This window comes from Pezoporus occidentalis, unplaced genomic scaffold, assembly GCF_034315485.1.
Source record: "Pezoporus occidentalis ecotype Australia unplaced genomic scaffold, CSIRO_AGI_Poc_V1 ctg2, whole genome shotgun sequence".
NCBI classification, from domain to species: domain Eukaryota; kingdom Metazoa; phylum Chordata; class Aves; order Psittaciformes; family Psittacidae; genus Pezoporus; species Pezoporus occidentalis.
The window spans coordinates 18,471,306-18,543,394 of NW_026913855.1; positions in this window are offsets into that span (position 1 = coordinate 18,471,306).

A 72,089-nucleotide genomic window follows, 5' to 3' on the forward strand; every position below is an offset into this window, starting at 1 on the left:
TTCATGAATTATTGGTAATAATAAAAGATGCAAAATACATTTCACGGCTGAGACACTGCTGCTACCCACACATTAGATTACATTTTAAGTTATTACTTTTAACATCTTTGTTCAAAGATGGTTCCTAATATGCAGTGCCTGATGGCTATTCACAGGCATCTGTGGAAAGAATTCAGCTGAGCTTATGAAGGAACAGTCTCGCAACAACAACACTGCAAGCACAGTGTGTGCTGCCTTGCAATTTTAGCAAGGAAGCCATGGAGAGACAACAAATCTTAGTGAAATGTTTACACCCTCCCTTTCACATGGCTGCTATATAACACACTGCTAAAATATCAGTGTTACATACGATTTTGGAAGGAAGGGAACATTGGTAGTGGTGTTCTAGCAAAGTAACAAAACACCTTCTTTAAATATACATGTTATTCATAAAGCATATTGCCAGGCTGTGATATAATAAATTCTTCTCTTTTCGTTAGGCAGGACTGTCCAATTCAGTTTCAGTTTTAGCAATGTTCAAATTTGTTACCCAGCTTCATCCCACCACCTGTCCCGTGGATTCCTGCCCAGCTAATTTCCTTTTGGAATTTCAGCTTTCGAATTCTCAGTGTGGTTAAGTTGTTGCTGGGAGGGGAATGTTTCCATGGCTGGAAAAAAAATGGTAGTGAAGCTCCTGCTAAAATAAATCTTGCTGAAGCCAAGGGTACTGGAAAATGAACAACTAGTATCTAACCTACTATGTTGGCCATGATCCTGGGTAAAAGAGCTACAGATCTATCCAGAAAAGCAATAACCTAGATGATACAATTCCAATCAGGAATTTGGATGTAGAAACAGTAATAAAACTCACCCTTCCTATAATCACATGCAGTCTGTTTACCACAGTGCTAAAGAAAGCCTTTTGTTACTGGTGTTATAAGAATGGCTTGTGGTATAAGCATATACTTTAAAAGGCCATCAGTTCCTGCTAAAATGCTGATTTGTTGAAAGTCTACATATATAGGGATCCATCGCCAAGTTTTTGAAATAGTTATTACAGGAATTACCCAAGTTTAAATAATATTTTTACAGACTAATAACATATCCAATGATTGCCAAGATGAGATAACTCGGTCTATTTGGAGACTAATTGTTAAGAAACAGATGACAACATGAGGAACTAAATATCATAACTAACACCCTTACAACTCCTTACATAAAAATTCTGTGTCCTGTAAATTATCTTCACCAGAAAAAGTCCTACCTTACTTCATTCTAATATAAATCTGTGTATAAATCAGATATGGATACAAATCAGTATGTTTTTGCTGATGCACAGCATTATGAAATTGATATATGCTCTGATGTGTATTTGGGCTTATAATTAGTAACGCACATACATGTGCATACCTGCATAAAACCAGTGCTAAAGAACATCAGGCTGCAAAATTTGGGAAGCGCCAGAGTCAGGCAATTTTGGAAATGCCAGACGTACGTTTTCCTGCCAGCTGAGCAGGTGAAGCACGAGATGACTATAACGTTTCAGAAATTCCATTCTCTGGGAGGCAAGTACATATATACACACATATGTATTATTTCTATTTGGGTAAAAAATGTTACATTTTGAATGAAAAATACATGCATTTGCATCCTAACCTCAAGGGCTGTGAAGGGAAGCATACTACAGCATCACAGACCCTTCCAGCTAGTACTTCCCTCTTCTGGCCCCTGCTGATTCCTTCCCAGGTGGTAGAGGACACACAGAGTCTCATACACTGTCTCCTGCTTTGTCTCCATTTTTGTAACGCTTTTCCCACTCTCTGCCTTCTCATTCCTCTTCCACTCCTCTGGGACCTGTCCGGGACAAATGTGTGCTCCTCAGGCATCCCAGTACCATGGTCCTCAACTCACCAGGTTGCCCCATATTTTTGGTGCTGTTTCTCCAGCCCTTTCATGCCCTATCCTTTTCAGTGCTAGCTGTACTCTTCTTCCTCTCAAATTCTATGGTATTTTCTGCCTTCTCCTTTCCACAATTTGTCTCTGAATATTTTTCATACCTCAGAGTCCAAGACCCTTTCAGATTTCTGAATCTCCCATCAGACACTTGCCCCTTAGCGTCTGGCTTCGGTGCCCACATCTTTTTCCAGAAGACCTGCATTCCAAAGATCTAAATCCTACATGTTCTTCCTTGTTAGACCTTTCCCTCATGCAGCCTCCCAGCTTCTGCCGACTCCAGTATCTCTAGCATATTGCAACAGTATGGTCACAAGACCAATGTTAATCATCCACAACTACCATTGGACAATAATTAAGGAAGGTGGAAATGTACAATAATTTAATTTGCAATAAGTACTCAGAAAAGCCTGTTTCAATTTTACCCGCTAAATCTCCAAAGATACTGTGAAATTCAGGATGGCTTTCCATGGAGGTGTGAAAAGGCAGATTAGCTCAAAACCCTGCTCCATACCATAACAATTGTTAAAAGGAACACATGCCAAAATTCTTGTGGGCAAAGCATGCAACACAATGGATTTTACCCTAGCCTTGTTCTGGGAAATGCCTGAACATATTGTTTTTAGAACAATAATAATAAGTGATAATAATAGCTTTTTGGATCCACTGAATATAAACCAATTCACTCCACAAAGTAAAAATTTTGAAAAAGTTAGTTACAAAAAAATTATTGTTTTGCCATGGGGAGTGCTTGGCTTACCAGCTTGGACAATGATCATTGTGTGTTTATGAGTAGGGGATTTTCTCATTCCTTTTTCACACTTTGCTTTATTTGTTTTAACCAGTATTTCTTATTATTATATATCACAATACTATTGGAATTAAGGCAAAATGCCTAAAAGTTCTGCAGATTTCAATGTTCTTGACAAGCCTACCATTCTTCTGCCTGTGGGACATTGACTTGACCCTCTCAGAATCATGAGGAACTATGCCACTGCCTCCTCGCTGGGCCTGCAGGAAGGCTCAAATACCACTGAAACCAGATAGTTTCACTGGCATCGAAGAATATGCTCTCCTCTACTGAGACTGAAGGCTCTTTCTTCTGTATTAGATTCGTACTGATGTTCTTCATGAGTCACTGTCAGTATCTAGAGCTTTCTTCAGAGAATATGCACTACTGTGCATAGTACACACAGCCTGTAAAGCCACAGATCGTTTCCTTTGCTCTGTCAAGGACAGCTAGTTACCTATTTCTCCACGAAGATGACAAACCTGTAATTATAATGGCTGATACATAGAACTGTTCAGCTTTGAGGAGAATTGTGCAGGTTTTTAATGGGAAAAATCAACAAGAATTTTGTCTAGACATGCTGTTTGATTAAGGAACTGACTATGAGATCAGTTATCAGTTATGACTGAGGCTTCAACCTACAATTTCAGATATAATCACCAGCAGTCAGACCTGGCAGCTGTGGTGCATTCCTTTGCTACAATATAGCTGTGTATAAAATAATGATATTTTGGATTACCCAAGCAGCTGGACTACAACTCATAGCTGGAACTGAAGAAAGTAATACATATTTAATTTAGAGCAAATCTGGCATTTCAAAGTATACAAAGACCTCAGCTTCAGCAGAAGTAACAAACATCTTGTTCCAGTATAATTCCTTTTTCTCCTAAAAAAATCATTTCTGGGGTTCTGAAGAGTAGGCAATAATAACTTTATAAAATCTGCCCAAAAGACTTTTCATCCAAAGTCTTATTGAAAAAGCAATAAGGGTGACATTTATTTACCATAAGTGAGGTCTTCCTACAGGAAACTCTGTTTCACCATCTCTATTTCTTCATAAACCATGACCAAAGAATGTCTTGAAGCTAAGAGCATTGTAGATAGAATTGATTCGTCCAATGCTTGGCAGCTGCAGCCACATAGACCAGTTTGCCTTGCTTTATTTTTTATGTTTTATTTTTAAACATATGGAAATTCTAGGTGTTAGAAATATTTTGGGCTAGCCTCAACTGAAACATTAGTTATGTTGAGGAATTCATTAGGTCATTTTTAAAGTTATTTTTTATGGAGCATCTGGGAGGCTACAGGATATAATGAACTTAATAAAGCATGCTTGAACACTGCTAATTTTAGAAGGTCGCAGTTAAAAAGTCAACTTGTTTAAATGATAAAGCTAGCACCTCCTGGTAGATGTCTGCCTTCATCAGTTATATGTAGAAGGCACAGTAATAGGGTCATTGTGGAAAAAGCAAAAGGCCTCAGATCCATTTGCAGCTGCTTGGCTTCAGCATTCCTGGTGCAAAGCCAGTGAAGCCAGCTTCTCCAGCCACTTCAGTGCAGAGCCCTTGATAGGTGAGGAATGGAGCTATGCCACGGGCACAGCTGCTTTCTCTTACCAAAGACCAAAGCAGCTGCAGATTCAGACTGGGGGAACCACTGAGGAGCAGATCTATCCCATCATTATTTAAGTCCCAGGAAGAACAGAAAAAGCTGTGAAAGTATATGAAGGAGGAGAGCAACGCACTTCATATCATTGGCTAAGCATTGGCAAGAAGCCACGCTGTCATGCTGCATGGAGAACTCCCACAGACAAGATGGGATGACAGTTCTGTGTCTCCAGCCCATTCATCCTGGCAGTGCATTTGCATCTGTTACACGCACAGGAATTTTTATAGCAGCAGTTTTAAGGAGGCTAAAATAGTCGTCTAACTCTGAGGTGCTTCGAAAGCACATCACAAGGAATAATGCTGTAAAGTTAGCAGGGCAGCAGTGTGAAAGGGATGAGAAAGGAATAGGGAAAATACCATGCAGCTCTGCAGGTCTTCTTTACCTGTGAGTTTAAAACAAATTATTCTGAGCTGGAGTCAATGCCTGACAATGAAAATGAAATAAGAAATAAAAATTGCTTACTCTGTGCAATGTTCATGGATACCCAGCTAAAGACTTAGCATTTCCACTTTCTTGTAGGGCTTTAGATATTTTCACAGTGGTACAGATATGCCATCTGTTTTCATCTGTGCTTTTCCTATTGTATTTCAACTTCATTAGGAACTGAATTAAGCACAAATGGAATTTAAAGCAATGGAAATGTGTCTAGACAGGATTTAACCAAATCTATTAACTCAGTGGGACTTTCAGATACTGAAATAGCATTTTGTGAGCTCTCACAAAGAAGCAGGAATGGTATTTTTACTGAGGCTCACCACTTTTCTGTTTCAATAAACACTGAACAGACAGAACACCTTTGTAAGTGAATACTGAAGTCAATGAAAAACATGAAAGGTTTTTTCCTCCCTCTTTATGAAAGAAATTTGGATATGGAATTAAAAACAAAATTATTATTCTTATTTACATATTTGTATTTTTTTGCCAAAAAACCCTCCACTTTTTATTTTCAGACAATTGGAAGAACTTTTGAAAATGGCTCAAAATTGTTTGATCACCTACTTGAATATGCTATAACTTTTTCAAAACAGAGCTAGGCTTGTAATGAACCTGTGAGAATCTTGTTCTGGGCCACAGGAATCTTCCCTCCTTCACAAATCCAAAGGGTGTAAGATCCTTCTCAGAATGGCTTTTCAAACTCTCTTTAAATGATTATAATAATAGATGGATATCTATGAAATAGAACCACTATGGCTGAAAGAACTGCATAAGCACAAAGGTTTTCACAAAGCAATCAAGAAAAATAGGATTTATGTAAGTGGAAAAAGCTAAGAAATTACATATTTTCAAAAAAGACACGTGTAGAATATGTGATAAATTGAACAACAGGCTCTGAAGGGAATAGACAGCTGCAGAAAGACAAATGACTTTTATGAAGACACAGAGCTTCTGTGAAGACCCAGAGCTTCCCAATTTTTCCTTACTTCTCTAAAGAAAATTTCATAGGATTGGTTTTCCATCAGGTTTATCTGACGCTGGAGGTTGATATGACCTAATGGGTTGAGTACACTCTGTATATCCAGGATGGAAAGCATGATGCAGAGCAAAGTCCAGACTGTAGCAGCAGAGTGTATTTCCAACATACTTCCGCACGTATGTTGTGGATAGGGAAAGAGAAAGACGAAGCCCCTGCTGAAATGTCCCTGGAAGCAAAAGTGCTTTGAAGCTTTCTGTTGAAGTTGCAGTAGGGGTGGCTGTGCATATCTCTTCTACGAGTGGGGATCATCAGGCTAGCTTCTCCACTCACTGTTACTTCTCAGACCTCCACAGGCAGCACCTGGCTGCAGGTTGTAGCATACTTTGTGCATGCAGCTCTGTGATAGCTTCCATTCCTAAAATAGTGCTTCAAACCAAGTCTACACACCTCTGACAAGTAACTCCAAAGATTTATTTAGTATCTGCCCTTGACTTTCCTTCCCTCTGCTACACCAAGTTGCCCAAGTTGTGCTAAATCTCATTAAATCCTTCCCCTCATTGTTATGCTTAATTATATAGTTGTCAATCTGAAAACACACAAAAGAGGGAAATTTGAAAACATTCTGAGATTTGTATTATACTGTTGAATGAACTGTTATTTTTCCTATTGCATGGGAGAGACAGCTTTAAATGAACTTTTCACAGACAAAGAAGTGGGTGAGTCTTTAACAAGAAAGAAAGGAATTGGCAGGTGTGTAATTATTTTACTGCTTCTACTTTTGTTACTTTCCTCCCTTACTGTCAGCCTTCGTCCTCTCCCCAGCATGCTTAAAAATAATAATAATAATAAAAAAGAAAAATCAAGCACTTTCTTTTTATGCTAACTTTATGGGAAGAACTGGGATGTGCAGCAGATATGCCTGGGCTGAGAAAAGTAGAATTGTTACTTCGAGGTGTCCATTAGAGATTCAGAGACCTCTGCCAAAACTATGGCATCAACACATATATACAAAGAGATCCTTTATTTGAAGTTACCTGCTATTAGCCACACATCTCTAGATACTTGCACTGAAATTGAGGACTCCATCACATGACTGAGATATAACTCAGTTACATCTTTAACATCAGTTTAACAAGGTTTGACCTGTCAACAAACCTGACAAAATTGTCCAACCCATACAGTTCATCTCCCCCGGTTGCAAGGTAAAACACATTAGCTTAAGTCATCATGAAGTGCATATAGGGTCCATTACAACAGCTCAGCTGACAAATGGTAGCTGTTTATTCCACAGTAACTTGAGAATTCTGCTCCAGTTAATCAAGGAGAAAGAAACTGTCAGGTATGCAACAACAAAACACAGAGAATAGCCTTCTGTTACTGCTGATGGAGAAAAAGCAACTGAAGAAAAAAGAAAAATCTTATTTAGCCTGTTCTGCAAAATCAGAGCTTTGCAATATCTGCTGACTTGGAGGCTTGGATACTACCATGAAGAATACAGGCTGACAGAGAAAAAGAACATGAATAGAAATGTACACAGCAGGACCACAAAGAAACTGAATTAAAGCCAGTCATGTCATTGGATCAACATACTGCTCAGTGTGCAAAGCTGCAGCAAGTAGTGACATGTTGCTTTGAAAAGAGAGGAAGTACAACATGATGGAGGGACAGTGTGGAGCCCTGTGGCATCAGTGATTTGTGGAGAAACTGGTAAAATGAGCATTTCTAACATTTATGTTAGCATTTCCTATGTCTGATGTCTGATCCATTCTGAGACAAATCTCTTATAAGAACATGTTTCTTAAGTCCAGTCAGAAAAAAATCAATGTGAACATCTTTCAATCCTGTAGACACAAGGATTCATTGTCTGAATGGTGTTGATATGAGGCACCTTAACATCTAATCAGGTGTTCATGTGTGCTATACTTTAAATGGTCTGAAGATACAGCTGTTCTGGTTGCATTAAGAAAAGGTGCAGGAGGGAAGGCATAAGTGAAAACCTTAACCTGTAGGATGGAAGTTATGTTCTTGTGGTTTTAGACTGGAGGACATAATGAAACACTTTGTCCAGTTTTCCCTGCAGCCCTTTCCCCCAAGCTCACCTGCATGTGTGAAGGGAACTGAATATAAAATACAAATGCTCAGACCTAGTGACCCTTATAATGATGTTGTGAGATCTTAGAGTTCACAAAAATACAGGCCTTCATTTGGGAAAATATTCCATGTCATGATCTGGTGTTTCCCCTCAACAAATCCTTTCTCTGTGCCTGCAACAGACTTTAAGACACCTCTTAGTTTTCAAAAATTTCAACTGCTTTCTGATAGCGGCTAATGTCTTCCTCAAGGAACTCCTTGAATGCCCATTCTTAAGGTGCTGATTTGTTGCTATTAAAACAGGGAGTGTGTGCTTGTTGTGGGATAGGTAGCCTGTTTGAAACCATTTCCAATCTTAGGAGCAGTTATAAATAAAGCATAATTCTTGTGAAGGAGTCATTACCCAAAAGTCTTGGTCTGAGTCTTTTCAGATTATAAAAATAACATTGCTGAGACAAAGATGACTTACAAGAAATACAGCCCTGTTACTGATTCATAGAAGGCAGAACCAGGGCCAGCAGACAGCACTGGCTATGGGTTGTACTTTGTTTCTTCGTCATGAAGCGACAACTTCCCAGGTTTCATACCCCATTTCTCCAGATATTCTGGCCTCTTTTGATCTGACAAGAACTGCCTTGCCAACCCTCCTGGCCCAAGCACCTAATCCACCACCACCAATATTAGTTCTGGAAGTTATTCCAGCCATGAATTGATAACAGCAACAACAGGGAAATGTAACCCCATTTTCAAGAAGGGGAAAATGGATGACCCGGGGAATTACAGACCAGTCAGTCTCACCTCTGTGCCTGGCAAAATCTTGGAGCAGATTCTCCTCGATGGCATGCTAAGGCACATGAAAATCAACAAGGTGTTTGGTGACAGCCAGCATGGCTTCACTAAGGGGAAATCCTGCCTGACCAATTTGGTGGCCTTCTATGATGGGGCTACAGAACTGATGGACAGGGGTAGAGCAGTTGATGTCATCTACCTGGACTTGTGCAAAGCGTTCGACACTGTCCCACAAGACACCCTTGTCTCTAAATTGGAGAGACATCAATTTGATGGATGGACCACTCGGTGGATAAAGAACTGGCTGGATGGCCGTACACAAAGAGTTGTGGTCAATGGCTCAGTGTCCAGCTGGAGACCAGTAACAAGTGGTGTCCCTCAGGGATCAGTGTTGGGACCGGTCTTGTTTAACATCTTCATTGCTGACATGGACAGTGGGATTGAGTGCACCCGCGGCAAGTTTGCCGATGACACCAAGCTGTGTGGTTCGGTTGATACACTGAAGGGAAGGAATGCCATCCAGAGGGACCTTGACACGCTTGTGAGGTGGGCTGATGCCAGCCTCATGAAGTTTAACCATGCCAAGTGCAAGGTCCTACACCTGGATCAGAGCAATCCCAGGCACAGCTACAGGGTGGGCAAAGAAGAGATTCAGAGCAGCCCTGCGGAGAAGGACTTGGGGATGTTGGTTGGTGAGAAAATGAACATGAGCTGGCTTCAGTGTGCGCTTGCAGCCCAGAAAGCCAACCATATCCTGGGCTGCATCAAAAGGACCGTGACCAGCAGGTCAAAGGAGGTGATCCTGCCCCTCTACTCTGCTCTTGTGAGACCTCACCTGGAGTATTGTGTGCAGTTCTGGTGTCCTCAACATAAAAGGGACATGGAACTGTTGGAACAAGCCCAGAGGAGGGCCACGAGAATGATCAGGGGGCTGGAGCACCTCCTGTATGAAGTTGGGGCTGTTCAGCCTGGGGAAGAGAAGGCTGCGTGGAGACCTCATAGCAGCCTTCCAGTATCTGAAGGAGGCCTATAGGGATGCTGGAGAGGGACTCTTCATTAGGGGCTGTAGTGATAGGACAAGGGGTAATGGGTTAAAACTTAAACAGAGGAAGTTTAGATTGGATATAAGAAGGAAATTCTTTCCTGTGAGGGTGGTGAGGCACTGGAATAGGTTGTCCGGGGAGGCTGTGAATGCTCCATCCCTGGCAGTGTTCAAGACCAGGTTGGACGAGGCCTTGGGTGATATGATTTAGCGTAAGGTGTCCCTGCCCACAGCAGGGGGGTTGGAACTAGATGATCTTAAGGTCCTTTCCAACCCTAATTATTTTGTGATTCTATGGTTACCACTGCTTTCTGTTTATAGGGATGTTTTCAGTCATTACTTTCTGGAACTGAGGATTCCCAGTTTACAGCTGCAAGACTCTTTTGAGCTTGGCCTAGCACCTATCTTCCAGATGTCCCCAGGCACCCCAAAATCACTGTTACTTAAGCAATACTAAAGGTCCCTTTTCTCCCTTTCCAGGATGCTCTATTCCCCACACCACTGGTTTCATTCATCCACATAGCACCACTTCACATATAACATTCAAGCAAATTTGGAGCATGGGGTTGAGACACTTGGATGGAGCGCTTTACAGTGTCCTGAAGCTCACTTAAATGGCAGCTGTGATGGACAACCAAATCAGTTATCCAAGTCTGTCACCAGGTATTTTTTGTACCACTGCAGAGACATTTACAGGATCATTCATAAAGAGTAATTTAGTCAAGGTTTGCCTGATCCAGCCTGGGACTTTTTGTCAGGCACTGGGCTGTGCATGTTATGTTTTGTTTTAGCTAACAGCTTTCAAACCAGAAACCACTCTAGGGTCCTGGCTTTGCTCAGCTGCCTCAATTAACATAGATATAGACATACATACATATATACATACAGTATAGTACAATATGAGTATATATGTATATATCTTGTTCCCTTACAATTTACTGTAACAGACACTTGGTTCTTCTGTATCTTCGAGACAGATCAAGCTTCCAGGTTTTTTGTGTAAAGGAAGGGGAATACCTGCTATATAACCACATTTCTGCTGCCCACTTCATCAAGTTATTGCTGGTAGCCTCTCAGCAAAATGCAGCATTATCTGGGAAAAACAGCAAACACAGACTTTGGAAATGAGGACTTATTAGTCTACTCTTCTATATGGGAATAAAAACTCTGCCTACAAAATCATTAGAAGTGTATAGACACATTGTCTAAAGAGAAAAACAAATCAGATTTACACCGTTTTTTATTCTTCTAGTGGAAATACTGAGCTGATTTAGCATGAATTTAAGAATAAAATCGAGCAAATCCCACCAGTATTGTTACAGACAGACCAACTTCTGTAAAGAAACTGCTCTTTTCTCAGTCCCCCATATTTCATAATCTTTCTCTCAGTGGGTGAGAAACCCTGTGCTTATACTGATGCCTCCCATATTGTAGCAAAGCTGCCAGCTGCCTCAATGTATGCAAATGAAATGATGCACTGAAGCTTACAGCATTCTTTGCAGGGGGCTGCTCTTTGGCTGTGAATGGCCATATCCCCTTATTTCTACTGACACAGCAGGCAGAAAGCCTTGCAAATTTGCATCAGCCCTATCCAGTCCCTTTCAATGAAAGGATACCCAAAGCTACAAAAACCTTACTCCTACCCGAAACGTGCCTGATGTATCATTTCACCTCTGCAATGAAGATGGAGCTACGTTGTAAAACTCATCTTGTTTAAGAAAAGTTTTTAAGTTAGGAGCACTTTGCCATGGAAGTAAGGCTTACTCTCATATTGGTTATAGAGGTAAAACTGTGGCACAATATTTGACATGACTAACCAAGGACCAACTTAATTGTGGCAACACCGGATGTAGAACAAAGCTATTCTGTGTCGCTCCTGTACTTCACATACTGAAGCATGCAGGCTAGGAAAGTTAAACTTCCTCCTTTCTCCCCAGACTTTTTCTCCCTGTTTATTGATTCCATAGAGGAAGACAGAATAAGTAGGTGTTGACTGTATTTTACTTGTCCACTCTAATTCCAGTCACAGCTGTACCAAAAATGGTTTCATCTGAGTAAAGCCATGTGCAGTAGCAAAGAAACCTTTGGAAACTTTTAGGAAGTCTTACTGCCCAGATTAGGTCATCTATAGTTTATAGATTTATGACTCTCATGTCTTTCTGAAAAAATTGATCTGTTTGCTTATAAAGAACACATTAGGAAGAATATTAATGCACTTATAAGATTAGGCATGGAGAGAATGGCTTCAAAATTGGATTTGTCAATAGATAGTTGGAAAGCAAGAGCAGGATTTTGGTGATAAGTTGTCCTGGTGGACATTAGTCACATGTCTGTCCACAGATGAAGGATAATTAAGGTCATCATCACATATATTGATTTACAATTAAGGACTTTGTTAAAGTTACAACTGGTAACGATACTGGAAATAAGCCTTCAAACATCTGTCCTTCAGCCCTGTGGCACAGCTGGGGAGGGACCTGCTCTCAGCATCATGGCCCCTCTTAAGAACAGGCCAAACTCTTGAGGAAAAAACCACCATGCTGTTATTTCTGGGTATATTTCAGAGTGTGCAGAAGCTCTTTTTCCAAAACCCAAGCAGGGTAAAAGATAAACCTTTAATATGCAGAGGCCATGACAGGAATTGAGGCAGGATGTGCAATGCCAGCTTCCTCAAAGTTGCCCACCTGTACACCCTGGAGGAGGCCCAGGCTTGCTTTCGCCTGAGCGCACCATAAAGTACACGGATAATGCAAAAGTTCAGCATCTGCATTCAAGTCTTCCCTTCCCACATTGCCCAGATTGTTTTGCCACTGCCTTTGGGGATACAGAGTTTCACCTTTATGGCCATAAACAAGATACTGTGTGTGTTACAGTGCTCGTTAAGTAGGCCTGTGCGCTGCTGCTTTTTCACAGGCCCTCTAACAACTGCTATGGATTTAAATCCAAAGGCAAGCATCCTGTGAAAAATCCATAGGCATACAATGCATACAAAAAACATGTAGGTTAGAGAAGCACTCCCTGGGGGTCTTTTCTCCTCTGGACCTGCTGATAAACAGCTACTTTTTTTCCCAGCACTGGCTAGCTATAAACTTTGTAATATTTGGCAGGCCTTAGAATCAAATTTTAATAAACATGTGCCAAAATTCTCAAAAATATTTACCCTCGCTGCAGCATTATTCATACCCTGAGCATGACTTCTATTAACATATGGGATGGCTCGACTTACACTAACACACATTGCCTGTGTTTTTCCCTCCTTAAGGTTATAAAACTATGATCTTCACACCCTAGGTTACAGTGCAAGTCTTAGGGACTCCAGTTTTCAAAATAGCCCTATAACTTTTACACATTTGCTTTTGAATTAATGCTAAAGACATCAAGCCATAAAGCAAGCAAAATGCAACAATTTGCCTTTCTTATGTCAACATAAATTAAAAAACCTATGTTTAAAGAGGATGAGGAATTTTTATTCCTCTTCCTTCAATGACAGAGAAATTGCTCTCCATGTATTCTGTCAACAAGGTCTACCCAAGTCTCACCTCATTTAAAATTACCTGGACCATGAAACTCAAATTGCCTGCCCAAGAGAAGTGGTAAAGTTAGGATATAAGTGAAGCCCTCAGAACTCCTGAGGAAAGCTTCAAGTATTTGGTAAATAAAAAAAAAACACTAAAGACAAAGGCTGACTGTAAACCCCGGGTAGGAATTATCTGAGGCGTTTTATCCTACAGGGATTTTCCATGGCAGCATCCATAAATAACCTGGCAGAAACTGTGCAAGCCCTTCAGAAAATACACAGAGGACCATGATGTCCATGGGATGAACTCACTTCTGTTTTAAACCACAGTTGTTGCATCTGATGCTTGTCCGTGTGTGACATGATTTATCTCATAAACAGCTACAGCAATTGATGCCTGCAAGCAACTGAAATGCAAATTGATCAGGCCAGGTCCCTGATATCCAGCTTTGGAGAGAAATGTCTGTCACTCATTGAGGTAATTACTTTTCATGTAGGACAAAATCCTGGCAGGTTCATGCAGTCCTTTCTCAGACAAATCCCTATCCTGAGAACATTAGAAATATTAAGCAAGAGGTAATTTGGCTTGCCATAAACAGGCAGCATAAAATGAACCACCTCTTCAAGGCATGATAAAATATATTTCCCTCTACTAAGTTCTGGTTTTCTTTCCATCTAATTCACAGATTTTAATGGTACTTTTCATACATTTTAGAGGACTGACAGATCTTGCCATTAGTAAGAAGGAGTTTAATTTAAAGCAATATAAACAGTGCTGCAGAGCTGAGCTTAAAGAGTAGCAATTAAAATGCATCTGCTATGATGGAATGAACTTTAATAAAGATCTTAATGATGATATTTGAAGTCATGCATGAAGTTTTATTCCTTATGCATGGAGTAACAGCAAAAAAATAAAAATCCTTGACAAAAATATGAAATGTGGCATTTGTAAGCCTGACAGAACTATGGCATTGCAGACATTTTATTACAATGACAAGAAGAAAGAAAGATATCTGTTCTTGATTGTCTGTGTGTCGTTTCAATCAATTTAGCCTAACTTTGCTTTTTCTTCTGTAAAAGGCTATTCTCTTATAAAGTGATTTTTATAATTGTTGTCATTCTAGATCATTTATGTCAGATCTTGACTAGATTAATTTTGAGAGAATCATTCTAATAGACTATTAGCTAATAGATTCATGAAACAATTCAGACACAACACTCAGTCAGAAGACTGCCTACAGGAGAACATGCAAATTAAGTAGAACATCCTGTCTTTAGGTGTGCAGATATCTGCACTGATCTTTACTCCAAAGGTCTTTAATCTGAGCAAGTATTGTCACCCTACTGAATCAGTCTGTCCACAGTTTATTCCCCACAGATATTTCACTTTGGCTGTGTGCACCCGAAACACGGCATTCTTTGAATTGTTCTGAGAGGCAGGCAAGGGCAAATGTTTTCACAAGGTTGAAATGGTCAGCCTGTCCTCTGAGCTGATTTCCTTTTGAAGTATTTAACCCACAAGACAGTAAATAGGAACTCCAGGAAGGTGTATTGAAAAGCCAAACAAAATTAAATAGGTAAACTCCGCCTGCCAGCCCTATTGCTGACCTATGTGTATTTGGCTGAGGCTACTAAGTACAGGAACTGAATATTCATTATGAGATGTAAAATTCTGTCTGACAAAATTCTCAGTGGATCTGAGAATGAAAGATGCCATGACCCTGTTCTCAGCTCTGCTGTTGAGTCCCTTGTACTCCCAGAAAGACATTCAGTAGCTTGGCAGCTCAACTACTGAATGCATTTTTGACTCTTTGATTGTGCCCAGAGTTGTCTGTGCTAAGCCCCCAAACTCAGTTACTGCAAGGTTTCATCTCGCTTTTAAATTAGCCCCTCCCATAGCTGGTCGCCATGTGGTTATCTGCCCATTGCTCTAATTGTGCTACAGTCAAGCTTCTCAGGTGAATACAGCTCACTGTATGTCTCCTCAAAATTACCATTTCCATATGCAATATCGGGAAACACAAAGATTGCAAATATTGTGTCATGTTTTTTGCAGTATTAGGGTGTTAGCTAGTGTCAACACATGGAGTCCTTGTGGTGGCCATTAGTATGCTATTCCTTAGTGTCATTCATATCTACCTTAAAAGATGAATCAAGTGCTAGCTGAAGCAGTTTCTTACTAAAAAGAAGAAAAAAGAAAAAGAAAAGAATAAAAGGTGTTTAAGAACACCAATGAATCGACTTTGAGAGTTTTGCCATCAAACTGCACTGGGCACTGTATTAGTTCTTAAGTGAGTTAAGATCTCAGTTCAGCAAACGACTTGAGCTGTAAATCAGCAAATAATATCACCGAAGTGAACAACACCATTTTGTGCTCATGGCTACGCACTAAGCCAGGAACTTAATTCTACCCCTATCAGAGTACACAGTAACATGCCTGGCTTTCTGTGCTGGGTCCAGGCTTCCCATCAGCAATATGCCATTGTCAATCAGGCCATGACTTTAAGCTAACCTTATGAGAAGTGTTTTTTATTTTTCTAGTTTAAATACTGTTATTCTTCCCACTCTGCTGTTTGGTTTTTGAACACTGTGAGAGCATTTTGCTCGTATTTTTTGACTTTTCCCAGTAACCACAAGGGTTCAAAGCTTGTTATTTTTGGTGCTGGTGGTGGTTAAGTGAAAGCTGGGGTTCCCATGCAGTTGCCCAGTTTCAAAGGTCGGGGCTTTTAAGAAAAACAATAAATGCCAAAAAGCTTGTGATGAGATCATGACACTTGACAGTACAGGGTGTGATAGCTCTTGAAAAAGAGAGTTATCCCCTGTGAAACTGGTATGAGATTAAATCCCAGTAATTCATTAGGAACTGCAAATTTTTGCACTCAATATTTCTAATGTAGCTACGACAAAACTGCCCTCTAGTTAGGGGTGGGCTGCTCCTGACTCTTTGGGTAGCCATATTTTCTAAATTATTTTTCACTTTCTTTCCCTCCAGTACCTACTTTGTCTGTTTCCACATTTATATTAAGAAGACTGAAGAGTTATCAAAACTTCACCTTCCTGCCTGTCTGTAACCACATAAATTCATCAAACCCATATAAATTCAAGTCAGCAGTGTGTACCTCCTGCCTAAATGTAAAGAGCAGCTTTCTGGGCATAAAGATTGAGTTCAGTTTTTTAATCTTTTTGTTGGATTGAACGATGTTAAAATGCTGCCACCTTCTGTTAGACACTTGTGCTGCTAATAGGCTGCAGAAGCACATTCCCCCATTTCCTCCGGACTTGTAAATTGATTTATACTGATCCTCAACTGCATTGCTGCAATATATAACATGACAAGTTAAACGCAGTGCCTGCCAAAAAATCTTGATAGGCTCAGCTTTTGTGCAGCAGCACTTGAAAAGACCATTACTACTGCCATCTGACTAAAGTATGCTCAATATTTTTGACAGTGAATTATCTGAACAGCAGTTTATCTCAGTGTTCACTTGGTGTTATAACAATTTAAGGATTAAAAAGATGGGAGATTGAAAAAAAAAGAAAAAAGAAAACCCTTTTTTTTTTTGTTCAAACTACAAAAAGAATGATTTTTTCTGTGAATTCTAAGTCTGTTCTGTATTTACTCACAAATGTATTTCAAAGCTCACGGATGGGCTGATAATTAACATAGGTGCAGATAGCATTCAGTTTTTGTCATTTGTTGTGGAACTCTTAGGTCTTCAGAAATGCAGCTATGGATTGTATTCTTCTCAGAGATGGCTTGTGTACTGTCTTCAAGGCAGGGGGTTCAAAACTGAGCCAGTGGGGTAAAGCTCTACTGAGTTTCCCATCTGCTTCTCTGGGAGGCCTGTGTCCTGCTCACTGAATTGCTTTAGAATATGAAATCAATAGCTGTGTGACTGCTGCAGTGATAGGATGCACAGAGCCCCCTCTCAAGATAGCATCACTCTCACATTGCAGCTTTATGCTCAGGGGAGTGGAATACATTTTCCACCACTCTATTTCTGTAGACCACAAATCACCTCTGGGTGCAATGACAAGACCATCTGAAGAACATTCTCAAATCTGAGTTTGCCTTGATGACAAGAAGATCCTTCTCCTTATTTATGTGATCAAGTACCTGCAGCTAAGAAAACTTTCCTGGCTGAAATTTATTCAAGGATTTTTACTAAGATGTTCTGCAAACTCCTGTAAATTTCAATAAATTATTTTTGGCAGGATAAAAAAGAATTAAAATAGATATTGAAATAATCAGAATATTTTGGACATTTTCTAAATCTGAGGGTTTCATTTGCAGATGCAGAATTATTTGCATATAACTTAGTTATAAAACATTGTTAAAACTTCAGAAAGGAAATGTTTCCTTTTCAGTTAAACTGAACTCTGAATTTAGCCCCATGCTATTTCTGTTTTCTGAAACTCCAGCTGAACCAAAAAAAAACCCTGTTGTTTCCTACTGAGCCCTGAAAAGTTTCCTTAACTAGGGACTACCAGTGATTAGCGGCTTCAAGGTAAAAAAAAAACAAAAACCTACAAAACAAAACCAGAAAGCTCCCTAGCAAGTAATGTGATCCTAGCAATACCATACTGTGCTCTCTATGGTTGGTATGCCACAGCCAAGAATAACATTAGGAGGTGCCACAAGCAGCATGCTGCATGGAATCGATGTGCTGGGGACAACGGTCTAAACCAGAAGCTGGTCTGTGGACTTGTAGTGTTCAGTAAGCTGCTTCTAAGAGGTTTGCAAAACCCAAATAGGAAGGCAAGCCCCATGTCATTTGGCTTAAGTTACTTAGACAGGATCTGCACCTCTATATTTAGGGGCCTGTAAATCAAAAGAAGTTGGAGATTGCTGCCCTGAACTATCTATTATGCTTAGATAGATGCCAATCACTTTGATTTTTAAGCCAAGAAAGTTCAGCTTCGCTTCATATTGGAAAGTGTTTCTTGTGGAAGGAAAATATTTCATGTGAGTAAAACAAAGCCCACTACACTGAACTCTGCCAGAGTTTCTTTACACATTCATACATGCACATTTCATTTCTCCAGCAACTGAGCAGTTTCTTTCCTCTACCATAAACATTACTCAGTGATGTTATAACTCATTTCACTTTTGTACTGGATAAAGCTGGTCCTTTCTTCTAGTCACTTTGGTTTTATTTTCCTATGTGTTGAGGTATTAACAGCACCATTAGTGAAACAAGACCACAAGATTGCATGTATTAGTAGTATTTCTTTGTGCCACATTGGAAGTACACCACAGTGACTGAAACACCATGTTTTATGGCAGCAACACAGACTGATTTCCCTATACGCAAGGCATCTAAATTAGACACCATATCCTGGCCTGGAAGAAAGCTTTCAGCATGAACCAAACAGGAGACCTGACAAATGCTACAGAGAACTCAAGGGGAAGCAAAATCCTCTGATGCATTTTAGGACATTGTGTCACCGGAGATGAAGGGGTCTTTTTGAGTTCAGGAAAAAAAAAGGAAAAAGAAAGTAAGTGAAGTGTATTTATTTAACCTTCAAAAAGATTGATCTTGTCCTAGTATGAGGGCAGGAAAAGGTTTGGGCTTCTGTTATTCTGGTCCAATTCACTAGACTGTGCACATATGTGTTCAAAATAAAAATGTCTGTGATCACTTTTTTATGGATGCAAAAAACTTCTTGACAGCAATGAGTAGGCATGATAAAGTAGGTCAAACTTTCTCCTGCTGTCTGCAGGCAGTGGCAATTCCTTGGGGGTCGGTGGAGAGGGGAAGACCCTTTCTGTGTCAATACTCACAAAGTAATTTCTGAATTACACTTCAATTACCCATACAGTGCACTTTAGAAGAAACAGTGGTTACTTCCACCGCAAACCAGATGACATTTTAAAAATGTCATTTGACATGAATCTTTATTTTAAAAGCAAGTTCCTACTTCTGCTAATGGCTGGGAGAAATTCCCATCGGTGTCACTAAGTATTATCATATCAGCTCCACCTTCTAGATTCTTAGCCATCTTGGTACTTCTGGCAGTTGATGTATGCTACTGTGACCTACTGAGCTGCTCTAAAACCAGTGTAAGAATGGTGTAACTACCAACCCTAGTTTTTAAAAAAAAAGTTTTAAATAGCTGCAATCAAAAGGTTTGCACTCTTACAGTCTTTCTCTTTTCTAAACTAATCATGAAATATGCTATTCTCCACTTTACCAGTGATCAGGTTAAGTCGAAGAGAGGCATCACTAGAGCTTTGTGTTCATTTTGAGTGCAGATGCAAGCCTCTGGCTGCCTCAGGGATGCTTTTACCCCAATCACCCCTCGGCAAGCCTTCACAATGGAGCTTATATCCTGCAGGCAGCTCCTCCCCTTACAGGGTGGAGATGCAGATATTGTCTTCTATTTCACAGGTAGTTCAGATCAATATCTTGTCACTTCATTCTTCATCAGCCTGCAGTGAACTGAGTATTATGTGTTTCTTGTGCTCTTTTTCCTGTTTTTCCTTTTTTTTTTCTTAAGCGGGACATGTGGTTCACTCGTTCACCTTTCTTGCGCAGCAGCCATTAGCTACAGTTTAGCTCTCCCTATATCACTTCATTACAAGAGACTTCTTAGAAATCGACCCTAGCACTCTGAATTAAAACACAACCTGGCCTTTGATTTCTGGAAAGTGTTGGACTATGGGATGTCAGGGGATCACAGCAATGAGCTGCTGCGTGATCTGCAGCTGGCCTTTGCTGGGTGCCTTGAGCAATATTAGCTCTGTTTTCTGATTTCCCGCTTGGCCCCACTTTGAGTACTGCATTTTTCAGATGCTGGAACATGTTGCTGGAGTGTAAACATTGTAATATCAAAATCAGCTGCTCCTCCATCTGTAACTAGCATTTAAACATCCCATTCTTGATATGTAGCATGAAGAAACATTAACAGATTTGAGGGACATCATTACAGTGCGCTGCTAATAAGAACCTCTTGCCTATTTCAGCTTGAGATGGGAGAGTGCTGCTCCAGTGAAAGCTCCCTTCCCACAGCAACAGCTTTTGCAGGTGTCAGCCCACAGATTTATCATTCCAGGTTTGGGGTGTTTTTTTTGTTGTTGTTTTTTGGGGGGGTTTGTTCTTTTTAATTAGGACATAGTGTGCTGAGACTTGATACTCAGGAAAAATGTAAATCAAAGGCACTGTAGTTTCTAGGAAGTAACTACCTAGTCACAACTGCTTGGCATCGATCTCAGCTGTGTGTGGACATGTGAACCTTTCCTGGAGCTTCTACCACTGGTTTGTATGCAGAGGAACAGTGGTTTCATAGGCAAGAGTCAAACTCTGACCCAGGTGGTCCCCAATCCTCACAGGTTGTTTTCAGAAATCAAGGTAATCATTAATGCCTTCCTTCTCAGTGCCTTCCCTGCACACGGGGTGCATGGGTTCCTTGCTACTCTTACTTTCAGAGGAAAGTTATAATTATGCAAATTAGTGAAACATCGGGTGTTATGCTGAGGAAATCCACAGAAGTAGGTAGAGAAATAATATCCAGATTTCAACTTCATATCAGAAAACAGATTATGAGGAAACATAAATGCCACTCAGGACAAAATGCTGTCCATTTTGACAGAAAAGGACTTTGAAAAAAATGAAGTTCTAAAGAATGGTTTAAACTCCATTTTTATGTGTATGGGAAGAAGAGAGAGAGATTTTTCCTATCTCTTATTAAAAGAAAATAATTAAAATATTATGAAAAGCTCCTAAATAATTTCCAAAATGAACCATTTTAACCCTTTCATTTGTGACAATTTTACAAAAAATAGAATATCCTGCAAGATATGTTCTGTGTTGTAAAGCTCTCTCCTATTTTTTTAGTTATCATTGTTTTTCTGTGCGATAAAACTGAAGAAGTTCTGAAGTTCTGTTGGATTTTAACTGAATTGAACAAAACCTTTACTTGAATACTTGGACGAAAAATAATACTTGAAGGAACCACTCATCCATGCATATGCAAGCCTTCACTCCATCCATCCTAACAAGCAAGAGGATGCAAATATACACACTCAGTTTTCTCTAAGCTGACTGAAACCAAGAGGACGAGTAGTTTCTGTGAGAAGAAGGCTGCTCATGAGGGATTTCTGTAGCACAGAGGCCTTATGCCTACTGGGCTGAGCAGCAAGCATCTGAGCTGCTTATTTGAACAGCAGTAAGGTAAATACAAAGGCAATAAGATAAAATACTGTTAGTTTTCCCCTGCTTTCCCCCCTCTCTTATTGAACTGCACTTTTCATTTTCTATTAAGGTCAACTGGGCAGGCTTTTTTGAAATTCCTATATGTTGAAATGTAAGTAAAATAAAACAAGCAGGAGGGGGATGAAAAGAAATGACTGGTCATAATGAGTGTAAATTTATACTCTACTGCAGAACTGACAGGAGCATCCCGCAGCCAGGGTCAAATACTGAGGGGGGTGGGGTTGTAGCTCCACAGACATCAGCTGAGGACTCAGGCCTGGAGGTTTAGCTTGGTTTCTAGCATGGCAGCCACCATCAACATGCTGCCTTTCGGTGCCTCTTTGGCAGCTGCTGAGCAGAGACCTGCCTTTGCGCAGAGGTGGCTCCAATCCTTTCCCGCCTCATCCCTCCAGTGATGCAAGAGCCGAAAGGCTCAAGTGGAAAAGATGCATGTGGCTGCCCCCTTCCTCCATCAGGCAGCAAGGGGAGAGGGGGAGAAAGGAGGGGAAAACCCATTCAGCCCCAGCGTTTCTCCTTCTCTCAGCAGCTGATGGGGAGCTGCCGCCAGCCTTCCCATTAGAAGTTTATAGAAAAGGTGAGCTCATCTCATTTGATTAGGACTGTCACCATCAGACAGTGTTTGCAATTAGTCCACGCCAACCTTATTCAGGCTTTGGATGCCTTTCAGCGGCGAAAAAGGGAACACTTGAGCTCCATTGAGCCGGAGCGTGGCATCTGCTGCACACTGGGGGGAGAGGTTGGGGGTCAGCGCTTGATTTTGATAAAGCGTGCCAGATTAATTGTCTTCGGTAATCCTGTTTGTCATGGTAGATGTGCAGAGAAGTCTTTGTGGCACAGCCTGACATATGGGCTGGCCGGCTGCTTGCCTATTCAGTCCCTCCCAGCACATGCTCTTCACAGTTGGCCTAGTTCCCAGCGCCTTGTTTTCCCGGGGAGCCAGCCTCCTGCGCCTATTCAGCTGGCCCCCCCGCTCCACAAACAGGCTCCCTAATCTTCAGGCCTGTCTGGGCTATTCAAAGTGATTGCATTATTCAAAGAGATCAAGAAAGAGACCAGGGAGGGTGGGGGAAGTGAGAGAGAGGGAAAGAGAGCGGTGCAATTTGGTAAAGAAATAAGCAGCCATGTACTTCAGGCAGAGCTCTTCAGGAGGCTGATTATACTCCCTCTCCAAATCTGCATCTATCACGAAATTATACCCTGCCTCTTTTGTAAAATAAATGCTAATAAGAGGTAATTTGGACCCTGCTGATTATTAACTTCAATGGAGACACTTTTTCCCCCGTGTTTTTGTTATGAATTCTTGGATTTTTCCCCCTGCTAGAAATCATGCTCAACAGCAAAAGGAGAAATAAGTGAGTTAAGGAGCCTCTTTAAGTGCCACGGGAGCAGACAAACGTAGCACGACAGAGGACTGGCAAGCATCTAGCTGGGCAGCATGGTCTAGGATTACTGGGGAACCAAGAGTAGCATCAGTTTCCTGAGTGTGGGTGGAGGCTGGAGAGTGACCCAACACCCATGCTCCCACAGCGGAGACACAGACCCTGTCCTGCAGCTGCACAACCCCCTCATAACAGCCTGCTTCCCCAGGAAGGGGGAGAGTGGGAAGGAGATAGGTCTAAGCAAACAGAAAAGTGGCAAGAATTACCCTTTTCTGGGTTTCTTAAGAGCCATTTGATTATGCATTTAACTACATGTCCATAAACATTACTTTACAAGAGTTCTTACGATGCAAAATCTTTAAGCGTGAAATGGGAACAGCTTTGAAGAAATGTTGGTAATCCAGTATGTTGATAATTCAATATGTCAGCCAAGACCTTGACTTTTACAGGCCATGACCTGAGCTACTTCAAACACCATGTTGACTTGGCTAGAGCCAAATTCTCAGCCACAAAAGAACCCCCTAGGTGTATGTGTCCCAAGTCAATAGTAAAAATAATAATGCAGTAATAATAATTAGGAAAAAAGCACACAATTTTCTTCACTACAATTTGCCTTTTTACTGTTCAGGGAAGCAGCAGAAACAAATGGATGCTGTTGAAAGATATGTCCTGTAAGAACATGCAGAGAACATGCTGTGCCACACTCATAAATTCCCCTGAGCCAGACTGCATATACAACAGCTACTCCCTGTACCAAAAGTGTGATGGCACTAGGCCTGATTTGCATGTGCTGTATGGTCATCCAACACATCTTTACAGTCATCTGATTGTGTGTCACATTTCAGCCCATTTTTGACGGACTTTCCAAACCTCCTCCTACTGCAGGCATAAACTGGAGGATTAAAATTTGGAATAGCATAGTGTAATGAAACTACACCATATCACAGCCTAACTATGTCAAAAAACAGGCATAGCTCACAAGATTAGCTCACAAGATTAGCTCACAGATTTAGCACTGAAGAATGACAGGGAAATCACAGACAGGTTCAAAGATCTTTCTTAGATTTTAGGGGTTTTTAAGCCATTTACTCCAACTTTACCTCTTTATGCCACTCCCATAATGTCTTCAGGATCATCTTCAATCCTTGTTCAGAATTCCCTGGGTAACAATCCATCACACCAGTTCCTGGTTTCTCCTGAAGCTCAGCGCTTCTCCTCTGCAAGCTCATCACAGCCACCTGCTGTCATTTGCAAAAGCTCAGCACCACCCACTTTAAATTCAGGTTAACCTTAAGGAGGTCAGAGTGTGGTTCCACCATCTTCATCATGCTAAACACTCATGAGTTACCTATGCTTATGCCAGCTGTCAAAGTACAGCTTTAGTATTTTTTTCCTGTCTGCCCCAGAGATCAAATTTCAGACTGTTTTAAATATGGCATCCATACTCTTTTTAAGAGGTAAAATTGTATGGTTTGATAATTAATAAGGAGGAAGCCTACTCCCAAATACATATTTATCTCACTATTGCCTCTGTTATTTCTGCTGCTTCTGTTCTCATTGAGTTTCATTTCCCCTACTCCCCCACATAATGAAATAGGTATTGTATTGTAAGTACAATGAAGGAAACGTAGGAGAACCAACATTTCTTAGGTGTCCGCATCCAGGTGGGTGTGTAGCCTGAAAGAGAGTTGTAAAACAGAATTACCATCTTCTGTTTCAAGTAGGTGTTTTCCTACTGTTTCTGTTAGATTACTGAATTTTCAGACTAATCAAAACATTAATTCCTGAGGCTACTATTCTTCCAGTAGGGACCAGAACAGACAAATGCCCTAACACAGCAAACTGGAATTGCCACAAGGCTGATATCTGTTATGATTACATGAAGCCTTTAAGGCCCCTTTAGGCTATTGTTGGATGTGGGTTGAAATGTTGTGTGTTCAAGTCAGTAACCTCATCTTTAAACAAATGTTCATCCTTGCAGGGGAAGAATGGCTGAGTTTATTTTTGCAGCAATGTTGGTATGTCTCCTACAGATATACAAATTTTCATCTTTGAAGAGTAACATTTTTGTGGTGAAATGAAAAATGGTATTTTTATAGATATGTATTTTGTTGATGCAGATATCTGCACTGATTTTTTTTTTTTTTTTCCCAAAAGCAAAGCCACAGAGATCCTATTTGTTGAAGCCAGGTCTAATGGCAGGAAGATAAGCTTCATAAATTTTAATATTCACCTTGAGTATTTTCTAATTCTTGGAGAAGCTGAAAGTTTCAGCTATCCTTGGAAAAAATGCCCTAGTCTAAGTTCTAAGTGGGAACATGAAATAGGTTTTTCAGAATCCCCAAATAGCTAAAAAATGAGTAGAGCCTCAAAACGTAGCTGTAACACTTCACACTAACAAGTTCATTCAGGAGATAAAGTTTTACATAAAAATTGAGAAGAATCATAAAAATGAATGATTTATCATTAAATAGTGCAAACAGAATCACTGTCATTCAGTGAACTTATTAAAGGAATTTTAGTTATTCATATTACCTCAGTTGAGAGTTAAATAGAAATAGCCTTAAGACTTTGTTGAGAAAGAAGAAGGAAACCTATTTCCTCCAGTGTCTCTATGTTGGTCACAGGTAGGTGCCAGCAGTGCATAGAAGTTTCAATAACAGCTGTGCCTGGCTCACGTGTATCTCCCCTTTCCCCTGGTTTTAACTTGCTAAGATTTCTGAGGAAAAGAACACCTTCTTAGTTTAGGGATAGTTTGAATGATTTCAGTTTTAATTTTTTTAATAACTTCATGTGCAGGTAGATATCCTTCAAAGGTTAAGTACATTTGACATGGGACATTTCAAATTAGTTTAGTGAAATTCTTTAATATATTTTGATAATGCTTCCCTTGTATTTTGATGGAAGCCAAGGACAAAATTCTAACTTGGTGTGTGGCCTAGTGTAACCCGTATAGACAGTTGAAAAGAACAAAGAAAATTAATGCATCAGTACCCTCTAACTTACAAGTTAAACATGCAACACTACCAGACATGAAGATGCTGTATCAAGTTGTCTTTCACTGGCACTAAGCAGCTCGTGTAAGAACACTGTTGGTTTAGAAGAAATCTCCTCTCAAAACAAATTTGTTCTCAATGAAAAAGTAAATCACAAGCAGTATGTTTGTGTCTCCAACATCTCCTTAATAATACTGCACCCTTTCTATTATGTTATGCAAGACAAATTCCTTATTTATGCAGGAAATCAACTAAATTTGTGGTCCCTCCTGGGTTCTCAAGCATATTGGTTACCAAAACTAGAAAAAAATAAATTAAAAAAAAATCAATATAACTGGGTAACAAATAGAATTAACTAGGTTAGAAAAGACCTTTAAGATCATCAAATCCAACCTTTATCCCAGGACTGCCAAATCGACCACTAAACCATATCACTGAGGGCCTCATCTACATTTTTTTGGTCCCTTCCAGGAACAGTGATACCACCACTTCCCTGGTCAGCCTGTTCCAATGCCTGGTCACACTTTCAATCAAGAAATTTTTCCTAATATCCAAGGTAAACCTCTCTTGGCACAGCTTGAGGTCATTACCTCTTGTCCTATTACTTATTACTTGGGAAGAGGGATCAGCCACCTGCTGGCTAAATACTTGCATGTATTTATGCTGCATGATACAGTCACACCTGCAGTAAACAAAAAACTGTAGCATATAAGCAGTGACAAGTCACTGGCAAAACCTGAGTCATGTTACTAGAGGTACAGCTATTTTTTTCCGGTTTTCACAATACATTTCTACAGTTCTGTGCCTCCAGAGTCTTTGATAAACCCAAAGGTAAAAACAGGAATTGAAATTAATCAAGTCATTACATATTACACTGCATCTTTTACTTTTTTACGTTAATGCTTAAGTATTGCACTGAGGAAACATCAAAATAACATTCCAGCCTTATGACAACTGCAGCAGTTACCTGTCATCAGTGAAGGTGAGAACTAGTCATTTGCATTTTTAAGTCCCTGGTGAAGACACATTACCCCATCTATTAAAAGTAGATTATATCTTTGATATCTTTGTGAAAGGACCATAAGGTTATACATTAATTATATATATATCTTTTACATATTTTCACAAGATTAAATGAATTTGGACTGGCCCAGTTCTTCCTTAGTGTGAAACTATATCCCTTTGAGTAGCCACGAGATGTACTGCTGTCTTGATTTAGGAGCACTCACCGCCACAGTCCCACTTTCACTACTGAGTATATTTCTGTTTGTTATTGCCCCATACTCTTAAGGTCTTGTATTGAGCTGGAGAATGAAACAGAGAAAGCTAAAGATGGTTTTGCTAAGGAGGGAATGTCCTTTTGTCTGTACCACTCGCAAAATTAGAGTTACCAAGGAGCAAATTAACCTCATCACATTGTTTTACATTCTTGTTAATGCCTCCATTTTAAGGTCAAAAGGTCCCACTTTTCTCACTGAGAGTGAGATAATCAGGAGTGAGACCAAGCCCAGGACTGTAAGGACATATACCTTTGACAAGTAACAGAGTTGCTCTGGCTGAGCCTCCTTCTGCTACCTCCTGTTCTCCTCCCTGTGACTGGCAGTGGCCCCTGGTGAATAACTTCAGAGAAAGCCTCAGTGTTACAGAACTTGAAAGAAATACGTCAGTGAGCTTTATACAATACACAGGATAAAGACCAAAACCATGATGACATACAGTAAATGTCAGCCTAATGTTCTGGCATGCCTTTCTTTTAATGACGCTGGGACAGAAGAGGGTTTTGGGTTGGGATTCACCTCATTGAACTTCAATAATCTAAAAGTCAAGTACCTAACTAGATCTCAGTTTTAGAGTACAAAGCATACCCAAAGGGAGCAACCACCCTCTCCAGTGGACAATTTGTCCTGTTCCACGATGCCTGATCTCAAGATTAACCTCTGGAACAATACTTTCTGCATTAGATACAGGGGAAGGCAAAATGGGTGGTGTAGTTCGGATGTCTAAATTTCAGCTCAATAAAGATCTGCCTCAGCAGTATGAGTGGAAAATTTTACAGGCAAAAAACATTAGAATTTTGTCCAATTGTTGTTATTACACACTTCTGTAATGTGGTGGGGGAAAATTTCTCACTTTATAGAACAGAATATTATTCTGCCTAATAAGGGCTTGATATTTTCATGGATGGGATGATACAGATTTTATCAATGATACTTTAATGAAGTATCCAAGTAAATTTCAATGCACTTTTGTATTTGCTAGAAAACAAAATTATTCTTCACAGAAATGTCTTAATATTTTTGGTATGCTTTGGTTTATTAAGACAGCTTGCACCATTCAAAGTAGTATTTCAAATAAACTGACCAGCCATTGTAAATGCTGTCCAAGAGACAGAAGCAAGAACTGAGGGGTCCCACAGAAAGTAACTCTAAGTCCTCTGCATGAGAAGACTACTGAATCTGTTATCACCATAAAGTCCAAAGTGCAATTGATGTCAGGAGATATATGCAATTGAATATTTTTTTACCTGATTCCCACTTTGATATTGAAGAAGGCAATGCAGTCTTCACTAAGCCAGTTCTTCATCTATTGCCTAATTATGCTAATGCATGAAACACACGAAGTGCATGTATATCCTGCCAGAGCTAAGAGGGTATCATATATAGAACAAATCCTACAACTGATAAAGGAATCTGAAAAGATTAAGTTATCGAACTTTTCTGGCCAGGGTATCTTTTAACCCCTAATCCTTGCCTTTCTGGTTTCTTTATTTCCCCTTCACTGAGTCCTTCCAAAGCTTACAACCACTGTTATCATTTCCTGTGTTTGCAAATGGATAAGCAGAGAGTCCTGCTTCTCAGAAATCCCCTGCAATCAGCTGGCTCACTCCATCTCCCTGTGCCTCCCCCCACCCCACTGCTCTCACCCTCCTCTGTGCACAATGTCCTGGTGACAGGTGGTTGCTGCTTTCTGTAATTCTGGATAGAGCTCCAGTCAGACCCAGTGGCCTGTAAAAAAAAACCCTGGAGCTTATGAAGAGAAAAAGCTCTGGCTCTGAAAGTGCTGAGACAGGCTGGTACAGGGACTCAGTACAAAAAGCATTCAGCACAAAAAGCCAAACCCAAATGAAAAGAGTTGCTGCCAGGATCATCACGAGGTCCTCTGCTGCACAGATGTCTACTGAACTAAGCCGAAACTGATGAGTCTTTTATCGGGGCCCCCCTCCCCTGTAGATATCCACAGCAAGACTCAGCTGCCTGGCTCAATTATTATTATTCCAAGGGACACAGTATCTGTGATAGACATATGACACTCAGAGAATAAAGCTCAGATGGGAGTGACTGGCAGAATTCCTTTTTTTTTTATTTTTTTTAATTTTTTTTTTGCTAGTCGCAGCAACAAGCTGATTAGTTAGTTTACAGGAATGGAAAGGATTTGGGTGCACTACAGTAGCAGTAGAAGTGTTTCAACAAGCTAACTGCTTTCAGTATACCCGAGCAGGAGTCAGCTAATAAAGGTGGCCTCTGCAACTCAGTACTCACATGGGTACTCCATGTTTTACTGCCTCACTTGCAGCATTTTGCCATTCCAGTTAAATAGGAATGGGTCTGTTAACTGTGTGTTAACAGGCTCAGCCTCTGATCTATGTACAACGTTTTACCTATTTACCTTGTTCTATGCCTGTAAGTTTATTACACAGTTTCTTCCCATATATTATAAAACAGGTTTATAAATTATAAACTAGTTGTAAGCTAGTGATGGGCTATATTTCAAAAAGAATTCAGCACCTAAAAGCCCTTTGCTCTCCAAGGCTCGGCTGATGTATATTTTTCAGTGAGACTGAAGCAGAACCTTATTTTCATTTTCTTGATATCAAACACGGGACATACATTTTGTTATGTCAGAGCGCCTGTCAAGCACCTGTTAATTTCTCTGAAAGCAGCAGGCACAGAAAGCAAGCGAGGGTGATGGAAACTGGGCACTCAGCACCTTATGAACCTTGGCTATAGACAAGAGAAGCGAGTGAAAGAGAGCTGCCTCTGGTTACTGCAGGTGCTGCAGTTTGCTGAAGAACAACTTTCAAGAAACGTTGAACAGGCAAAACATAAAGATCCCATTGTTTATATATTAGAATGGACAGCCTGCGGGGTTTTTTACTTTAACCATCTGCCTTCCAACTTTTATATAAAAATTCTGCTCCCTAATAAATGTTTAGTGCATTAGGACACATACCTCGCTGGAAAGAAACCAAACCAAACTCCTTATACTTCACAAGGATAAATTAGCAAGTGAAAAGCAAGCTTTTCCAAAACCCCTTTTGTATGACTACAATTGTTTAACTTAGAACTTGGAAAGTTGAAGGTCTAGTCACTAATCTACTGACTCCATCACAGAAGGGAGAATTTAATTTAGGAACTGCTGGCTCCAGCACTGCGTTCAGTTATACCAACTTGAAGAAATTTATGTGATAATCCTTTTTATCAGCATATCTATTCTCTGTTTTGAGCCAAACAGCACATCAACTGAACAAAAGATGTGCTTTACTAGCTAATAGGTTAGCTGGCTATCTTTTTTGGCTGGTCTACTCCCTGCTTTATCTTCAGTGGATGATGAGACGCATAAATCAGTGTCTACGTGTGGAGGTGGCATGCTGTTTACACAGCAGGCTTACATTATCACAGAAATCATATATGGGTAATAAATAAAACTGTAGCAAGGAACCAAAGATTTGCTCCATTCAAGGAAGCTCTTTTTATTAAAGTGTTACCAAGAGCCAGATAGATTATAGAGACCTCTCCTGCAAACTGTACCAAAGCACTCAGGCTTGACAAAGTTAAACCTACAAATGTAAAACATTTCTCTGTTTCTGGCCAGGCTAGAAAGTTTAAAGCTTGCGTAACCTCTAATAAAGCTGCATAACCTTGCAAACACAATATGCCTTTGCAGACAGGAACAAGGAAAGACTCCATAGTGCTTTGTCTACCCAAGAAAGACCACAGGACTCTACTGGTAAGGCAGCAGGAAACATGAAAGCAGCTGGGAAACCAGACCAATGCACCTGGGTTTGCTCTGAAGTGGAAGGTAGGGCCAGTTTTTCACCAGTGGCTAATTCCAAAGACTGTCTTTAAATCTGGGTGGTTGGTGATGTTATTTTGGTATGGCCTGAGCTCCTGTATCAGGATGATATTAAGATAATCCAGGTGTAGCCAATGTACCCTGTATCAGCTAATTTCTGAAACTCCCTAGATCATCTTTTAAGTCTGAAACTCCCAAGGTAGTTGTCAAAGGGCTTACTGAAGACAGGAAACTGGGAGCCTAGTCTCAAGGATGGCTATTTCTCTCCTGCTTCCAACTGTCACTGGTTTTGTTGGGTAAAATTTACAGGATCTCCCTCAAGATAACAAAATTGTCCTTTTGCAAGGAGTACCTTAAGAGCTTTATATTAAAATAAATTTTAAAAGAGTAAGAAAGATAAATACAGTAGACTTTAACAGTTCAGCAAACAAAAGAATGTAACTCCATCCTTTCACTTCAAATAGAAAAATTGTGAGGTTTTAGCCCATCTTCTATTTTATTTTTGACCATTACAATAGAAACAACTCCAACAAACATGGTGGCTTTCTGGTTCAGTAAAGGGGGGTTGTTGTTGTTTAGATTTCTCCTGTGCAAACAATACTTGAAGACATTGGGCCAAATTTATCCCTGAATTAACTTCACTGACGTCAATGTAATTGCACTAGGAATTAATCTGCCTCGCTGATATCATTTGCTGGATTCTATATCTACTTCCAAAATGCAATTAGACTCCAATTTCTTCAATCTTTTATTTTGGAGATAGGCAGCTTGAGTTTCTTCACAAAGATACTGGTCTAACAGAAAAAGTAACTATTTCCTAGCATTGGCATTGGCACCAATAAAACAGAGAGCAGGCTCAGAGGTTTTGAGCTGTTTTAATGGCAGCCACCTACTTGTTAGCATTGCAGTGTAAACCTGCAATGCAATCCTGGTTTATCACCCTTTACTTTCTTTCTATAAGTCTTGATTCATTCCACCAGCCAAAATACACCAAACTACCTGATTTTGCTGTCAATTTACTGTGTGGATTTCTAACCGATGAATCTGTTATATAGTAATGCCATTACTCAGAGAATATTGACTTTCTTTATGCCAGTAAAAAATGATTAGTGAATCAGACAGTATTGAGTAAAGGTTTATTATATTAGATTTTAGCAGTGACTCTGTTAATCAATGAACCAGCTGTTTCAACACTTGTCCCATTCACAGGTACAGGTTATCTAAACACAAGGTTTTTTTAAAGAGTATCATGTTTCTATCTAAAAGCTGCTGTATCAAACTCAAGAATTTGCTTGTACACAAAAAATGCACAGATTGCATTAAGAAACCTTCAAAATAGTACAACAGTACAAAAAAAGAAAAAAAAAGAAAGAGGATAGGAATGTTTTAAAGTAATTATTGAGGAGGCCTATAAAGGCAAGCAACAATTTTACACCTGTTATACCAATTAGCAGGTCTGAATGTGCTTTCCTAGTGAAACCCACGCTGAACCACAACAAAGTGCACGCTTTATTAATGCTAGGAAAAGCTGGAACTGAGATTTTGCTCACCACTTCATGGCAGCATCTGTATTTCTTTGCCAGGAGTGAAAATATTAAACATAATAAAACTACTCTTCTTCATAAAGCTGTTCTGTATCCCCTTGCCTCTGGGTCGTATGCATAAAAGTGTAGTAATCAAAAGTGCAAATATTGCCAAAGATAAAAAAATGTGTATGACTTAAAGAAAGAAAAGGCAGGAAAAGACAGCATGGATCGGGGCAAAAACTAGAGGAAAAATGAAATATTAACAGTTATCCCAGAATTAGAATAATCAATTAGACATAGCTCAAGCCAGACTTGCCAGTCCCTGGGAAAATGCAAGAACAGATTATAGTCACTTCCCTACAAAGAGACCACATTTACTATATCCAAGCCACTAGCATGCTATCTGTAGCAGCAAATCTCCCATGAGCAGAGGGCAGCCACGCACGAGGCCACTCTGGTCTGTGGTGCCCCAGTTGCACCAGCTGGAGAAGGGGCAGAGCCCCACTGGGAGAGGACTTGCGTCTGGCCAGCCACAGGGGCTCAAACTGACATTGCAGCAGCTCTGCAAGGCACAGCTGTGCTGGCTGGCTGAAATTCCCTCATGGTATAGATTAAAGAAATGTTGATGTGTATGTTAAGGAGAAATGTTTAGCCCTGCTCAAAATGTCCTTGGCATACCTAGGCTTTGTCAGTTCTAGCTGTCCTATGGATTTGCCTTTCGGTTTTATTCTCCAGTCTATTATACTCATGGCAAGGCTTCCTGCTTTAAGAAGCCAAAGGGAAGGCATATTCCCCAAATCTTCCTTAGATTCATCTGTATCCTGACTCAGTGTTTCTATAGATAAGGGGAAAAGAAAGTAAAGCACATTGGAGCAATCTAAGTGGATGCAATTTTCTTTATGTATAATATACTTATTTTCCAGGCATCAAACCAGATTTTAGATAAATCACCCTCCTTCTCTCCTCCTCCAGGCCCTACTCCAGCTGTAAACATGCTTCACATGGGGAAGCATAGCTGGCATCAAGCCTAACCAGATCACAAAACAATTTATATAAAAGTTTGGACCTGAGCAGTCTCGTGGAGGGAACTCTACTTAATCATCACAGAGACCAGAACTGAAAAAATTCCTGGCCCACAGTTTTTGGAGGTTACTTTAGGTTTCTGGCTAAAATTTAGTCGTTAATTTGTTGAATGTGTGGCCAGAGTACCAGGGAGAGAGCTCTCTGGATAACGAGTTTCAGCATAGAGGAGACTTTTCAGTGCCTTCTCTTGCAGCATAAGCTAAAAATGACACTAGATTAGGATCAGATCTGCTTTTCCTGGCAAATAGGCTCTTAACCCTTGAACAGCTCTCCGGGAATCAAGACCTCTACCCCACAATGGTGAGAAAAACAACCTCAACGAGCAGAAAGTTATGACCTTCTCCCTTTCTCCTCCTCCCCTCCCAGTTCTCTTTTTGAGGAGCTTATAAAACAAAGAGGGAGACATCTGGAGTCGTCTCCAGCTCCTGCAGAGTTTCCATGGACACTAGCTGCTTAAACATTTTTTGCGTCTAAAGGGAGAAAAAGTATGTCCTGGTCCAGTCCAGAGGGTTCATTCCTTTGAATGAAAGCCCTGTAGAGCCTCACAGAACAGACTGCTGGAGCATACCAGGAGGGTAATAAAATTGAGAACTGGTTTACATGTCACAGGTAGCAGGAGCAAACTGCTTGACTGGAAGACAGGAAGCTTCACAAAGTGACCAGGGCAATCTCAAAAGCACAAATACATAAACTGAGTATGTTTTTTTCTGTTTTTGTTTAAGATTTTTGTTGTTGTTGTTGTTGTTGTACCCTGTAAATATGCTATACAAGGCAGATATGGTCACTTTAACAACACTTCATCTTAGAGCAGATTTTGGACTATTTTACTGTTATACATTGCATGAACAGCAATAGGTTGTAGGGGTAGCACCCAAATTAAGAGCTGTACAGACACAAAATCAACAGATTTCCTGGACTGAAATAGCTCACAATTTACGCTTCTACACATTTTGGAACTAAATTTGGTCACTGATGTTTCACCATTCAAAATGTATTGATTATTACTCAATATTAATAATTTGTAAAGCTCCATTGCTCAGAGGTGTGTAAATCGAAGTATCTTTTGAACAAGCACATCAGAATTTGGCAACCTCTGCCAGCAATTACTCTGCCTGCAAATTAGATGCATGGATACGTTCCACTTTAACTATATTTGACATCTGTTGAGTGCTTTGGGGATACTGGCAATGGGAAGAGAGGCATAAGGTTAGGGTCATTGCTTAAGGGCAGCTGTAGTGCATGTTATTTCTTTGATCACACATTTATGCTCTGAGAGAACAGAAAGGAGTCTATTCTCCACTTGATATACATATCTAAGTGTCACTGATGCTAGAGGACTCAGATTACTAGTTACAGCTTTGTACCACAATCCTTTTTGAATATTAATTAGCTTCATCATCACATAAGGCTACTTTGATAGGGACACTATCTATACAACAACAAACTCCTGTCTCTTTCCATGGGAGCCTTGCCTTCTGCCAGCATTTTGCCTGAGGATGGACTGAAGGACTTTCTCCCTCCACCCCCTACAAAGCATCCATCACCTCCACTTCATGTTTAAAAATCAAACCAGGCTCTTGGCAACATGAGATGAAAAGCCAGGCGAGTCAGGCTGATACAGAGTTTGTATTAACATTTTAACTTGGTCTAGGTTTTTTACAATGATAAATGCTCCAAGACAGGGTCCTGAAGTATTGCACCAGGAGAAAACACTTCTGAGTTGTAAACAGAATCACTGCACGCAAGTCTCACAATTTGCTTTACAGACTTTATCTAAGTAAGCAGGAAATTATGCTATTAATGCAAATAGAAGGACAAGATTTCTTCCCTGAATGAAGGGCTGTGGAAGCCTATTCATACAGAGTCATTGCCTGTGAGAATCCCAGATCAAGGTACATTTTCACCCTCCACCGCACCTGGGCAGCAAGTTTCCCAATGACTTGTCTACTGCATATGCATTTTGATTTCTGAAGGCTTTTAAGATTGGTGGAAAGTGCATATAAATATAACATATACATCAAATATCATAACAGCATTAAATTTACTTATCTATCCTCTGGGTTCATTTCACCCTGTTTCACTCCTGTTTGCCCTCTCAGTGCTATTTCCTGGCCCAGCTCAATTAAAGGACAGATTCATCCCTGCGCATGTCCTAAGGGCCCTAATGAAGTCAGCTGTCAAACTCCCATCATGCAGCTGCCTGGCTGCAGTATCTAATGGCCACTTGTCAGCTGCTTCACCCAGTCAAACCCGGACAAAGGCCCCTTTGATGGGCTGCCTTTCCCCAATCAATCTACACCTTCTCCTCTTGGACTTCAACATCTGCTTCGGTGTAATTTGATTTCATATTCAGTGCAGCCTGACCCTATTGATAAATTAAATCTATCTGAACCTGATATCCTCATACCACCACGGGGTAAATGACTTGCTGTTTAATTTTGGCTTTTGCCAGACATGACATGGTATCAACACTGACTCTTTTACTGTGTGTGTTTGGGTCATTACTTGAATAATTTAGGCTCCAGATCACAATTATGCTGGAGGGGAAGGAGCAGAGAGCCTTTTCAGAAGTATGTACAAAAGAGTAAATCAGAACAATTACTTCTAGGATTTTAACATTACTTTCAATAATAATATTTTTCCTGATAACCACGTATTATTGCTCTGCCTTCCATGTGTATTTACCACACACAAGCTAAAATTCAGCCTTAAAGGAAAAAAAAAAAAAAGGCAAAAAAAGAAAAAGCAAGTAACATTAGTTTATAAAATCTTTAATAACTAGAATAACTACTCGCTGAAGACTGTTCTCAGTGTAGACTGAAAAAGAGAATTCTTCTCATATGCACACAGTTTCTTTTTGTAAACAAATAAAAACTACACACACATAAACAACAAATGAGAAAGTTCCTGGGACTGTATATACATTATTTGATAAAATCTTCGCAATGCTTCAAAATGAAAATAAATGCAATATTTTAGCCCCACAGCATCCTATTTTATGGGTGGAAACACATAAGCATCTATCTTTCTAGGCACTTCAGACTTTTCCCTCAAACTATTGACATTTTAGAGTTATGAACATTTTTTTCCCTTTCAAAGCAGCCTGAAAACATTTTGAGATCTCTTGCCTCCACACATACCTGCCTCCCTCACCAAAGACTGTTAATCCCACATTCTCTTCTTAGTCTTCTTCCTCCTTCTCTTTTCCTAGGCCAGGAGGGCCATCTACAATCATGACCCAGTTCAGGAGCAGGGGAAGCAGCTCCAGGCCAGTGGGAAACAGAACCTGTAAATAAATGCATGCACAGAGAGCCCTGTGAGGTTCCTTTGGTGAAGAAAAGTATTTTTGTCCCTTTTCACTAGGAGGGTTTTCAGAAAAGGACTTTACTATTCGGGAGCCTTCCACTAGTTTTTAGGGTGTCCCAAGGTAGGTAGTAGTGGGCAGAGCAGAGACCTTTGGAGGGTACCTGGCTGGTGACACTGTTGAGAGGAAGGCACCCAGAGCTGCAAGTGCTGGGTTTTACTGGTGTTGCTGGACTGGCTTGGGTCAGGCAACATAATGAGCAGTTGCCAGCGGTAGTAGTGCTGCAGACTATCAGTATATCTCTCAGTTGCCCTTTGCTAGCTGTGCATTGCCATCAGGCTATTGTTTGAAGACATCTGGTACACACTGAGCTCTTCTGGGATAGGAGCTGTGTGAGAAATTAGCTGAAATTCTCAGCAAGCTGTCTGGCAATGAAAAAAAAAACAACATAACATGCCCTTTTTCCCCCATCCCCCAACTCTTTTCCCTTATTTGCCCCAAGAAAAAGAAAAAAAGTCTGAAAGGGTAAAAAGTCTTCATATCTTCATGCTACAAACAGACTGAGAACGTCTGAGAGTAGTCACCAATTCATCACTGTACAATGAACTAGGATCTCTAGTTATATATAATACTGCTTAGCATCTCCTTGTTATAAAACCCCTTTTCCCAGCAGCTAACAAATATTGTAAGCCCTTCCTCAAGTGGTATAAACATTTCCATGTGTTGTTATCTGGTCACAACAGAATGTTTAGGAGCTGATATTAAATGCTTGTGGTTCCATCTTGGTTTCAGTTGTGCCTGCTTGCCAATTATTGGGGAAACACAGTAGTTTTGGTTCAACAGTCAAGTAATTTGCTAGGACTGTACTCATGGAAGAACTGTATCACAGTTCTAGTTTCACTGCAGCCAGCCTGGTGGATAGTGTCTTAGAACACTGGAAGATGTTTCATCTATGTGATGACTTTCACTAATTAATTTTCTTAAAAAAAAGCCTAGTATGAGGCTATGCTTTGGATTTGTGTTGGGAACAGTGTTGGCAGTAGAGACAGTTACTGCTGAGCAGTGCTTACACAGAGCTAAAGGACTTTTCTACTTCTCACCCCACCTCACTGCAGCAGTGAAGAGGCTGGGGATGCACAAGCAGTTAGGAGGGGACACAGCTGGGACAGGGATATTCCAGGGACGGAGAGATATTACATACCATATGGCATCATGCTTAGAATATGAAGCTGGGGCAAGAAGAGGGGCATTTGGAGTTAACGACATTTGCCTTCCCAAGTAACCATTACACGTGAGAGAGCCCTGCTTTCCTGGAGATGGCTGAACACCTGCCTGCCCAGGGGAAGTAGTGAGTGAATTCCTTGTTTTGCTTTGCATACATGCATGTCTTTTGCTTTACCTATGAAACTGTCTTCATCTCAACACACAAGATTTTTCAATTTTACTTTTCTTTCTTCCCATCCCACTGGGTTGGGAATGAACAAGCAGCTGGGTGGTGCTTAGTTGCTAGGTGGGTCTAAACCATAACACTGTCACTGTGAGAGCTGTTTTCAGAACAGGTTATAATCACCATGCTTTGGTTTGTGTGGGTTTTGGTTTTGTTGGTTTGTGGGTTTTTTTGCTTTGTTTCAGAATGGGAAGAAAACACAGCAAGCTAGCATAAGGTACCATGGGTTTGGGAATGGTTGGATTCATCTCTCCATTCAAATCGCATCTTTTCTGTGTGCCAGCACAACATCTTAGCAAGCCTGGAAAGTAACACATTGCTCCTAAGAAACTCAGACCTTCTAAGACTTGTCCAGAATGAGGACAAAAATAACTAAGTTATTTTGGTACTACCATTTCTGCCCACTTGGAGTGGTGCAAAGGCATACTGCATGTTGAAGAGGCAGCACAGCATTGGCACTTCCAGCTGCAGCTGCAGTTACAGGGAAACTATTAGAAATGCCACAAAACTATCCCATCCTTCCTAAACCACTCTGATGCTTCCTAATTGGTTTGAGGATTTGGGAGGGACAGTAGCTCTTACTTACAATATTCCATTTTACTACGTTTATATGCATACATATATAATTAATCGAAATAATTTTGCAAAATATTTAGCTATCGTTTCAGCAAAAACACTGAAAGAGAGAAAATCCTTAATTTTGGATGCAAATATAGAAGCTGTTGCTATTAAACAATTTTTGACAGCTGTCAGAACTGACAGCCAGTGGTACTTCCACTATTGCCTCTATAAATCTAGAAGAGTTTTTAGAAAATCAAGTGTCCTCTCCCAGGTGTTGTAGTTAGGAGACTGAAGTTACAGCTTGCATGATTCTTCATCTCTCAGTTCTGCCATTTAATTTGCATATCCCTAGAGGAAAGGAGGTAACAGTGTTTAATTTGCATATCCCTAGAAAGCAAAGGAGGTAACAGCTTCTGTCCACTGGCAGTTACTCTGAAAGTCACCTGACTTAATGGGAGGCAATTTCAAGCTGACCTCAATTCTTCCATTTAAAAGAAAAGTGGGTTTTTTTTTAAGAAAAGACTTTAAAAAACTTTTTTTTTTTTTGCCCAGAATCTCATCATTAAGATGAATCATAGAATGAAAAAAAACCTGCTAATTATTTTCAAGACATTGCAGAGGGAAACCAATGTCTTCATTGTGTTCTTAAACTGGATCAAATCATAGAATCCTAGGATGGTTTGGGTTGGAAAGGACCTTAAAGATCATGTAGTTCCAACCCCTCTTGACGTAGGCAGGGACACCTTCCACTAGACCAGGTTGCTTAATGCCCTGTCCAGCCTGGTCTTGAACTCTGCCAGGGATTAGGCAGCCACTTCTAGGGCAATCTGTTACAGTGTCTCACAATCCTCATAGTGAAACAGCCACACCTTTGGTGTTTCACTGGGGTTTCCTTTCTTATTGTCATCTCTCTTGCTATTTTTGAGTTAATATGGCCAATATTTCTAAGTATTTCATTTGGCGGCACAAATATAAATATGGGAATGAGTGGTAAGGAGAAGCACTTTTCAAAGCTGAGCTAGCTCTCTATTATAACACAAGGCATGCATTTTTTGACTGCCTCATCATGGCCATATGAACCCTATTAACACTTCACTCCTCCCAAGTGTCTCTAACTTATATCTTCTCTTCTTCTAATGAGATATAACTTAAACAATCAGTTTTGATTTAGTATTTAGCAGGCGAACAGTGCTGAGATTAACACTAAGGGGTTTAAAACAAAAAAGTATGTCTCAACAGGCTAGAAAAACTTGGGAATGCGATTACCTGTAACTATGACACAAAAAACATTAAATAGCAGCTAACTCATTTTCTGTTTTCCTTATATTCACATTTATTGCTGGTTTTCCTTAAAAATATTCTTCATTTGTTTTTATTTATTCAGCCCAAAAGATACCCTTTGTATATACAAGCTAGTGGGATAATATAAATGACCACCTGCATTTTTCATAGCTCTTTTATCTGACAAAGGTTACCAAACTGTTGTGATCTAGAATCATTAGTCAAATTGTGCTTTAACCAGGGAGGAATACAGACGGCACTTCTGCAGCACTTTGGTGTGCCTATTTGATGCAAATGCACCTCATTTAAAGAGAGTAAAAAGTCGATCTAGCTTTGAAAGAGAGTCATTGGCCCTTTTCCTGGGAACTCTAAATGATGCTTTTAGATGGACATCAGATAAGAAGTACATGATAATTGAGGCTTGCCTTTTTCATGAATTCTCTTAAGATAGAATCATAGAATAATTAGGGTTGGAAAGGACCTTAAGATAAATCATACCACTCAAGGCCTCGTCCAACCTGGCCTTGAACACTGCCAGGGATGGAGCATTCACAGCATCCCTGGGCAACCCATTCCAGTGCATCACCACCCTAACAGGAAAGAATTTCCTCCTTATAGCCAATCTAAACTTCCCCTGTTTAAGTTTTAACCCATTACCCCTTGTCCTATCACTACAGTCTCTAATGAATAGTCCCTTCCAGCATCCCTATAGGCCCCTTTCAGATACTGGAAGGCTGCTATGAGGTCTCCAAACAGCCTTCTCCAGCCTGAACAGCCCCAACTTTCTCAGCCTGTCTTCATACAGGAGGTGCTCCAGTCTCCTGATCATCCTCGTGGCCCTTCTCTGGACTTGTTCCAACAGTCCCATGTCCTTTTTATGTTGAGGACACCAGAACTGCACACAATACTCCAGGTGAGGTCTCACAAGAGCAGAGTAGAGGGGCAGGATCACCTCCTTCGACCTGCTGGTCACTCTCCTTTTGATGCAGCCCAGGCTACGGTTGGCTTTCTGGGCTGTGAGCACACACTGACAGCTCATGTTCATTTTCTCACCAACCAACACCCCCAAGTCCTTCTCCACAGGGCTGGTCTGAATCTCTTCTCTGCCCAACCTGTAGCTGAGTCTGGGATTGCTCTGACCCAGGTGTAGGACCTTGCACTTGTCATGGTTCAACTTCATGAGGTTGGCATCAGCCCACCTCACAAGCATGTCGAGGTCCCTCTGGATGGCATTCCTTCCCTCCAGCATATCAATGGAACTACACAGCTTGGTGTCATCGGCAAACTTGCTGAGGGCGCACTCAATCCCACTGTCCATGTCAGCGACGAAGATGTTAAACAAGACCGGTCCAAACACTGATCCCTGAGGGACACCACTCGTTACTGGTCTCCAGCTGGACATTGAGCCATTGACCACAACTCTTTGTGTGCGGCCATCCAGCCAGTTCTTTATCCACCGAGTGGTCCATCCATCAAACTGATGTCTCTCCAATTTAGAGACAAGGATGTCGTGTGGGACAGTGTTGAACACTTTACACAAGTCCAGGTAGATGACATCAACTGCTCTACCCCATCCATCAGTTCTGTAGCCCCATCATAGAAGGCCACCAAATCGGTCAGGCAGGATTTCCCCTTAGTGAAGCCATGCTGGCTGCCACCAAGCACCTTGTTGATTTTCATGTGCCTTAGCATGCCTTCCAGGAGAATCTGCTCCCAGATTTTGCCAGGCACAGACTGGTCTGTAATTCCCCAGGTCATCCATTTTCCCTTTCTTGAAAATGGGGGTTATATTTCCCTTTTTCCAGTCGTCGGGAACTTCACCTGACTGCCATGATTTCTCAAACATGATGGCCAGCGGCTTAGCAACTTCATTTGCCAGCTCCTTCAGGACCCACAGATGGATCTCATCAGGACCCATGGACTTGTGCACATTCAGATTTTTAAGACGGTCTCTAACCAGATCCTCTCCTACAGTGGGCCCAAGCTCTTCATTCTCACAGTCCCTGCGTCTGCCTTCCAAGACTTGGGTGGTGCAGTCAGAGCCTTTGCCAGTGAAGACAGAGCCAAAGAAGTCACTCAGAACCTCAGCCTTCTCCAAATCCTGTGTAGCCAGTTCTCCCAAGAGTTTCCTGAGGGGGCCTATGTTCTTTTATTTGCTATGTACCTGTAGAATCCCTTCCTGTTATCCTTAATACCCCTAGCCAAGTTTAATTCTAACTGGGCCTTAGCTTTCTTAACCTGGTCCCTAGCTTCCCGGACAACATCCCTGTACTCTTCCCATGCCACCTGTCCTTGATTCCACCTTTTATAAGCCTCTTTTTTCATTTGAATTTTCCTCAGCAGCTCCTTATCCATCCAATGAGGTCTCCTGGCCCTCCTGCTGCACTTCCTTCTGGTTGGGATGCAACACTCCTGAGCTTGCAGCAGGTGATCCTTGAATATCAACCAACAGTATTGGGCCCCCCTGCCCTCTAGGGCTGTATCCCATGGAACCTTACTAAGCAGGTTCCTGAAGAGGCCAAAGTCTGCTCTCTTGAAGTCCAGGGCAGTGAGCTTGCTGCACGCTCCTCTCACTGTCCTGAGGATCTCAAATTCAAGCATCTCGTGATCGCTGCATCCAAGGCTGCCCTGGAGAGTCACATTTCCAACGAGTCCTTCCCTGTTGGTGAGCACGAGGTCAAGCATGGCACCTCTCCTTGTCAGCTCCTCTATTACTTGCAGAAGTAAGTTGTCTTCCACACAATTGAGGAACCTCCTGTGCCGGGCCGTACCGTCCTTCCAACAGATGTCAGGGTGGTTGAAGTCACCCATGAGAACAAGGCCCTGTGAGCGTGAGGCTTTTCCTATCTGTCTATGGAGTGCTTCATCCGCAGGTTCTCCTTGGTCAGGCGGTCTGTAACAGATCCCCACAGTAATGTCTCCCATAGCTATATTCCCTTTAACCCTGACCCACAAACTCTTTGTGGACTGCTCACCTGTCCCCAGACAGAGTTCCATACTCTCCAGCCTATCCCTAACATAAAGGGCAACTCCCCCTCCCCGCCTGCCAGGCCTGCCTTTCCTAAAGAGCCTGTAACCTTCCATTCCAACACTCCAGTCGTAGGAGCCATCCCACCATGTTTCATTAAATGGAGCAGCTTTTCCAAAATGGACAAGCATAGCCTTTGTGGAGAAATCTTCCTTCCACATTTCGTGGGAAAACACGGAAACTTGTGCTGTCACATTAAATATCTCACACTCAAAAAAAAAAGAAAATAGTGTTTCCAAGCATTCACCCATTAGCAGAAACTGATGGGGGAGGATGTCTGCATCTGGCTCCTCTGGAAATTAAAGAAAAAAAAAAGTAGAAAAAGCAGCATGAAGACTACTCTATCTGTGTTACTGAGATAGAACTTAACAAAGGGTTATTTTAAAAGAATATGTCATCTTCATAAGCTGAAGTGCTTCTATTTGTCACTTCATATGCCAGTATGACATTCTTGAGGAGAAGCAGTGTATCTTTATCTTTTTTTTCCAAGAGGACTTCATATACTCTTGTGCTGTGCATACATTCCTTCACATCGCCTGTCTATTCTTCCACTGGGACAAATATCCCACTGCCAAAAGCAGTCAGCAGCAGTCACAAGGAAAAGAAAAACAGTATTGGATTGTTCTTTCCATGAAACTAATTGCAAAATGTAAAAATAACAGTAATTACTATCAGAGATGCAAACAGTTGGTTTTCCGTAGACCCAGGGAGTCACCTGCAATCATTCTGCAGCAGTGACACTCTGTGGGACCATGGGGTCCTACACAGCACTGCCAGGCAAGCAGGCAAAGCCTGCTGTCACATCTGCTCCTTCAGAGCAGTCCAGGGCACTGGAAAACAAACTGGGGACTTCAGGACTTTTTTCTCTGGCTTCTCTTGCCACCATCTTTGCTTCTGGCCATATCTTTTTTCATACACAGATAATTCCAAACCCAAGGAAAATTAAGCAAAAGACTCACCCACTTAGCAAATCTAGGCTTGTATTCAACCTTTTATGAAACTCTATCTCCATCGTTCAGCATCTGATTGAGCTTGTGCTTCAGATGGTGCCTCCTATTGTTTCAGATATCTTACTCCAAAAGGGGCTTAATTGCTTCTTCTGTTTATTTGAACAAAAAGTAGCATCCCATCTGCATACCAGATGCAACAGGACTGAACCCAACTTTTCAACAGTATTTTAAATGAAGTGCTTGTTTTCTGGTAGCTGACAGTATGTAGCAGCAAGCTCAAGTTCTGGGAAGATAAATGGAATAATTCAATTCTCTCCCTTCCCTCTCTCCTATTCACTCCCTTCCCCCCCCCCCCCCGAAAAGTACATATGAGAGAAAGAAAAGTTAGCACTGAATGCAAATTCAAGACCTAATTAAGTGCATCAGTTTCCTGGTGTGGGCATTTCCTTCATGTTCTTAGCATGATTCTAAGCAAAACAACATTTTTAAAAAGTCACTGCAACCCCAGAGGTTTGCTTTCCCAGTAAATCATTTCAGAATAACTATTCTTATGAAAGCTGTCTGTCTTTCCATCTATATTTGTGCGTATAGATTGCATCATTGCACAGAATGGCCAGTAAATATTTTTTTGGGAGCAAATCTGGGTAGGAGAAAACATTTCACTCCTTCAATTTGATTATAAAGAAGGATGCCTTTCCTGTGTCAACATATAATCAAAATCTTTCAATATTTTAATCACATACACTAGCAAAAAAGTACCTAGTCACTTTGACAGACAAGGTTTTTCCCTGTGAAAAATTCAAATCTAACAGACACAGCCTAGGATGAGTAAATCTATTTTAGTCTTATCTGCCTGAGCCGAAAGCTGCAACAGGGCTCTCTTGTAGCAACTGTCTCTGATCTAGCAGCCAAAACTCAGAACTTTCCAAATAAAAGTTTTAATAAAAATCAGCAGGTTATCCTGACGCTTTCAATTTTGGTGGACAGGCATTTTCTAAGGAAAATGTCACCCTTAACCCATTCTTTCACCCCATCTTTGGGGTTTCATGTCTCTTACAACTCATACTACAACAAAGTTATTTGCTATGAAACTGAACTTACAGTATATACTCAGAAATGCAGGGGTTCTTTCTATGAAATAGTCATAGTTGTAAATGAGAGCATTAGGAGCTGACCTGTTCCTCCCAAAATAGGAAAAGAAAAAAATTAAAACAGAATGTCTCAGTAGATGGACTTGAGTTTCATTTGGAATCCTATTTCAGGTCTTAATTAAAACAAATAGCATTAGCAAATGCTTTGTTAAGCAATTTCTGTTTTAATAAGCTAACCAGACCGGTGCTTTCTATGAGGCATGAAAGCCAAGGGTTTTCTTAGTAATCCACACTACTAAATAGAAACACACTTAGAAATCTCTTTATGTTTTGTCAACAAAAAAGAATTTGAAAAAAAAGGAAGCATAATTAAGGTATCTTAAGCACTCAAGACAAATACAGTAAAGTAAATTACCTTATTCCCACCACATGGATAAACTTACCCTAGTCTTACATTAGTGCTACTAGGTGGACTTTGCAGGGTTTGTACATACTTCCTAAACACAAGTCATACTACTCAGGTGACAGGAATGCCATTAACCAAATTTAACTTTCTGATTAGAAAGTGACAAAGGGATTATTCTTTTGCAGAAGAATTCTGCTCCGGTCAGGATCTATTTACAGACACCTCTGCTTTCCATAAAATGTCACCTTATTTATATTTCTAACATTTCTGGTTGTGATCCCCTTGCCAATAGGGATTCCTCAAACCAAGAAAGTCTGGACTGCTTTAGACAGAAGCTGTACAGAGAACAGAACCTATTTCAGTCCATGACTATTTCCTAATAATGGTGTTTAAGTCCTGTAATGCTGGATCAATCAGCCTTAGAGATTAACTTTTCCTCACTTCAGTATGAAACACTGCTGCTGGAGATGCTGCACACTTTCTGACAGGGCTCCTTCAGCAGGAAATGTCAAATTATTAAAAGTGAAACTTTGATTGGGGTGGAAAGCATACATTAAACTTTCAAGTTCTTATAGAAAGTGCAAGAAAGAGGAAGGAATCAGATGAAGGTTGATACAACTCAATTTGGGAGGCTAAGCTGTTCACAAGTCCCCATCTCCTGACCCCATTATCATCACAGGGAATAGATCTGTTCTTAAGTCAGTTACCCCAGAATATACAACCCCCAGGTGCAGCTGAAGGCTGCCAATACCTGGGTTCACAGCCAAGAATTACAACCTGCTCTCTCAGACCCTTAAACACTGAACACCATAAGCATTGTGGTGATCACTATTCTGACAGGATAAAAGAAAATAAGGATACAGAAATTTCTCATCCTAGTGAGTAGTAAGCTCCCTGCCTCGATTTTATTTACTTTCCAGCTTCTGAGTAGATGCTTTTCAGTAACAGATGTCCAACACAGACACACAAGAGATTTCCGTTTCCTGACATACTACGTACTCCCTGAAACCTGTTTCTGGGCCAGTACCTTTGTAACCTTTGCAAAGCATGATATCTAATGGTAAGAATATGGATTTACTTATTGTCACAGTAGATTTCAGAGTTTTGGATTAAATTTTCTTGAAACAAATACATTCCATTCCCATCCTGAAGGATACTAAATGCAGCAGAAAAGCAGGATATTTGGGCTAGCCATACACTCTTTATGAAGTACTCATAATGAGGGAAAGAAGCCATGTGAGAAGGATCTAATCAGCATTTCTGGATGCAATGCCTTTTCTCCTTTTCCCACTCAAATTAGGACTTCTCCCCCAGCTGTAGGGGCCCAAGTTCCTTCTCAGTTTTAAGATGTATTTCCAAGTCCACAAAGGTACAAAACACTTAGAAAAGGAGGTGAATAGGGATTAGATCTTTCACCTGTATGTAAATTAAGGAACAGCTTTGCAACATGAAGAAACATCTGCTGGGTGAACCATATACTTTTGCAATCTAAAAACATCATACCTGTCTGTACAGGCACAGAACCTCTCTTGTCATTGTGATCAGATTGCACCATGGTTGGACCTAAGCTGGAAAAAAAGTTGTTAATTAGATTAAAGAGAACACATGGAGGCAGAGTATGTGATGCACTCATTCATCATTTGGATTCATGGAAAAAGGTGCTCCAAACTGATATAAAACATGTTGCAAACTGGTGATTAACTCCCATGTCAGAACCTTGACAGATGCTTTCTGAACACCTGATTCTGGGGCAGCAGCAGTCACCTGCTCCAGATTCTATCCTAGACTTATTTAGAAGACCTACTAAAAAAATTACTTTCTCAAATACAATATACCCCATAATTATTTTTTTTACCTTTTATTTTTTTTTATAACAAGCTAAGTCCACAGGCAGCAGTACAGGTTACTGCTTTGTTTGCCTGTGGTGTTCAGCAGGGCTCTGCAAGCTTCATTAACTGTTTTGAATAGTTATATTTCGATGTCTTGATTGCACGTTCTGAATACGTAATTGCTGCAAAGTAATTTTTCACTGCAATGCTTAGATTCATCAAGAACTCAATCACCAGCTAGATAGGATGTCTTAGGCACACAGAGAAAAGAAAGTAGATTTGCAATTTTATTCAAAAAGTGGTAACACAGAAGCTACAAAAAAATTAGTGACCCCTAAACTTAGAGCAATTAGTCAAGCAAACAAATACCAGGGACATTGAAGACATTGCTTTTCCATATGACTTTATCATCGTGTAAATCTCATTTTGCAGTGCCAGGACAGAGGAATCTTGTGGCTTGCTTTTGTACAACAGCTTCCATACTTCCTTGTTAAGGTTCTGTCATTTTGAATACAGTTATAGAAGAAGAGAAACAGACCTAGCAGTTCCACTAATTCTTCTCCCCCTTCTGGTGCCTAAAAGTAATTTGCTTTTTCTTTGCCTTTTCTCCCTTGATGCTGGCCTCAAAGATGGCCCTCACAACCCTTCGCACAATTCCATGTTGAAAAAGACTGGGGGCAGAGCAGGGAGCAGAAATGCTCCATCCCGTTTTTCTCAGAAACACTCCACCAGACAGAGGGCTCCTGAATCATTTATCAGTTTGCCTTTATCCACTTCTTTCCATTTGCTGTTTTTAATGTCTTTAACAGAGAGCTTGCAATGCTACGCATCAAGCGATTATTTTTTTCCATAACTGTTTCTAATACAAGTCACCCAAACAGTGCATCCTAATTAGAATACAATTGCACCATAGTAAATGACAGCTAGATGTGGCCTGTTATTATTAACAATAAGCATTAGCAAGCTTTTCTGAAGATAAAAAGCAAATGGACACAGACTCAGGAAGAGCAGAGGATCATTCACCCAGGAGCTTGAACACCTTCACAAAATATAATGGAATTTATCTAAATAATCACAGAATGTGCTGATGTGCTGTGCTTACACAATCACAAGAAGAAGGCAACACCCAGGCATGATTTTAAAAGTAAAAATTATTATAATAATGTGTTAGTATTTGAATTGTGAGAAAATAGGGACATAAAAAAAAAAAAAGCCCATGGCTTAGCCAGCAAGTCAATTCTAAGGACAGCTCCAAGCCACAGTCCTATATTTGGTTTACTGACAGGACTTTCTTAAATGTACGTAAGTGCCAAAGATTAAATAAACTTCTGTGTAGGTATTTTAAAATTTCAGCTTATGTTATTATACTTCTTTTTTGCAGCCCAGAATAATTATACTAATCTACAAAAGAACTTTAAAATCCAACTGAATAAACATATATGTGCAATGCACTGTTAGAGTACACTCCATCACATAATAGCATAATGCAGTTCTTGAAATGGATCTGTAGAAAGAATTCATTAAGATAAAGCCCCAGCATCCCACCTGAGGCCAATAAAAATTCTGTGCTAACCTCTTCAAATTAAATTTTCTTCTTGAACATATCCTGTCTAATTATGTTTAGTATTATCCTCCTTAAGGAATTCTGATTCATCAGTGCTATTAAGGGAGAGAAAAGGAAAACCAGATGCTGTGGACCGGATACCCAGCTGGTAAGAAATCAGTATAGTTTCACAGAAGCCAAAAGAGCTACAGTGATTTATATCAGGTATGGGTTTGGTGTATACGTAGGAACACACATGTGGACAGATGTACAGATAATTATATAAATATCTGAAGTTACACTAGTAGAAATGTAAGTCTGTGGAGTTACACCACCAGAGAATTTGACCCAAAAGCTCTAATAAGCTGAAGTTTATAAAAGAACCACAGCTGTGTTGAGATTTCTTGTCTTTCACTCTCTAGAACTGAAAATAAATGTAAGAAACAGAAGTGCTCTAATTAGATATTTGGCATTAAAAATCAGGAAGATAGCCAGCTAATGTCTAAGCACTTTTTTGTTCTTAGGAGTTAGACTAACAAAGATATCATAATTACAATCATATTACATACAGATGAAGTGCACAGCATATACTGGTAAACCAAGTTGAGGGATTGATTTTGATTCCAGCTAAGTTTTTTCAGTTTTAGTCTTTAATGAATACTTTTTTTTTTTAATTGTCATCCATACAGTAGGTACAAATTTAGACTGAGATTTCCAAATACATCTAACCAAGCTGCAAGCTGAACAATAAATTTCAGTGCAGGGCCTGTGTTCGTCTATTCCACTGATATTCATAAGCTATCACCCATCCACAGCCACACAGCTGCCTACAACATGGACTAAAAAGGAACCAGTTGGGACACTTACTGACTGCTTTAGTTTCCATGATCCATGCCAGTCATCCTGCAAGCTCTTGTCATGCCTTTGTCTCTCCTCAACCGTGCCATCTGCAAGCCAAACATCTCTGCACCCCACCTATCCTCCCCAGTTGTGAGACCCTGCTGACTTCAGGCTGGAAGCGGGAAGAGAACGCACGGCTGTAAGGTACCCACTTTTTTGCCCTCACCAAATAACAATATATGTGAAGTTGTGTAAGACCAACTCTACACCACCTCTCACCCTCTCCAGCATCTATTTGGTGTTTTGAAGGGGGCTTCATCCTTCCACAGACTTTTAATCTGTGAATGCAGTTAGCCCTCTGAAAGCTGACTAGATCCTCTTCAGGAATTATACATGGGTATCATAGCCCAAGCCCTGCTCTGTTAGATGGAGGACAGCTTAAAGAAAACCAAAGTGGAGCAGGATTGGTTTCCTCTTTCTGATTACAAGTATATTATCCAGCAGCTCAGTAAGCAACCCCAAGATACATTTCCTTTCCATAGAAGGAAAACAATCATCTGTTCCACTGCTGGGAGTTGCATGCTGTCTCTGTGCTAGTGAAGATGCCTCATAGTGAACAAAATACTTTGATGATTGCCTGTGCAGATAGAAGCAGCCCCAAGCAAACACCGCCACATTGGCTGGGGGGACATGCCTGCACTTCAACTCCTCTGCCAGGACTAGTTTCTTTACAGGAATCAATCCTTGAGTGGAAGAGCTAATTAAGTCTCAGGGCAAGGACCCTGGGCAGCTCAAATCTTTCACAGGTAGAAGCACATAACAGCAGAGACAGAGAGCCCCCTCCGTTTAATTGAACTGTTTATCCCGGTCATTAGGCTATTTCTTATGAGAGGTCTAGATGTGACCTGCTGCTCCCTAAATGAATGGTCTCCCAACTCCACAATCTAGGCATGTGCTCTAAATACTGACTTATCAGATAAGCAGGGAAGGTGGTAATACTAACTGCACATCGGGTTTTGAAAACAAGACAGATACCATTTGGCACCTGATTGAGACCTTGCTGCAGTAAAAATATGCAGAAAACACTCATTATACCAAGCTCCTCTCACAAAGCAGCCTAATTTGTGGATTCCTGTAGAGCACAATCCTGAATGATGCTTATGCCTGCCAAAAGGAAGCAACTTCTGCAGTTGCCTAGAAGTAGAATAAAATGTGCCTCAAATCATTGTTGACACAGTCCGCCTCCGTGATATAGGTAATTCTGGAGTTAGCCATCAGCTGAAAAAGTTTTGAGGCTTTACCTTCAGATGCCTAATTCCTCCCTGAAAACAAATGCTTTCTAATTTCTGGATTTGCATCTTATACTATGCCTTCACATATATTGCCATTTTGTAGATCTCTCTTGAATGTGCAATAGGAATTTTAGCCCATAAGTTACTTCATATTCAAATCCAAATTCTCTTCAAGACCTATCTGCAGAGCAATTAGAAGCTCTCAAAAGCTTCTAACCACCAATGTACTTACAATTATTATAAGTATAAATAATATGAAAAGAAAGGCCCAGAGTAAACGGTGGTTTTGCAAGAGGCATAATTTTACTTGGAGGTTGGAATTGAAATGCTTTGATAAGTGCACCAAAATATAAACATAATTCATTTCTTTTGCTCTGAGATACTTGCTTTGTTACTACTAAAACTTTGTCAGCTTATCACAGTTGACACCCTTACATATCTTACGGAAGTAATTCTTGAGGGATAATTTAGGCTCCCTCTCTGGTGGCAAAAGCATTTGTTTGCATGGTAGGATGTGTTACTTGGTATTTAAGTTCATTATACAAATATTTGGGAAATATACACCTCCAAATACAAATGTCATTTCCTGTAATAATGTCTACAAGGAAGATGTGTTAATGGCTTGTTCCATACCATGCCATCAATTACATTGATTGTTTACTGACATTAAAAACATATTAGGTCTCTACCACTAGTTCACTCATCCTTAAAGAGGAAGTGCAGCCATAACTATGTCCTGGTCTCATGCTGAAATCACAGCACATCTCTAAAAGATAATCGTGTGAGTCTTAGTAGACATTCAAGTGGAAGTGTTTCTAAGGTATTTTGAAGGAAGATAATATTGCTATGTCTTCAAAAGGAAAACATACCATGGAAACTTCATAAAGACAGATACAAATATTTGAGACAAAAGGTAATTATTCCACCTCTTTGTCTTCCTTCAGCCTTACAGCTTTTCCCACTGAAGTAGTAAAATGTCTCAAATGGACCTGCCATCTTTTTCTCTAGGGCCGTGCAGTGATTGACTTTGAATGATTAAAGGGTTTTGGACCAGATGGCCTTTCCTCACCACCATCCCCATAGCTGTGGGGCTCCTGAAAAAGGACACTCATGGTAGCACTCATGCAATCGATGCCTCACATCTCCATGGCACAGAAGATTTAATTTAAGATTTTGCTCCAGAACAGCTTGTACAACAAATAGCTTTTAGCATATACAATTTGCAAAGTTGCCAGTTTATCATGAATAGAGCTATTTGTAGTCTAGTCATATCATAAAATCTTGTTAAAAGAAACAACACAAAGAGACTGCTCACTTTTCAGTTATGGTGCTTTTGAATTAATTTGAATCCAGATTGCCTCATGAGTATTGTTTGTTCCAATATGAAACAGTTTATGGTGATAAATTGCAGCAGCATCACTTGAGAGCTGCCTGGTACAGTGTACTGCAGCAGAAGTTGAGTCAGCTTTCATACCAAGTATATACTGTAGCTATAGCGCACACACATTTTGTGGTTTGAAGGAGCCAGTGAAAGACTGAGAAAGTCAGTGAAACCAGAGTAGTTTATGGCAAGTACAGGTGTTGGGTAATGACAGGGCTTGTAGGAGTGAAACCAACCAAAACAAATAGTGAAAATCTAGTAACTTGCCTCCTGTCTGAGTCCTCCTGTCACCTTCAGCCAGGTATTCTGAGTGTTGAAAATGATCGACAGAAACTGACACCGGGTTGCTCTAGCCATACTTGCATTGCTGAGCCATTTAACACATACGAATTCTAGCTCTAAATTTACAGTTACAGCAGATTTTAGAGTCAAACTCATTAGTGAGAATTCATTAATCTGCAGAATAATGACAAAACATTTCAAATTCAGCACCCTCTCAGTCATAACCTTAATTAAGACTGAGCAGGGCATGTTGCGTAACATACATAACACTCTGTAAATGCATGCTCTTATGAGAATAGTCAAGGGCCTGATTCAGAGAGGGAGAGTAAGCATTTGCCATTCTCATCAAAATCAGGAGTTCAAGAAGTCCTGACTCTTCCATTGGACTGGGTCTGCATGATTCAATAGTTTACAAGGTTTTTTTGCAGCCAGTGAGAGGAGGAGCAGCAGTTCTCTATAGCCTTATGACAAGTACTTAAGGTCTTGCCCAGTACCACTAGACCCCATCATAGGGCAGAATAGTCACAGCTGTTACCTCACACTTAAAATATCCTTTCACATTTAATGAAATTAATGAATTTGATGAGGCACTATGCCAAATTAATCTCCAGTGCCCTTCCATCAAATGCAACTGAGCTAAACAGGGATTAATTGAGGCCCATGCAATTACCTCTTAATTAACCCTGAAGGGTTGGGATTAACCCTGCTGTTCAAGGTTAGAGACGAGCATGTTTGTCATGGGAACTCCCATACTATTGTCATCACAAAGTTAACATCGACCAAAATATCTGTGCCAAAACACATCTGAGAGAACAAAACAGATTGCTTCTGTCTCCCCACCCTCACTTTGCAGGGTTCTGGGGGCTGGTTCTATTTGAAGAAGAAATCATGGGTGGAACCAGGAATGCCTTCCCTGCAATCTCACCTATTAACATAAAGCCCTTCATACCTGCACAGCAAGAAGGTAGACAGAATGAAATAGTCCCTTTCCTTCCACTTGTAATCACTTTTTCAAACACTGTCCTACTCAAAATCTTGCTAGGGGCTTTTCTTAAAGATTGTGGCAATGTTTTACTCCTGGGCTTGGCCTCCTAGCTGTATTCCTTCTGAGTTTTTCCAAGTATGTCTAAATAGTAATTAGGATGGTAAGCAGAAATGCTTGAGTTAGCATGGTTAACAACAGCAGAAACAGCATTCAGTAGACCCCTGCCTACATTTCTACCTGCCAGCAATAGTCACTATGTGTGAAGATCAAAATTGCTATGACTGCTGCCATGCAACTGAGGCATCTGCCGACTCCAACACATATGCACATTTCTACTATTCCTCTCACCTCCCTCATATACAAATAATGAAATAATTCCTTCACCTATTTGATTTGTATTCAGGGCCTCAAGAAACAACCTTCAAACATACAAGGCCATCTGTTAGCCTGTGTTACACACACTCTGATTCTCAAGTACTGTCTTTCTCTTGGGCTGCTGATCATGAAAATGGAAAGCATTTGGGTGATCTGAATGAAAGCAGCTGTTGAAGCAAAAAGTTTCAAGAAAACAACACTGCTGGCCAGTCTTCTGCATGACCCCATGCATAGATTGCCACAGGATGCTGTATATATCATTCTTACATGATTCATATTAAATGTGATTATAAGAAGTAGGTTGCAAAAACATTTAATGAAAAATAAGTTTAAAGACTTTTGTACTAAGCAAGCATGCCTCATGGCTATCCTGTAGTATGGGACTATGAGGCTCTGAAAGTGAAAAAGCCCAACCCACTATATATCCGTCCATGGAAAAAATAAAAAATAGAAAAAGCACAGCTCCTTCTCTGTTTTTCTGTGGAGACCTCATCATTTGACTTGAATCTTGAAACAAACAGAAAATCAGACTCTGGTCTCAAATGTTTCTTCTTATAGAACCAAAACCAAGATGTCAAAAACAATGAGTATTTCTGCAAGAGCTTATCCAGCTATCGTCTTTTTAACCAAACACCACTCCCTTTCAAATGAGCAACACAGACTAAAATAATCTGGTTTATTTGTGTGAGAATACCCAACGTGACCACTGGTATTTCTTTAATGTAGAGCCAGAGGAACATCTCTCCCTGACACAGAACTGCTTCTTTACATTTGTCTTCAAACTATGAAGATATCCAGGAAAACTGAATTTGCACTAAACTACATGAAAGCAGACCAAGAAAAATCTTGGTAAGTATTTGACTCAACAGGCAAAGGAAAGGAAGCAGGAGACAAACCAATCATTTTTAGGCTGTTCTCTCTCTACTTCAAATTTTAAAGTTATAGGAATATCAACTTAAGTAATTTCCATCTTTTCCCAAGGATGAAAACAAGTAGCTAGAGCCTTTCTGCCTCTTATTAAATTACAGCTCTTAGCACACAGGAGCACAGTTTATCTCAAAGGTTTGCTACAGCATCCTGCAAAAGTTGGTGAAATTGCTCAATTTAGAATTCTCACTGATCCAGACTCAACACTCATTTAAGAGTAACAATTTGAACTCTAATTGCCAAATATATTAACACCTATAGAAAATGAACATAACTTCACAAAACCCAGTAGTGCAGTTGAACAGTTATCAGCATGTAAAGGTTACCAAGAATATATTATCATGTTGACTCTGGGTCATGCCAGATTCATTTCAGACTTCAGTGGAAGTTTTGTGTTATAGAAAGCCACTACAATATAATTAAAATGCACTACACAACTCACCATCTTAGAGAAGTATTCATACACAAAGTCTGGAATATGCTAAGGAGGTTTTTCCTGAACATTTTTAATCATCCATAGTAGTTACCAATATGCAATAACTCCAAACCATACTGACCAAAATTTATAAAAACCCCTTTACTTATAATGAATGCAAAACACCACACAGAAAAATATAAAGCATGTTTACATTTGCTTGCAGAAGTAACTTATAAACCATATGCATACAAGCAGTAAATAAATATATTCTTTCGCGAACACAGATTTTTTTTATCTTCCACTCTCAAGTCGGTGCAGAATTTTTGCTGACAGCCCCAATGAAAATTATATACCCAACAGCAGGGAGCTGAAAATAGCCAGTCTTAGTAATATAATGTCATGACTTATATTGCAAAAGTGTTGATAATAAAGCTTGTTATTTTCTATTTTAGATTAGGACACAAAGTAACAGGATTATTTTTTTTCCCCAAGTGGCAGGGTTTGGTGGGAGGGTAATATACATGTGTGTATATATATATATACATACATACACACACACATATACAGATACACAGACGAGCTTCCTATTCTTGATTCAATGGATCTTTCACTGCAGAAAACTATTGTTTATTTTCTGAAGATACTTTTAAAGAGGAAGTAATTGATTCACCTCACTGAGGGATTTAAAGATGTAGGTGAAGGTCCTTGTGCTCTTGAAATATTTTAAGTTTGTGCATGCACTTTAGGGGCTTACATATTTAACAAATAAATAAAACTTAAAACCCCCCAACCAAACAATCAAAAAACCCCAACAAACAGCTTTTCTTGGCCCAGCATGAATTATACAGACCAGAAGTTAGACACCTTTGCACTGTTCCTAGCCTTCCTTTGGCAATAAAGTCTCCGCCCTTTCTAAGCCCTCTGCTTAGGTCTAGAGGTCTTTCCAATGCATTCACCCTGTCCTGCAAAAGATATTAAAAAACCAGAAGCATATATTTAAAACAAAAAAGTGAAAATAAATAGTGACTGTATGCAATTTTATGTAGTCACCTACCCCTTTTTCCTCATGAGCCTCATTTCTAGGAGAGTTCTACAAAGGAGCTGGGGAGGGAGTCAAACTTTAGATCTAGAACTTGTCAGCCTCCTCCACTGCTAGATGGACAGAGTGGGACTCATTTACCCAAGAAGCAGAAAAAGCTTTGCAATAATGCAGACAAGTTACTTCCCAACACCAGAATCTCCTCATGGATAAGGGATTCCTGAAAATACAAGTTGCAGATATGAACCAAAACTGGTTTTCACATACAGTCACTGAAGGTCCTGAGCAAGTGCAGAGCAAGGAGAGGGCAGTAGAACATTTCTCATCAAGTAGTCACCTTCCAAAACACAGGGGAATCCAGTCCAGATTGGCTCCTACGTCATCTTGAAACAACCATCAAGATTTGTTTGCAAACTATATGTTACCCGTAACACATTAAAAAGCACTAACTATCAAATTGGTGGCAGGATGCTTTCGGCACATGCATTTTCTTTCTCCCACTTGAACCGGACGATTCTGCTGGTCTTTGTTAACTTATTAATCATTCAACAAATGTAGCACATGGAGTAGTAATGCCTAGAGCAGAAACATGGACAGAGAATTTAACAGTAGTGGACCATAAATAGATGCCATGGTCCCAGTTAACAGTCAAATCAGGGACATGGGACCAATCCACCATTACCTTTCACCAGACTAGGTAGAGAGCTGTGAGAAATACATAGGCTACCCTACTGCACTCCCCAGCATAAAGATTAGGGAGAGATGGTCTCATGTATAAAGCTGACACTTCCTACACACACACACACACACCAGGGATAGTGCATTTGCAGGTGTGTTTTTTTTTCTGAACTGTTCTTTGCTCAAAACTTCCCATTAATTTTTAGTTCCCTTGCCATCCAGTTTGACCACAAAATGTCACTGTCAGCAGCTGAATCGCCATCATGCAGTAACATGGACACTCCATAAGAGATGTATGTAATATTAACAATTTTGAAAAACATATGATGAAGAAATTCAAACTAAAGGGGTGGGGGTGGGGGGAGGTAGCAATGCTGAAGTAAGAAACCAATTTAATCATACGAAACCCATATTCATCTATTAAGCTGCTCATTTGAGTCCTGTGGCACAAACATACAGCCAACTTCACTCCAACCAAAATGCACAAACTATACAGTCTGAAATAATAAAAGCAATAAAGCAAGAGACATAAAATGTCATAACTGGAGGATTTAGATTACACTTTATTGTAATTGTTACTAAGCACAACCTATTTGCAAAATTATTGTACAGTTCTTGTCCCCAAAATGTTAGTAAACACATAAGCTGTAGGAAAACAGATTAGCTTTTAAAAACCCTGCCCTACCGTTTCACCAGATAATTGTACTTCATATATTTTTTTCATGGTTCTTGCAACAGGATAGCACAGCTTGAGAGATGTTGGAGAGGTCAGGAGTGCATCCATCTAGTCTTACCATCCTGAAAATTTAGCACCAGCTTGGACACTCTCAGAGTAAAACAAGAGGCCAAAAATTGCACTGCTACAAACTACAGTTTGAAAGCAAGTAGTGGCCTCAAGGACATTTCCAAGTAGCTCATTTCTATTGCTGCATGTTGGGCTGCCTCAGGGATCACCTGCTTGACTGACACGCGCACACATCCGAAAAGACCATAAAACAAAATGAAATAAGCCAAAAGTACCTACACAACTGAGCAACAGGTGAGGGGGAGGGCTGTCAGAAACACTGCTTCTGGATTCAGACATCTCACACCTAGGAATGCCTTTCCGGAGACCAACATCCCATAGGAAGGTGCACATGGCATCAAACTATCAAAAAAAATCCCTCTACTTCTGCATTTGGTCAGGCAACAGTAAATTTCCCTGTGACAGGCCAGGCAGACCTCTTATAGCCAGAGGACAAAAAGTGAGCCTGACCCCAGCTCTGCCAAATAATGAATTCTTGCTTTTTGACCATCTTTTTTGTTGGCTGCTGAAAGTTGGTACAAGTCTTCTAACTCCAGCCTCATGCTGTGGAGCCATGTAAAACCATTGCAAAATCCGATCCTCAAATAAAAAGTGGGCTATGCTAATTGAATTAAAGAAACAAAGTAACTGAGGAAAACAAAGTCCTGTGTGACAAATGTTGGCCCTTTGATCCTCTGGAATGGTTGGAAATTAGGGTGGGCTGTCTGGATTTGAGCTAAACATATTAAAGGATCTGCTAAATCTTTCCATTACTGCCTAAGAATATCCTTACAAGACTACTGGGTCTATTAAGTTTAAGTGGAAAAGACTGGTTGTACATGCATTTAATGCCTGCCTTGAGCTGCTGTGTGCTGGTAACTGTGTGGGTAACCACAGAAGAGAAAACATGGAGACTGAAGGGAGATCAGATATTTAGGACTACAGAAGAACATGAGGAGAGGATGAGTACAGGAGTCAGACAACAGGGATAGAGACAGAAAGCTTAGTGGAGGGAGCTTTCTAAAATACAAGATGACATCAAGTCTGACACTGATATCTACCAAAAGCAGCAGTGATACATTAGCAACAGCCAATGAAGAGGAACAGTGGAAAATGGGAATTATGAAGACAGAGAATTAAATACTCTTAAAAGGGAGAAACTACATAAGAGAAACTGCATCACAGAGAATGAAGAAAACATTTTAAAATGTTGTATGTACATCTTTTCATGTATTTTAAAACACATGAAATTTTGTACATTCATGCATTTCATAGTGGCAAAATCCAAACCCAACAGATACCATCAGGTTTGTGAAGGAAGCTGAAAGAGAGGCAAACATCACACTCCTTTGCTAAGCAGTCAGCAGAGAATGGAGTTAAAGCCAACACAGATACTGATTGGCCAAGGTGCTATGATTTCTGAAGTAGTAAGGGAGGACTTTGGATCATTCACGAGTCTTTCCGAGTGGAAAAACAGAGATGATGGGGAAAGGGCAAAACAACAGAATAACAGCTAGTCTAGCCTCACTGCTCAGCTTTATTATATAGTCAGACTGGGCAAATAAGGACAGCCTGGAAACATCCACATTATTTCTTGACACTAAGCCCAGTTAAAACTGTACCTCCCATAACCAAGGGAGGAAAACAACTTGTTTACACTTGAAGTTCTTGAATAGCCAAGCCTTTTACTGTAGCTCACTGACATCGTATCACCTTTTTAACATCTCGCACAATAAAACACAACAAAACCACCCCTTATTCCAGCAGCTGCACGCCAAACCAAAGGCTGCAGACCCTCCTCACCTTCCTGCTCAGGGCTGCTACTCCTGCACCTCCTCCATCTGAGGCAGACCCTGTGCAGTCACTCGATTCCAGCCTTATCTATTCCCAGTTACACACAGATTAAGCTCAATATAGCAGTTTTATTACATGTGCAAATCTACTGCTTTTTAATCTTGCTGATGCTGTGTTTGGTTTTGACATATTCCAACTTACTTGCTTCTCAGCAGCAGGCTGAAGAATATTAAACACTGATGCACAGTTACTCACATGCACTTTCATGTGTGTTATTTATTTGCACTCTAGAACTCTTAAAAGCAGGTATTTTCAAATCTCAGAGACAAAACTACAGCAAGACAGTGCTGCAGTGAAGGGGAGCTTGAAGCCTTCAGCTAAAATGAGTCAGAAGCATGAGGTGATCCAGGCTTGGAGCAACTGGAGACAGTAGTCCAAGCTGACAATAGATCAATGGAAAAAAAAAAAAAAACCCACACCAAAACCAACAATAAAATAACACTAGATTGTAACCTTTCAAACTGTTTGCTCAAATGCCATTGTAACCCTTCTCAACTGTACCCACTAACACCCAAGCACTGACGTACTATGTACAATGAAGCAAGAATGATAGCAGAAGAGAATGTAGTTCCTTTGTAATACCTTGTTATTCAGAGGGTCACAATCTCGCATAACACGCTACAGAGTAAGCAACACCCTGCTAGCCATCCTCTGACTGCATGAACAGCTGATGAGCTGACTGCTCTTCATGCCCTATGCTCACAGCAGGGGTGATGGCCAAAGTTTGTACTTGCATGCTGGACAGACCTACCCGCCTTCTAGTTCCTGAAGCTTTTGACAGTCAGGGTCAAATTCAACTCCTCACTGCTCTTCCCTTCTTCCAGAGGAGAGTCTCAAGAACTATTTAGGAATTTCTGCTAATTTCCTTAAGGGTTTTTCTCCTTCAACCAATCTCATCTCTACTGCAAAAGAAAGGTCAGCACAGGATTCAACATGATTTCCTAATTTCTGTTAGCAGGGTTTCAAAACAAATAATAAAATCTGATGGAAAATTTGGCCTTTCACCCTCTTCATCCTCATTTCCCTGAAAGAGTCCTTCTCTTGCCAGTGTTAACCCCCTATTCTCCAAACATACAGAATGCTGCTGGCATTAGTGGGTTTACCGACAAGCAGAGAACATGCAAAAAGATAAATACAAATCATAACAAACAGTGAGTACAGGCAATTGGAAAATACTAGCAAGATAAAGCGAACATCCTTACTGCGAGATTTCTTTTCCTTAAGGCAGGTATGCACTAGTGGTTTTGTTTCCTGTACTTATTTTAATCCTTGTGTGATGACATTATTTTATTTTTAAATGCTTGAGCTGGGCAACAGCTGACCTTTTTCTTTTCAAGACCAATACAGACTCCCACTTTGCAATAAAGCCTACGGAAGATTTCCATCAGCTGCCAACAACTGCCTATGATGCTGAATGCTCTAATTTTTTTCACCTTTAACAGATGGAGATGCAGAAGTAAACATATTTATTATTGGCTATAATTAGACAGTAACCTGTCTGGGGCAGGAACTCCAGTTTTGTTCTGGGTTTGTCTATGTCTGAGCAGTAGATTACTATAGAATCATAGAATAGTTAGGGTTGGAAAGGACCTTAAGATCATCTAGTTCCAGCTCCCCTGCCATGGGCAGAGACACCTTATGCTAAATCATATCACTCAAGGCCTCGTCCAACCTGGCCTTGGACACTGCCAGGGATGGAGCATTCACAACCTCCCTGGGCACCCATTCCAGTGCCTCACCACCCTAACAGGAAAGGATTTCCTCCTTATAGCCAATCTAAACTTCCCCTGTGTTTAAGCCTTAACCCGTTAGCCCTTGTCCTATCACTAGAGTCTCTAATGAAGAGTCCCTCCCTAGCATCCCTATAGCCCCCCTTCAGATACTGGAAGGCTGCTATGAGGTCTTCACGCAGCCTTCTCTTCTCCAGGCTGAACAGCCCCAACTTCCTCAGCCTGTCTTCATACGGGAGGTGCTCCAGTCTCCTGATAGGCCTCATGGCACTCCTCTGGACTAGTTCCAACAGTTCCATGGGGGACACAGAGGGTGTTTTTTCACATTAAGTGAATAATGAGGTAAGTGAGAAGAGAATAAAACTAAAGTTTGCTGAGACAATATACTTCATTGAACAATGTAGCCACAGGATCAACTTGCATATAAAATTGGCGATTGTCCTGAAACTGCCCATTCTTAGTTTGCTAAGGTTTCCCTTAAAACTATTATGCATGACTTTCTTATAAGCTGGATAAGTGTCTTTTGTAGATCCAAGTATCCTCTCCAAGGATTCCTATATCTGTTAATATTCTGCTGGCATTTTTTTTTTTTCCTCAGTATCACAGGATATATATAGCATACATATACATAACATATGTATAACCCTTCAGAATCCCAAAAGGGCAATAGAACTGGAAAGGACCACCCAGTCACAGCATTCAACTCTTTGCAACCACATAATAAATATTTAGCTCAGGAAAGCCCACAGAGCATCCACTTCACACATGTCCCTTGCATAACATAAGCAACAAACAAGGAAAAAAAAAAATGACACAGAAACCAAGCACAACTCTGCCACCCAGGAGCTATCATTACATTAAAAGTCTAAAGACCACCACAAATTAAATACATCTCAGGAACAAACCACTTTCCTGCAATAGTAAATAACATGCTGGGACCAGCTGAAATACCCTGGCACCTTCCCAATTCCAGGGCTCTTGCCTGGGGCACTCTGGCACACACAGTCCTTTAAGCAAGTACACCAGGAACCCTTCCACCAACAGCTCCTTCTCTTAGCAGCACAGCCTATCACCATACTTAAACACCAGCTACCCTTATTTGCACTTGCCTATTTGTTCCCTAGATCATTCAGAGAGGTGAGGAGTTAAGACAGCTTTTTCTCTCCCTGGCCTTTAGGGTTTTTTGCTTTGTCCAAGTTCCCACCCTTGTTCAGAGAAGTGAGTTCATGAGTCCTTGAACCAGAGCTCAGCAACTCAGCCAGGAGGCAAAACACCTCTGCCACTCCCTCAGCCCTTCTACTGGACCTCCCACAGCTCCCACCACCACCTTCCACAACTTCCTCTCCCTTCATTTCTTCCATATGCTGCCCTACCCTCTTAATTTGGTTCAGCTGCAAAGAGTTGAACTTTCCTCACCTGGGTCTGCACGGCCACATACATAATTCCACACACCAACACATTTTCTGCCAGGCTTGTGTGTTTCATGGTCAGCAGCAGTAGAGCAAATCGGGATCAGCACTAAGATGCCTGCATACCAGATCAGATCATACTGATGTTCCAAATGTATGCTGTAAAAGCTTATCACAAAAAAAGGACAGTGGTGGGCACTCATTATAACAGTACAAAATTACTTCAGCTTGCCAAATTCTTTCCTATTTTGTTTTTTTTTTTGTTGTTATTGATTGTTTGTTTTCCTTTTGTTTGATTGCTTTCCTTAAATGTTTATGTTATTATATTATTCTTTAATCTATTGATTGCCTTGCCTGCTTTTTCCATGTTAGACTGTCAAACTCTTCATAAGTCAGTGGTCCAGGTTTGCAACTGGCTTTACAGCTCATCAGCTTTCTGGAACTGTAATGGTGTACATCAGCTGACTGCCTGGTTATTCATCTCCTGAGGCTGTTTTTAAAATAATATAAACAGGTATCCTCCCTGGCCTGCTCAGAAACATAATTCTTATTGTAGTAAAGCCTAAACTCTTTCTTCTGCTGAGATGTGAGTTTATTAATAACTGTGAGAGGGGGGAAGCAGGAAAGCAATAAAGATCAGGTCAAATCTCTCCAGGTTTTACTGCTTATAAAGTTTCATTCTTCAAGTTTACTTGGTCCAAGCCCTTTTCCTGACAGAGTTGCTTCTACCACACTTATAATCATGTGGAATAATGAGTCCTCCATATTAGCATGTGTACATAACATCCACGCTTCTTTCCCAGAACAACTAATATCTGCCAGCAGAATGGAAAAATCTGTTAATATCTTTAAAATAGAGGCTCTATTTTTTGCCATAAACATTATGAATTGCTGAAGATAGCCTGTTTATCTGAGAAAGATCTGCAGAAGTGACTGACATTAACTGAGAGGCTGGAAGAAAAAGAAAATACCTCTCTGATCCATAGGGACCTTCTCTTTCTGTGGAGGGTGCGAGTGAGACTATCCCAACACAGCTATGAGGACCAGGTAGCCCAGATGGGCTATTGCAACCACACTTATTTTCAGTAAAAGCATTTGTTTTGACATTAACTATTAACGCTTGGCCAAAACCTTCCTTCTGCACAGGAGAATCCCCATTCCAGACATTGGGTACACCATCAACCTAAAGCAGAATTTGAACCTGGGCTAAGGTATTCATCATCACCAGTTTTGCAGTATATTCACTAGGCCAATTTGTCTGTGTATATAAAAAGAACAGCAAACCACCACACAAAAACCCCACACAATACAATTTTGGCTGCTAGAGAGAATGTGATAGTTTGGTGTTTTTTTTTTCTGAACTTTATTTTACTCATTCTTACATTTCTTATTAAATATATAAAGTTTTGGATTATGTTTGAACAGCAAAAGAGCTTTGCAAATTGAGCTCATTTCAAAGTTGATCAGGCCAAGAACACGACCTGGCAAAAATATGAATTCTTGGCCTTAGAAAAATTCAATGGGAGCTTTGAAGGGGATTTTCCTGGAGCATTTAATTTCACCTTGAATTCCCCTTTTGAAGTTTGTTACAGAAGAAACCATTATATTTCCTTACATTGTAGGTTTACATCAGAGGTCTTTGCATGGTGCTCACACAAACAAAGAAGGAACTGTTGCAGAAAAATGCAAAAAAGAGACAATCCCTTTACTCTTAAGAAGGAAGAGAAGTTGAAGGGAAAACAAAGCACCTAAGTCCACAGATCACTAAAAGATGTCTAGAGATTTTAATTATTTTCATAAAGAACTATCTTGAAAATATGAAATATTGACTTCATATGAAATATGTTTAATTAAAAGGGTCTGAATACTTATTATAATCCCCTAATTTGAAATATTAAATATTACTAAAATATCCAAATAGACTAACTGAATATTTTCTCTGATATGGTAGATCAGATAATATTTACTGGTGTTTCAATATGCTGAGGTGTTGAAATATTACTGTGGCCTTTCTCTCAACATGATTTTGTTTGGTTTTCCTTGAAATGGATTTTGACTTGGAACAGATTTTGACTTGAAATAAGGCCTAAGTTCTGATGTAACTTAAGCTGACCTTTATTCCATCATACTGTTTGCGTCATGCAATTCTAAAGTAATTTTTCCCCGCTCTCTAATAGTTCAGTTCCATGTATCTTGACTTCTCCATAGTACCCATTTTTAAGTATGTATTACATGTTAACAGCAATAATAGCAGAAATTTCAAATTGAGGTCCCTCAAACTATTTTGTTATAAAAGAACAAGAAGACATATGAATTTTTCATTGTCTTTCTGTTCAAAATTCTAGTAATACTCAAGTAGTCACCATCTTTAGACCATGGTTTTCATATTTATGATGTTTTAGTTTAGTTCATATTAAGTCTGGTACCCACTATTCTGTGACAGGCCCTTGCCTTTGCACTATAATGGAATCTTACAGCTGTCACATAGAGAGGATGGTGTCTCCGAAATTTAAGAATCCACTTCCATGCCTATGTTAGGTGGCTAGTGTCTATAGGCAACTACTGTAGACAATAGTCTCCTCTGAATAGTTATTCAGAGCAGAAGCTTAATTTGAGGGAATAAAATGGCCCTTTAAGGAACCTTTCCTTCTCAGTATTGATTATACCATGAGCACAGAGACAATTAACCTCCTAAGGCATATTAATTGAATGCCTGTGCCTGGTAGTTTCCATATCCTGTCTTTTCTGCCTTCAACTGAAGTTACCTTACTGGCAAATATATCAGGGATATAACTATACTATAGGGCTTGCAACTCAAATTTGAGTTAATTTTAAGCTAAGTATTGTTGCATAAGCTGTATAGAAGCTGTAAGATGCCTTAATGATAGCTTAAGTAGGTCAGCAGTCAAGTTCACTGGAGTGAACATAAACATATACTAATTTGGAAGCATTTATAGCCATAAAAAGTATATTTTTAAAACAGAACACCTGGAACTTTAAGTGCATTTTAATTTTTTTCACCTACAGCTGCAGCTGAGGAAATAACATCTTGACAAAAGTCAGCCAGCTCCTGAAGGCAGAAGACACCACATCTCCACAACATAAATATATCTTGTAGGCAACAGTTACCAGTGAACCAGTGGGAAGGTGACACCTCTGAACTATCTTCGATAAATGAAAGGCCTCGTTCAAATCTGATACTTGGCTATGCAGCATCTATAGTTCCAGAGTGTATTTTAGAGACTTTCTTCATTCCACATTGAAGGGTGAGAGCAGAATCCACCACATGAAATATTACAAAATGTTTTCCCAGACTCTTCAAATTCCCTTTTACTCTCAGTCCTTTTTTCTTGTTCTTGTCCTAATGCCACTTCTCGTGCCCGTGGTGAAAAATGACCCACCCCCCAAAACAGACTTGTGTGACACTGCATTTGGACCACACATACTTATGATGCCAGTGTAAAGCAAAGATCACATCACATCCTCCTGCTTTAAGTCTAGTCTTTGCCTTCAAAATTGACTTGTTGCATCATTCTTAATCACCAGTGTGATAAGCTGCGTCTGGGATCTTGACGGCCCCCTGATTCATGGCCTAATTTATCAGCTTCTGGCAGGACACTCTGTCTTCTGTGTGTAAACCTCTCCTTCCACAATAAGCTACCAGTGACAATTTACTCAAGGAATCCTGATAGATGAGGAGGCAAAATACACTGCCTTCCTATGTGAAATTATGTATTGCTGAAATGCTCTGGATGGCATAGCAACCTCATCCCTCAGGACTGCAATATATTCCTATCCACCTTTTGGACAACAGTCAGGGTAGGCAAAATTGTCCTTCACCAACATATTCAAGCAGCCTGCTCTAGAATGATTCAAATTACATATTGGTATAATAGGCATTGAGAAAACAGGTAGTTAAGAAAGAAGGCAGGCTGTATTTAAATTAAACCGTAACTCACTCCCTGTGTTTTTTTAATACATTTTAGAGGAAAAAAAATATATATACAATTTGGTCAGGCTTTACAGGTGCTGTTCAGTCAATAGGCAAGAAAAAAACCACATCACCCATGAAATTAATGGAAATACTTCTAATGAAGAAGAGTTGAGTCAGAAACTAGTGTCTCTACACCCAGTTCAAACAAAAAAAGATCTAGAATTTACCCAGAACAAGTTTTTAGAGACCCAACAGAAAAGAGGATCTTTTTTCTTAAATACAGAGTGAAAAGGGAGCAAAATCCCAAACCAAACAGTCTGGTTTGAACAACATAATGTCTATCATTCTGATCAGAATAAGTGAGGGAAAAGGTTTTATCAAACCACAGAGAGCTCCTAGGTAAGTGAATTCACATCAGGTCTTTTACTGTTGTGCAAAAACTAAAAGTGGTCTAATACTACAAAGATGATTAATTGAATAATGTATTCAGTCATACCATCAAAATGTGTCAATATAGTAAATGGACAGTATTCAATCAGCTGCAGTAAACACAAGTTAAAATACTCTGGAAAATGAAGAAGTCTTTGCCAGAATGCTATTTAGCAGAAAATTATTCACAGACAATTTGACTGGCCCTGTGCAGATGAATTCTTTCATGCTTAACTTGGAATTAGAGGGGCAAAGATACTGAAGACTATAAAATTGTCTACTCCTTAGTAATCTAAATCAGAAATTATATTTTAAATCACAAGAAGAATGATGACACGTTATCAGGAGCCAAAAAATGTTGGAAGACATTTATAGTAATAACAGATATATATATGTAATTGAAAATTACATATTATTTTGTGTATCTTCAGATTCTCTTTCATCCTGACAATTTCCATGCAAATTAGGAATCTTTAAGTGCATTTTAATTGCCACACTACCTTCAAAAATTGAAAATTTCAAAGATATATTTATTATTGTGTAAGGAAGGAAATGTTAATATGAACCAAATAATTACTTTATTTGCATAGTGATAAGACATATTTGTAATAAAATCCTCATATAAATATGAAGAAGGAACACTGAACACTACAGAGCTTGACAAGCAAAATAACAGAAAATGTCACTGAGAAAGTGTGCATTCATAGGTGAGACTTTCAGTACATTATTTCAATACATTTTTTACTACTAATGTCAGAGTAACAGGTCAAGGCTTTCAAATATTCAGCATATGCCTTATGTTTTAGGCAGAAAGAAAATGTAGATTGGAAAAAAAAAGAAGTACCTGAACTCCTTGCGCTCCAGAGGGTATTCTTGAGATTACAATTTTTTTTTGAAGCTGCTGAACCAATGTTTTAATTTAGCAAAGGTAAATATCGTTTCCTGTGTATGACCTTGAATTTTAAGTCTCAGCCCAGAGGGAGTATTTACAACCTATAAACAGACTCTGATAATAGAAATTCTGACAAAACTCACCATTATGATGCTAGTTGTCTTCATCTTCCAATTCTTTCCCTTCTCCCCCCTTTCTAAGACACAAATATCCACAGTTGACTAAAATACTTGTTTTGGGTGTCTATCAGAACATTTCAGACCTTTGCAGCATGAAGAACACAGAATTACATCTCATTTACTTCAATTTGGATTTACCCTAGTGCATAGAAAGTCAGCTTGTATTAGGCCTGTATTTCATTCTGGGGACTTTTACACAAAAACTCATATTGGCAAAAGTGAAGCACAAGATTGACTGCTTCTACATGAATGCAGGCACCTCAACATTTCCTGGAGCAGGGTGTCTGCCCAAGACCCCTTGGCAAGCCCTTAAGGACCTCTAGGTAACATGTATTTTATGCAGCATCAGGCACCTTCATGCTGAAAGCTGTTTCACAAAAGGCTGAAAAATTCAAAAAGGACTCTTCTGCTTGTTCTGACTGTCTTTCCTGTTTTATCCTGCCACTGTAAAGAAGGAGGTTCCTCTTCCACTCCACTTCAGAGCACATACATGACTCCCTAAGCACCATATTGATAGCATATACAAGAAGCTGGAGACAAACAGTGGTGTATTTAAGTTACTCTGAACTCATACTGTGAATACCCACTGGGGTGGAGTGAACAAGCAGCTACTTGGTGCTTAGCTGCTGGCTGGGGTTAAACCACAATACAAGCTCTCCACACCACCTTGCACACATCCTCTGTATTTCCTATACATAGAATTATGCCTGCAAAGCGTTATTATTCAGTCCGGACTCACTCCGAATACTGTTTAATCTTGTACTTCTCAAATATTTTTGAAGGGTGGAGTCATCAAAGGAAATCCCCCTTTTTCCTTCAAAACTGAAAGACACTTCCAACTCTACTTGCTTTTTGATTTCATTTTTCTCACTCCAAATACCTTTGCTATCAGCCTCAGTCAAACTAACCCTCAGTATTGCCTGCGTACCAGTTATTATATATATCGCTATAGAACTATTCCCATTGTCATTAAAATGATACAGAAAAGGGCAGATGGCAAGGCTAAAGAATGGTTAGCTGGTATGGATGCAGCCCTTACATTGCCTCAGTCATTCGCCATTTCTTGCAATATGAAGTGATTCTTCATAACTGTTCTGGAATTAATTACTTTATGTTCTCCTCTATGTTGTTCATTCTATATCTCTAAAATTGGATAGTATGGCTCATGATTTGGGTTAAAATTACCATTAAAATTTCCTTTATTTTTCCCTGTGTCTTTGATGGATATTGAGCTTCGTAAAGCCAGATCTACAAACTGTTTCTTCCTAAAACTTATTTTAACTGATCATCTTAATTCTTGTTATAAGCATATCATCAGCCTGTTCTTGCTCTTATAATACAGTTCAGCTTCAACATGGGTGCTAATCATCTTCAGAGAGAAGGACACCCACATCTTGAGTTCTTGTTACCGCCCTTCTGGTGGGCAGAAGAATATTTTGTTATTTTAGTGTGTCAGTACACTACACTACTATAGTGTTGTTTGGGTCTTAAGATTCACAGATATTAAGATATTTATCATTTCAGCATTTGCGGAATGAAAGAAAAAAGTAAAATCTTCTCTAGAATGCATCTCCTGCAAATTTACTGCTTTGATGGGAAGTCTGTGAGAAGCCCTGTACAACTAGTCTGTAGTAAGTCTCTTTGGGGAAGTCCTCTCCTATATGGCTTCACGAACTGATAAAACTTTCAAATAACCTGGAAAAGAAGTTCAGCTGTTAGAGACTAATTTGAGGAAACCAGTTAGCAAGTGAGGTGACTGAAATGCCTGCCACATTGCATCAGTCACAGCTAAGGAGAGGATAAACCTTCCAGCAAGTGAAACAGCCTGCACTATGCCTTTCAAAACCTGGAGGAAAGATTTGTCCCTCGTTCAACAAGAAAAGACTAAATGCCTTCAAAACAAGCCAAAACCTCCAGCACAAGAAGCATTTCGCTTTTGGTCTGTATTTCGCCATCAACATATCATTATATCATAACGTGATAGAGAACTACATTGAAAATTGTATTCCCTGTCCCCTTCTTCACAGTATTTTGCTCCCTGTAGCTACAGTTCTGCTAGGAACATTCTGGCTTAAACTGCTTTTCAAGCTCCAGATTCCTACTTAAAAAGTAAAATTCAGTGTAGCTATTTGTGTAGATATGTTCAGTAACTGTGATGGAAAAAGCCCAAACTACCCCAAAACAGAAACCAGCTGTATCCAAGCATGTATAGCAACATGTATAATTTTCTATTGCCTTGGGCAAAAAATATATGCATAGAAAAATTCCTAAGGTGTCAGGGTAACCAAAAATGGATTAACAAGTAGATAATTAGGGACTGATTACAGAGACTTAACAGATGGATATGAAATTAAAGTTTGGGGGTTTTGTTGATTTTGGGATTTTATATATTTTCCAAGTAACCTTTATTTAGCCGGAGTCAGCAATTTTATTCTCCTTGTTACTCAGTATAGGCAAGAAGTAACTTAGCAGTTGATGCGGGAATTTTACTCACACTTTCTTTCTAATTTGATTCAAAATGCTTCATATGGTACCTAGTTCATACTGTTTGTTCACTGGTCTGTCAAAAGGTTGAAAATAAATCAGTAAATAAGCAGGAGTATTTTTCATTTAGAAGCAGTTGTAAAAGGAATTGCCTTTTCAGCAATGTTTATATTACAAACACCAAGTTTCCTTTCAAACAGTACATTTTTTGAGAAAAAATGGGTGTGTTATATGCTGTCTTACCTGTCAAGAAGAGTTACATTACTGAGACACTATATTTAGAAGTCTGGGTATATAAATATCAAGAAATTCACTGCCCAGGCTCCCTAGCTATTTTGACCTCACTTACACACAGTATAAACTTTCACAGCAGTGTACAGCAAACAATACCCATACAGAAATATGGGTATTAGTTACCATTAGTTAGACTATCAAGTGAGAAGGAAAAGCCAAGGTTGGTAACAACCTAGAGACTGAAAAAGTCTCAGTTTCATCACAAGAAGACAGGTTTATCATTAATAAGATGCAGGGATAAAGTTTTACATTAACAAAGCAAGTGCTTGTGTAAAGCAAAAGAGAAGCAGTGCAAGTTTTCTAAAATGTCCTTTTGCTGTGCCAGAAAGCAGTCCTGGCAGGGCAGCTTCTGAAGATATCTACTCAGTTCATTGCTGCCACACTGAGATTGCAAGTGAGATTGACAATGGATGCTTCAAAAATGTGAGTATCTCATCACCCAATAATGAGTACATTTGACATAATTCTCCAAAGAGCTGACAAATGATAACAGCTTTTGGTCATTACTACTAAAGCTGAATCATTGCCCTGGTTCCAAATCTCCAGTTTTGAACTGTCTATTCCCCAGTCTCTCCAATCCCTCGAAATGTCCATTCACATATCAGTTCTAAGTTCTCTCGGTTTATGAGGGAACTGTGGTTAATAGGTGCAATATGCAAAAAATAGTTGCCACAAAAAAAACCCATCTATACATGAGAACCCCCTGGAGCGCCTCTGAATATCATCTTAGTGATGACTTCTAGGCCACCAGATTTTATGACTCAGGAATACTGAGATCTTCAATAGCTCTACTTAGTCCTCACACTGCATCTCCAAAACAAAGGATCAGATAAAAGAGAAATTCATATGTGAACAATGAGAAAGAGGGAGATACAGAATTTTTTGGTGCTTTCACTAAGTAAGTTGTCTGACAGGGAACAAGGAGAG